The sequence below is a fragment of the Quercus lobata genome, chromosome 1, assembly GCF_001633185.2.
Source record: "Quercus lobata isolate SW786 chromosome 1, ValleyOak3.0 Primary Assembly, whole genome shotgun sequence".
Lineage (NCBI taxonomy): Eukaryota > Viridiplantae > Streptophyta > Magnoliopsida > Fagales > Fagaceae > Quercus > Quercus lobata.
Window position 1 is genome coordinate 27771836 of NC_044904.1, and position 72089 is coordinate 27843924.

General features: G+C 36.4%; 4 protein-coding genes, 1 long non-coding RNA gene and 1 pseudogene across 6 annotated transcripts in view; 2 read left to right on the forward strand and 4 right to left on the reverse strand.

The window, feature by feature from the left end:
* The window catches only part of LOC115985497, a 4296-nt pseudogene extending 1392 nt beyond the window's left edge, over window positions 1–2904 (forward strand).
* Window positions 2905–22781: 19877 nt separating this feature from the next.
* On the reverse strand, window positions 22782–28991 carry LOC115985493 (tropinone reductase homolog At2g29150-like). The gene is made up of 5 exons (XM_031108435.1): window positions 28815–28991; window positions 24086–24293; window positions 23621–23840; window positions 23408–23514; window positions 22782–23100 (listed from the first exon to the last, which is right to left on the reverse strand). The coding sequence occupies exons 1-5, from the start codon at window positions 28886–28888 to the stop codon at window positions 22918–22920; spliced, it is 792 nt and encodes a 263-aa protein (XP_030964295.1). The 5' UTR covers window positions 28889–28991; the 3' UTR covers window positions 22782–22917.
* Window positions 28992–35904: 6913 nt separating this feature from the next.
* On the forward strand, window positions 35905–38222 carry LOC115985504. Its single transcript, XR_004090590.1, has 3 exons — window positions 35905–36382; window positions 36552–36791; window positions 38136–38222. It is a non-coding gene; the product is annotated as an uncharacterized LOC115985504 (long non-coding RNA).
* On the reverse strand, window positions 38054–41300 carry LOC115985465 (tropinone reductase homolog At1g07440-like). Of its 2 annotated transcripts, XM_031108409.1 has the most exons (5): window positions 41185–41300; window positions 39694–39901; window positions 39225–39444; window positions 39010–39116; window positions 38054–38371 (listed from the first exon to the last, which is right to left on the reverse strand). In XM_031108409.1, exons 1-5 carry the CDS (start codon window positions 41271–41273, stop codon window positions 38186–38188), a joined length of 810 nt encoding a protein of 269 aa, XP_030964269.1. In that variant the 5' UTR covers window positions 41274–41300; the 3' UTR covers window positions 38054–38185. The 2 variants fall into 2 exon arrangements, with proteins under 2 accessions (XP_030964269.1, XP_030964275.1); XM_031108415.1 differs by lacking the exon at window positions 38054–38371 and having other exon boundaries at window positions 39048–39140.
* Window positions 41301–49370: 8070 nt separating this feature from the next.
* On the reverse strand, window positions 49371–50417 carry LOC115951891. The gene has a single exon (XM_031069017.1). It carries the CDS (start codon window positions 50415–50417, stop codon window positions 49371–49373), a length of 1047 nt encoding a protein of 348 aa, XP_030924877.1.
* A 20401-nt stretch (window positions 50418–70818) lies between these two features.
* LOC115985483 (tropinone reductase homolog At2g29170-like) overlaps window positions 70819–72089 on the reverse strand; it is a 13243-nt gene continuing 11972 nt past the window's right edge. The window contains exons 4-5 of the mRNA XM_031108427.1: window positions 71887–71996; window positions 70819–71263 (exon numbers count right to left, since the gene is read on the reverse strand). Coding sequence (XP_030964287.1) covers window positions 71081–71263; window positions 71887–71996 — 293 coding nt within the window. The 3' untranslated portion in view covers window positions 70819–71080. The remainder of the gene's footprint in view (window positions 71264–71886; window positions 71997–72089) is intronic.

Here is a 72089-nt window from a genome sequence, read left to right on the forward strand (position 1 = left end):
CATGTTCTTGCTAAAATTGGGGGTAAAGTTACCTACCATTGACCTCCTTAGACCTCGTAAAGGTGGGAGCCTAGTGCGCTGCGTGTGACATTTATGTATTTACTAAGGTAATTGTTCCATGTCATGTTTTTTGGGCTTCCCCAAATTTGTAGCTTGTATATGGCTGTGTATTTTGAGCATCATATTTATAAATAATTGTTTAACCAACCTCCACTATGCCATCGCCAATGAGCTCTAGCTCAATTGGTAGCTCCTCTGTAAGGTTGAATTTAATCAACCATGTGTTGGCTTTATTCCATGACAAATTTGCTTGTAATACAGCACTTAGAAACCTTGTATTTAGGTGGGAATCATGTAAGGGTAGTGTGTGAGAGAGTGTGAAAAAATGCTAAAGACTGTGCAGTGAAGCAGGGACTCGCGGCTGAATCTCGTAAGAGGCTCGCGGCTTGCAAGCCACCAAAAGTTGCACACGTGCAGAGCATGCAGGGGAGCTGAACAGTCATGCCAACTGGAGCACTACAAGACAAAAATCCAGACTGGCCATTCAGTTAGCTTGCGGCTTGAACTCGCGACTTAGTTAAGTCGTAAGGCTAAGTCGCCAGCCAGCTCTGTTTTGGAAAAACTGACTCTTCGCATTCCATTCTCACATCAGTATAAATACCCCTTATTCCCACAAAATATGTGTAGCTATTCAGAAAGAAAAACCCTAAGAGAGGTTTCTTCAAAACACCCACCCAATTAGAGAGAGCTACTCATTCTTAGAGAGAAATCTTTGTAGTTTCTTCTCATTCCCTCTCTCATTGTAATACCTATTGAGAGGAGATTTCTATCCAAACACTACCCACACCCATTTAGAGTGTTGAGTGTTTTTGGAGCTTTGGGAAGCATTGGAAGATGCTATGGATTATAGCGGAATCCGGTAAGCTAGAAAAGAAAAAGATTCGGTGCAACCTCGTTGGAGTAAGAAGCTTGGAGGGCTTAGGTACGTCGGGTAGATTAGGCTTGGAGGGTCTATTGCTGTTCATGTATCCCAACTACATTTTCTAGTGGATTATTGACCGCTTGAAGGGCGGCAGAGAGATTTTACGCCGAGGGCTTCGGTTTCCTCTTCGATAACACATCGTTGTGTTGTCCTTGTATTTGCATCTCTCTTTCCTTAATCTTTGCCTTTTATTTTCTGCTGTAAATGTGATTTTAATTGGTTTAGATTGTTTACCAATTCTGTTTTATAGTTTTTGTTTATTTTCCGCACACTAGTTGTTTGACATAAAACTTGAATTGGTTATTTTGTAATTGGGGGTCTAAACGTTCAAGGGTGTTTTACACACTATTTGAACTTTCATTCTCCCTTTGCAAGTGCTAGGTGGAGGGTAAGGTTATGGGTTCAATACTTAGTCATTGGGATTGTGCGTAACTTACCAATAAAATAAAAGCATTTACTATACCATCAATATCATTGTTTTTAGTTTGAGAAGAAAAAAGGACCATCCACGGTTTTGGTATGAACAAATTGCAAATGCATATCTTCAATCATTCTTTACATCCTAATTCTGGTAGCCTGAACCCAGGAGCAGGATAGTTTTTTGCTTAGCTAGTTGCATAAATTAAATTTAGAAAACTTTCATATTTGTGAATCCTCCAAAGGAGTTTCTCATACCAATGTTTCTTATAGAAATGTTCACAGCTACTCTTGGAATGGCTTTCCTTCTTGTGAACCTTTAAAATCCTGTTCTTACTAAATTTTTTATCCTAGATAAACAATGTGGGGACAAACATCTGGAAAACGACTGTAGATTACACAGCTGAAGAATTCTCTACAGTTATGACTACCAATCTTGAATCTGCTTACCATTTATGCCAGCTGGCACATCCTCTTTTGAAAGCATCAGTAGTAGGAAGCATTGTTTGTATTTCTTCTATTGCTGGGGTGGTGGCACTAAATGTTGGATCTATTTATGGTGCAAGTAAAGGTAATATACTTGTAATTTAAATTTTTATTTTTCGATTTGATCTGTTAAAACAATGTGCATATTATTCAAACCTTATGGATTTGTAAACTTTTAAATTCTGACTCTAGTCTCTTTTTTTCTCTCTATGCAGGAGCAATAAACCAACTAACTAAAGATTTGGCATGTGAGTGAGCCAAAGACAATATTAGGAGTAATTGTGTAGCACCTTGGTTTATCAGAACCCCCTTGGTTGAAGCTGTGAGGCTGTAGCACCCTTTCACCATGCTTGTGCATTCAATGAATGTGTTTTTCACTGTTCTGTGTGTTAATTTTTATCATGTTCTATTTATTTGGGCCACATGCGAGTCATATGTAGAGTTAAAAGATAACAGAAACGTGTGGGCGTGCATGCGCGTGTGCGTGCACACAATGGTGCACGACATTTACACCTGAAATAGAGATGGAACTCCTAGGCTTTAATTCTCAAAAACATTTTTTGAAGTTGGGATGTTGCTTAGACTTGGACAGCTCACTAAGTTAAAAATAATTCTGTATTCATTTACATGATATGAAATAAGTCCTTTATGTGACTTCTCGTTACTATTGCAGGCTCTCAATGACTAGCAATTTTCGAAATCGGTAAATGCAAGAACTCCTCTTGGACGCCCTGGAGAGCCAAAGGAGGTTTCGTCCCTTGTGGTATTCCTTTGCCTACCTGCATCCTCTTACATAACCATGCAGATTATTTGTGTGGATGGAGGGGTGGCAGTGAGTGGCTTCCTCCCAAAACATGACTGACAATAAACATCAATCTCCTTATGATTTTTAAATGAGACATTTCCATATGTTCTCTACTGTAAAAGTGGCATTTTAAATTCCATCCATTGTGAACTGGATGAGGGTGAGAGGTAAATTTGTAACCCTCCAGATCTAATTATCCTGCCAATGGGAGAAAAAAAAAAAAAGAGGATAAATCGCAAAGCTTTCCTTCCATGTGGTTTTGTGAATTTCCAAGGGTCCTCTAACATCGTGTCTTAAGGTGAGTTTAGTTCCGCTCCTTGTAATTGATATTTTTGAAAGAAAAAAACACTAAACCAAATAGGCACTAAGTCTGTATATCCTTCAGGTTTGGGCTTCGCTTCATTAGCAAGGACAAAACCAAGAACTTCTTTTGTGGAGCTGTGGTCCTAAAATGCAATTGAATGAATTTCAAAATCTCACTCTCACACGCATATATAGACATATACATGTAGGTATACTTGTGTTTAATAAAAATTTTCATACTTTGCAAAAGATGACTAAACCAATATTTCAGGGAAATTCTTGATTCAATTTCTTAGATTTTTTATACTATATTCCATATAAAATTGAGAATTCATTGTTGATCTCAATTTATATGGACTAAGTTTTTGTATTTTGCTTTCATCTAACTGAATTAGTTTTATCTTATTCAGTAATTAGAATTTATAATATAAAACTTTGAATTCAAATTGGCATGTATTGGGTATTTGTAATATATTTTTATCTTTATTCACGTGTTATGAAATAATTACTTTTAGCCTCTAAAACATTTGAATTTGTACATCGAAAATTTATTTCATTTTCACAGATCAAGAATCATTTTAGAAAAGTATTATTCCAATCAATCTTTTAATATACAAGATCTTCGATATCTTTGTTTTTTTTTTTTTTTTGTTTTTTTTTTTTGTTTTTGGGAAATTCTCAATTGATGTTTCATGGGATTTTACACTCTTTTCTTATTCCAAATATTAACAAAATAACATCGAACAAGTAAAATTTTGATTACAAAAGAAAATTAGAAAATTAAGCATATTAAATACATATAACAATGCCTAAAACTCACAAAACATTTTACTACTCATGCCAATTAAGTTTTTATTTTTTTGGAATTTGACATTGAATTTTCTTTAGTTAGTCTTAAATATAATTGTATAAAGACCTCTAAAGAATTATCATGTATTATTAAGTTTCACAAAAATTACAATTTTGAGTGGAGATTATATAAAATTGGTATAATATATAAGTAATCATATCATTTTTTTAATGAGATATTACTCTTTATTTTAAAGTTCTTTTAAGCCCTTAAAAGACTAGGTTTTTTTTTTTTTTTTTTTTTTTTGGGGGGGGGGGGGAGGGGGGGGTGGGTGGGAGGGGACCTCTTAGAATTTTTAATTTTGATAAATAATAAATATAAGTTACTTGTCACTATTAAATATTTTTTGAGGGGGCTAAGGGATTATGTAATTCTGTCCTTATTTTGTTGGTTAAATGTTAAGTTTAAACCACAATCCAATTAGTGGATTAGCATTGGCCTAATAATTGATCTAGTCCAACTAAATTTTGCATGTGAAATTCAAGAAATCATCTTAGATTGGGCTAGCTAAATTCCATCATTGTTTCGTTTGTCATGCATTACCATCACCAATAACATTCTGTTTACTTAAATATGGATGGGGCGAATATGGGAGTCTTTCTTGCATAACTATGGAAGTCACCAACACACGCATAGTACAACCCTTTACTCAACCATGGGTAAGTGAACATGGTAATCTTCCTCGCTCTCCCATGCTTATGGGCTTTTCCTTCTTTTGCACATTATCTATGGGAACCACGTGTAAACTCTACACATCCCATCCATGGGAACCTCACACCTCATCGAGGTCTAACACCATTGACAATACTCTTTTTATTGGGACTTATTTCAAGATTGTTTGTGTGAGCCTTTTTTTAGGCTTGCCTTGTCCCCGCTCCATCTACGAAAGGGACATTGAACACCTTGCCACTTTTCTTGCACACCACCATAGTAACTTGTGGAGGCAAAGTTTCGAAACATTGTGGCGTGGAGACAATGGCAAAGGCGTAAGGGATTTTTTTTTTTTTTTTTTTTTGAATTTGAGATTGAATTTTCTTTAGTTGCATGTCTTAAATATAATTGTATAAAGACCTCTAAAGAATTATCATGTATTATTAAGTTTCACAAAAATTATGATTTTGAGTGGAGATTATATAAAACTGGTATAATATATTAGTAATCATATCATATTTTTTTAATGAGATATTACTCTTTATTTTAAAGTTCTTTTAGTGCCTTAAAAGACTAGTTTTTTTTTTTTTTGGGGGGGGGGTGTTGGGAACTCTTAGAATTTTTAATTTTCATAAATAATAAATATAAGTTACTTGTCACTATTAAACATTTTTTGTGGGGGGTAAGCGATTATGTAATTCTGTCCTTGTTTTGTTTGCTAAATGTTAAGTTTAAACCACAATCCAATTAGAGGATTAGCATTGGCCTAATAATTCACCTAGTCCAACTAAATTTTGCATGTGAAATTCAAGAAATCATCTTAGATTGGGCTAGCTAAATTCCATCATTGTTTTGTTTGTCATGCATTACCATCACCAATAACGTTCTGTTTACTTAAAAATGGATGAGATGAATATGGGAGTCTTTCTTGCATAACTATGGAAGTCACCAACACACACATAGTCGAACCCTTTACTCAACCATGGGTAAGTGAACATGGTAATCTTCCTTACTCTCCCGTACTTATGGGCTTTTCCTTCTTTTGCACATTATCTATGGGAACCACGTGTAAACTCCACACATCCCATCCATGGGAACCTCACACCTCATCATGGTCTAACACCATTTGCAATACTCTTTTTATTGGGACTTATTTCAAAATTGTTTGTGTGAGCCTTTTTTTTAGGCTTGCCTTGTCCCCGCTCCATCTACGAAAGGGACATCGAACACCTTGCCACTTTTCTTGCACACCACCATAGTGACTTGTGGAGGCAAAGTTTCGAAACATTGTGGCGTGGAGACAATGGCAAAGGCATAAGGGAATTTTTTTTTTTTTTTCCAATAAGAAATAGTTTTTCTTTTTGGTATTTGGATGAGTCCTCATCCTAGAGGAATCATAATTTGAAAGGGATTCTTTTTCCTTATATTGTTGATTTGGGTTTTTTGTATGGAGTTAAATTTGGGAATTTGTCATAGATTTTTGGTCCTTTGATTTTTGAAGGAGTATATGCCCAAGAATAGGCCAAATTTTTGTATTTCATTGGTTTGTTTCAATTTGATTTGTTTTTTGGATTTTTTCTAATCTCAAAATCCTAGGGGGGCGGTAAGTTAATTTTCATAAACCTTTTTTTCCCGCATTTTATTAATATTATAAATGGAAAAGTTGAAAAGTGAGGGGGACCATAGCACCCCAACCCCTCCCTAACTCTGCCAACGACTCACACGTAATTTATAGTGTGCATGGGTCGGGTTGGGTCGGGTTTTTTTACCCAACCCACGATGGTGGGTAAAAAAAAATTGAACCCAACCCAACCCAACCCACATGGATCAGTTGGGTCGGGTTGAACCCATGGGTTTGACAAATTTTTATTTTTTTTTATTATTAAATTGAGTAGAAAAAAATATTAATATATTAAAAAAACCTAAAGATTAGTATCAATGTAACTCCTTAAAGGCAAACAATACTAATTACTAAATAACAATAGTAATTTATTAGGATTTGTGTGAACTAATTGACTTTTATATAGGATAGGAAGAACTGGTTATTTAAAAAAATTTATTAATTATATAATATATATGTATATATATATATATATATATATATATAATGGGGGTAAGCTACAACAAAGAGAGGTGCCGTCGTTAAGAGGGCACTGGGAGCGGAAGAGGGTATAGGTTACAAGTGCAGTGCTATTACAAATGTAAGCTAAGGGAAGAGGGGAGAAGAGAGCCATTCTGATTACAATTGTAGTTCTGAATACAAAGTAAAAAGCTCTGAGGTAGTTGTGAAAACTGAGCCTGCTGAAGACTGAGGCCAAGGATGCCTTATATAGAAGGAGAGAGCCTTGGATGCGTTCAGGAGACTGCGTCAATCTCGGAAGGTAAATTGCTTTTACTTCAGGTGAATAACTTTTCAGCCGAAAGCAATAGTAACTTCAATGATTCTGCTGGGGCACTGTTGAATGAACAGTAACTAGTCACTGTTTATGAACAGTGTCTTGTCCCCGTGCTTTTCTGGAATAGTAACTCTGCATAGTGTTCTGGACTGTGCAGTGAATAGTATTCTGTCGGTCAACCTTGCAGTGCGGGTACTGTTCTGAATAGTAACCGGTTTTTTAGCAAAGTGATTCTTGGTGCTTCTGGAGCGTCTGGAAACTACTCTGGAAGATATCAGTCTGTATCATAACCAGAGGGATATCCTTCATATGGATCAAATGCAGGAGGCTCATCATAGTGATCGTGCTCATGGTACCTGTCAAACAGGTTACAAAACCCACAATAGAGAAGAGGTTCGTAGTCTGCTTTTTGGGCTGTATAATGAGGAGGATCAAGGCAGATAATTCCTTCTGTGTTGAAAGCCTCTGAATATGGTTTGGTGGTGAATACTGTAATTCTGCCAGTATTTCCAACAAAGTGGTAATTTTCCCATAGTTCTCCGGTGACATTCCGTAGTTCATTGTTGAAGTAGTTTTTCCAACATTCTACGAGGGCCAAAGGATCAGCATAGGAGAGGTAGGAATCCCCTTCGTACCAAGGGTCATTGTGAGTGTACCCATTGATGAGTACCAGGTGGTAAGCAGGTTGAACAGTCATCCAATTGTTACCGTCCCATTGTGGGAGAGTGCTCCAGCATCTGATGGATACAAAAGGACTTTTGACCTTTGCTACGACCTGTTGGATAATCTGGGGGAATTGGCTGATTTGAACATGATTCGTTAGTTTAATGAGTCTAAGGAAACCATATTCAAACATTCTTGAAAGCCAGCTAGGGTTTCTATCTTCATCGTCTGCCCCGTCTTCATAGTTGACTATTAGACCAGGAAAAGGATGTTGCTTTTCATAAACTCTGTGGCTGCTCCCAAAGTATTGATTCCAGGTTTCGCGGATGAGTGCCATTTCTGTGGCATCTGCTTCTTCTCCTAAAACCGGGAAGTGAGTGGTGACCAAAATTTCAAAATGAATGAACCATTGGTCGCATGATTCAGTCATTGCCTTGCTTCTAAATATACGCTGTTGTATATCAGAAGGCAAGTTGGCAATAGCACACCTAAGCCGGTTTTGAATCTTAAGACTCAATCTGGCGTAGTCTGTGCCCATGATAGTCGTTGTATCCATTGAATGGATATCCTCTTTGCCAAAGAGTTGACTAATGGATAATTTTCCAATCTCAATTTCTGCCTCAAGGTTAACTAGGTGCAATTCTAGTGCTCTGAGGGTTCTTTGGAAAAGGCGATTGTTATTTTGGGTAAAGGCTCTTTGAAGGTTATCGAGGACAATTTTGATGGAGGGTGGAAGGCCTGTATAGACTCCATTTGTAAATTGGAAATTCCTGGATAAAACTTCATGCAAGGTGATTCTTTTATCACCACCTGAAAATGTTATTTGAAGCGGAACATGTTCTAGAAGGGATGTTACTTCTCTAGGTTCTGGTCCAGGAGAAGCGCCTTCATGCATAGGGGCTTTCCCCTTGTTCCTGCTTGAGGATGCCATTGTCCACTTACTAGTGGAGTTATAAAAAGTTTTTTGCTTTTTGACCTGCCATGTGTTAACAATGTGATTAATTTTTGAAACATATCTGTTAAAATCATGGGATGTCATGGAGCAAATTCTTTTGTATGCAATGTGATGGGATGATAATTTATGAGATTGAAGAAGACTCAAAGAATTATCAAATATGATGGTTGGTACAATTTGATCAAGGTTCTTGGCTTGATTTGGACCAAATGAAGATGTTTTGGCTTTGGAGAGGTCAAGATTTTTAGAAACAGAAACTTTCTGGAGACACTCAATCTCTCTAGGTTCAGGGTTCCTAAGAAACTTAAACTTGACTGGCTGGCCAAAAGGATGGGTAGTGATTCCTTCACTATCCGTGGTGAAAGGATACAACAGACACATGAATGGGTTTCCTAATATGACCCTATCTGTTATATTTTTGACAAGGACAAAAGTGGTTCTAAAACACGTATTGTCTTGGCAAACCTGTGCATCTGGGATTTTGAATTCAATTTGCATATTTCCGCCACTTGCAGAAGTTAACCTTTCTTTGGTTTTCTGGAAGTATTTAGAGGGGATAATACCTTCTTGAATACAATTAAGATCAGCACCCGAATCTATTAGGGCGATTACCTCAATTTCAAAATCCTTGCTTATGACAATCCTGACTTTGGAATGCCATTTCTGGAAGTTAATACTACTGATGGTTGACAAGAACGTTCCAGGTTCTGGCTCCATTTCTGCAGTAGGGTTAACTGTTTCATCTACTTCGTTATCAGAAGGGTTCTGTAATGAGATTCTGTCCTCATTGCCTTGCTGTGAAGTAAACTCCAGATTTTTGACTCTAAGGTCCATGAGACCATGATCAACCCTAAGGATGGTTAATTCCTGCTTAAGGTTTCTCATCTCAGCTTTGGTATCCTTAATCTCTTTCTGGAGATCTTGGATGGTTACTTCTTTCTTGGATTTGGTGAATCTGTTGTAGATTTTTTCCAAATCAACTTTGGGTTCCTGAAACCTAGGTTTGGATGTACTAGTTTCCTTGGCTAAGGTTCTGTGGAACTCACTAAGCCTCTGAGCTTTCTCTTCTGGGTCTTTGATCTGTTCTATGAGATCAAGAAGTAGCTCTTCTTGCTTAGAAAGCACATGGACAGTTTTGTTTCTACAACAACTATCCTTGCAGGCTAGGATTTCATCCGTGTCACTAGAGGAACTAGAAGATACTCTAGAGGTTTCAGAGGATGTCCTAAACAACTGGTGTTTCTCTTGGTCACTAGACTCACTGCTTAGGTGATCGAGTTCTAAGAGTTTGAAGATCTCTTGCCTACTGGGTTGGTCACTAATGAGGGTATTGATAAGGGTTTTGGCCTTAGCTTTACACTCTTTTTGGAAATGACCTTTCATTCCACATTTAAAGCATGTTCCTGATGCTTGGGGTATGAACTTTCTTGTGGATTGGGATCTGCCTTTCTTATAGAAATCATCAGTCTTAAACTTATGTTTTCGATAATGTTTGGAGGCAGGTTTCTTCCTATGGGGTTTCTTAGAGGGTTCTTCACCTCTGTGTTTGGACTTCCTTTTGGAGATGATTGAAGGTAAGCCATACTGGGTACAGAAATTCCCTATTTCGTACTTGGCTTTGCTCTTGTTGGCTTGGCTCTGGATTTTGAGATCTCTGCACATCTTCATCCCTTCATTTCGGATTGTGCTTGAGATGTCTCCATAGGTTAGGTTATCATAATCTATGATACCTAAAGAGCTAGCAAGAGTTTCTTTGACCTTCTGTCCAAACAATGTGGGTAAGCCATTGATAAACTTCTCCTTCCAAAATGGAGAGTTACAATCGCTTCTGTGCATGACACGGGTGGTGAATACATCTTCATACCACCGGTATTCTCCAAGGTTCTTACATCTAAGGTTACTCAACTGATCGTAAATCCTAGATGTGACATTGCTGGGTTTACCTATGAAGTGTTTCATGATCGTATAGATCAGGGTATTGACTCCATCGGGAACTCCTCTGCCTATGCGTTCGTCAAAGATAGGGTTCTCATCCTCATCTTTTTGGATAGCATGCTTAATGTCTTCCTTAGAAGTGGTTGTCATACAATGGTTCCACCAATTCAACAATTTTCCAGTAAATCCTAAAACAATGAGCTCTACAACCTCAGTATTTGGAATACCATCATTAAGATAGTTATTTGCTACCATGGTTATATGCTGGATTTTGTTTTGGATTTCTTGCTCGGATAAACCATCTATGTTCCATTCATAGAGTTTACCACTGGATACTGTGAATTGCATGGTTCTTTCCTCAAATTGGAGGTCTGGGGGTGTTGGTCTAGGGTACCAATTTTTGGTAAGGCTGGTTGGCGTTACCTTGGGTTGGTAAAGCTTATTTACCTGTAAACCTCGAAATTGATCTTCTAGGTGTTCTATCTCCTTTTCATTTTCAGAGGAGGTTCTACTAGAACTACTAGAGGCTGTGTGGGTATGTAGGGCAACAACCCGGGATTCAAGTCTAGGGTCCCTACTATTTGAGGTTGGATCTGGTGATGGAGAGATTGGTTCCTTTTTCACGAGATCATCAAGCTTTTGAGCCATTTCTTTCAGGGCAGTTTGCTCCTTTGGTTTGAAGCTAGCTTGTCTGGTTGTGGGAAGCTTGACTAAAGGGTTCTCTAGAGGTTGGATTGGTTTGTTGAGGTTTCTTGGTTGGAGGAGAACCTTGTTGTCAATCCTTTCTTCTATCCTGTCAAGCTGTTTTCCCATGACTCCTAAACACTGGTTGGTATAGTTGTTTTGCTCTATTACTTTCCTAACAACCTTTTCATCTGGGGTTGTAGCACATTTGAAAGGAGAGGCAATAACATCGGTACCACGCTGGTTAAAGAGTATGGCTTCTTGAGGAGGATGGCTAGACCTAACAATTTCTGGATTGCTAGAGCTTGGTGCATCTTTTTTGGGAAGTAACTTCCAGTTGGTTTTGGTAATGACACAGTTCTTTTTATGCCATTGGAAATGTTTCTCAAAGTATTCAAAGAAAGGATAATCTGCTTTTACCTCTTTCATGAACAACTTCCATTTCTCCAAAACTTCAACCTTTTGTTCTCTGGTATGGTTTGCTCGATAGGTTTCTCTTTTAATCCGGTTCTTTTCGGAATTAAAATCCTTTTCGAGGTAGTCCATATCAGGAATGAATTCCTTTGTCAACACAAGGAGCTGATGGTCATATTCAGTTTCCTGCTGAATAGGATTTCTAAAGTCAGATCCTGATGGTGAGGGGGGTTTAAGACTGTCCTGACTGTTGTTGTCTTCTTCCTGATCAACAACTGAGTCTTGCTTGGCTGTGTAACAAGGGGTACTAACCTGGGAGTGGTCTTTGACACCTTGAAACTGGGCACCTAAGTCTCTTCTAGACGTAGGAAAAGGAGCTCGTGTTCTAGACGAACTACTCTGGGATGCAGGTCTATCTTTTAAGAGGATAGTTGGCTGCCTAAAGGGTTGGCGAAGATCCATGGATCTTGACCCTGGTTCCTGGTATGTTTCCTGGTGCAGATCTAACGAGGATCTGGGCAAGGGTTCATCATACTCAAAGGGTGATCTAAACCTAGATTGGTCAAAGCTAAGTCTAACCGAACCATCGGCTAGTTGCTGGACATAATCTAGATCTGGATTCCTAACAGGATTCTGGATCTGTAGAGGATAGTTTTCATTCTCTAAAGACCATTGGGCTGGGAATGTTATTTCAGACCATTTCAGGGTTTTTGGTACCTGAACGGTGGATCTAACATCTGAAGTTTGGATAAGAGTGGTTTCACCTGGTTTTCTCTTATCGAAAGCTTGGACGGACATGTTTGTCCTCATGCACTTATAATACACTCTGTATATAAGAGCAAGCTGCTTGGTGCCATGTAATACGAAGATTCCATGGGTTTTGATGTTGAGGGTGAGGACCTTCAAAATGTGAGGGTCGTCAAGTGCAACTGTGAGGTTTGGAAAACAGTCGAAATGAATTGGACCGTTACTCAAACTGGATTCTATGGTTCCTAGGAGACTGTCTCTAAATCTGATGAGACGGGTATCCCTAAGGGCCATAAGGACCGAGTTGTCTAAACCTTCTCTGATCAATGGTTTAACTCCGACTTGGACAAGTCCTATGTGGAGGTATTTGTGACCAGATTCCCTGTGAGCTTTTATGGCTGCAGGGGACAACAAATAACACGTTTCATATTCCTTGTTAATGCTGTAGACTTGTTCTATAGTCCTAACATGGTAGTCGTTCTTGAAAGACTTTTTCAAAGACCATGACGAAGACTTATAGACCTGGGTTGTGGGAACTTTGGGTATGTTCCAATCTCCTAACTTCTGATCTAGATCTGAAAGCTGGTACGACTCTGAGTTGATTGTTCCATCTTCTTGTGGAATCTCAGGTGGGTTTGTACTGCTAGATCTATTTGAAGTGGAAGAGTCACTCCTTCTAAACATCCTATTTATCATTTTGGATTATAAGCCTAAGAAATCAATTACAACCTAGACTACCTCTATCTTCCAATTTCTGGATCTATCCTTAGATCTGAAACAGGGTGTGTAAGGACGCCTATTGTGCTTTGTTACCAACTTACGACCGCTCGGACACCATTCTGTAGACCTTGCTACTGCTTACACTATTTCGCTTTGTTGAGTGTACTTTCCCTATCGTTTCTGACCCTAACGCCTAACGCTCTCCTGGCTAACGGCTCAACGGGCATTACAGATTGACTCGGGCTTCCTGCTCAACTTGGGTACTCTAGACTTTCTGGGTAGCAAACAATCACAGAACCGGAATTACTCCTAGAATTACTGGATAACAACTTGACACAATACCTAGCATAATACACATCTGCAACAAATTGTGGGGAAAGAAACAAAGAATGGAAAAAGAAGATATCTGGGAAGCAAAGGATTAGCTTAAACAGATAATCACAAGATAATAAACAGTTTGAATGAACGGGAGGCTCAGCCTACCACAAAAAGAAAGAACAGTATAAACTGGCTAAGATGAAGTAGTAGATGAAAAATGCAACATATGGGAGTGGAAGTGCTATCAGAAAATAGATGTAAAACAAAATAATGTTTGTTAGAGATAACATACTTTCAAAGTAATGAACACAACAAAATAATGGATAACTATGGCGGTATAACCGGCCAACTTGATTGAAAATAGATACAGTAACTTACAAACACTTACGATCGAGCTCAAATGGCTCTGATACCAAAGGGGGGTAAGCTACAACAAAGAAGTGCCGTCGTCAAGAGGGCACTGGGAGCGGAAGAGGGTATAGGTTACAAATGCAGTGCTATTACAAGTGTAAGCTAAGGGAAGGTAAAAGAGAGTCATTCTGATTACAAGTGAAAGACCTCTGAGGTAATTCTAAGCCTAGAGAATTATGTCTGGCGAATTAAGCCTACTGAAGACTGAGGGGAAGGGTCCCTTTTATAGCTGGAGGGAGCTTCGGATCAGATCAGGAGCCTGCTGAAATCACGGGAGGTGAAATGCTTTTACCTTCAGGTGAATATCTTTTCAGCCGAAAGCAATAGTAATTCCAATAATTCTGTCTGGGCACTGTAGAGTGAACAGTAACTGGTCACTGTTTATGAACAGTGTCTTGTCCCCTTGCTTTTCTAGAATAGTAACTCTGCAAAGTGTTCTGGACTGTGCAGTGAATAGTGCTCTGTTGGTCAACCTTGCAGTGCGGGTACTGTTCTGAATAGTATTCGGATTTGCAAAGGTGGTTTGAGCTATTCTGGACTTCAGAGTCCATCCTGGTGTTGCTTTTAGTCGCAGTCCAAGTTGTAGGCATCATAAGGATCTTGAGAATCCTGGAATGGATCAAACTGGATGCGATTGCAAGAAGCTTCAGAAGAGGCAGGAGAGTTCTTTTCTTCTGACTCAAGCTGAGCTGACTGGAGAAGTAGCTGTCGGGCAAGATCTTTAAGTTCCTTGCTAGACTTTCCGGAGAACTGGGCGGAATCTAGGCTAGACTGTGATCTTGTGCGATGGGCTATAGTCTTCTGAACTGGAAGGGGAAAGTCATTATACATTTTGGTGATAGCATCAGTAGGTCTGAACCTATCCCACCATTTTGTAAAGAATTCCCGATCGAGAATATTCTGGTTGATTGCATAATTCCACATGCTTATCCAGTGGATCTTGTACATAACTGTCATGTGCAAGATGGCTGGGAACTGGGAAGAATGCTTATCAGTCTGGAAACTGGTACTGAAATACCTTAGTGCATCCTGTAGGGGTTCTGGGAAGTTTTGAGGAGTTGATCCAAACATTTCCCACCACTTGAGGAACCACGAAGGGATTTGTCCCTTGAAATTCTTATCAAATTGGATGAACCATGAATGATCATAGGTCATATTCTGAAAGAACAATACCTTTTCAAATGCGTCCATATAGTCATAATAGTTGTACAGGGGTTCTGAGCCCTTGAGTACTGTAAGTTTTCTGAGAGTGGAGGGATGTCCCCAATCTTTGCAACTGACAAAACTCTGGATTATGAACTTATGGTAAAGAACAATTGAGAGATTAGTTCTTTCTCTGATGTCTTCTATTCTGGCAGACTTTCTTGAAGAAGGATGCCTTTATAGAATCTGATACCTTTTTCTGGGCTTTTGGGAAGGAAATGCCATTCATGAGGCAATACTTCCATTGCTAATGTCAACGGATCTGTTATGTGGGCCAAGTGTGGCTCAATATAAGAGATGTGCTGAACAAAAGGCTTTTTGATGTAAGAGGCTCTACCTGTTTTGGGAGGGAGAGTATAGGACTGTTTAGGTACGATTGGACCAAAGGGTTCTTCTACTTTCGAAGGAGAAGCTACTGCTTTGGGAGGCAATGTGGCTAAGGCAGAACTGTAACTGTGTTGTCCTTGGGGCCTTTGGTAGTTTGGTTTGGGAATTGTGGAAACCAAATAACGATTGGCAACAACGGATGGCGACACAGGTGGGTTCTTTAGTGAACTGGAAAAATGTACTAAAGGGCCAGGGTTCTGTGCCTGACTGGTACTCCTAGTGTTATGCTGTTTAGGCAATTTGGGAGGTTGGGGTTGTACGGGCTTTTTCCCGGACATTTTGTTCTGGATTCTGCAAAAATTCACGGGTTAGGAAATCAGGGATACTGTTTTGAGTTCCTGCAATGAATTCAATGTCAAAATCGAAAACTGAAAGAATGGCTTGCCATCGTGCAAAAATCTGTTTTGATGCAATGTTTTGAACATCTTTTTCTAAAACATGTTTTGCCGATTTACAATCAATTCTTATTAAAAACTTTTGATTCAAAAGATCGCTTTGAAATTTTGAAATGCATAGTACTATAGATAAAATCTCTTTTTTTATAGTACTATAATTCAGTTGAGTGGGAGTCCAAATTCCTGAATGGAAACAGACAATCTGTTTAGGGGAAGTGGGACTAACACGCTGAAGGAGAATGCCACCATAACCAATATTAGAGGCATCTGTCTGGACTACCTTGAAGGAATTTTCAGAGGGGATTCCAAGGCAAGGGAGTGTCTTGACATATTTTTTAAGCTGTTGAACAACCAATGTATGATTAGGTGTCCAAGGAGGGGGATCGGTTCGGAGTCTATCAAAAAGGGGCTTGCATTGTTGCCTAAGATTTTGATAGAAATCAGAAATGTAATTGAGGGATCCTAAGAACCTTTGGAGTTGGGTTTTCTCTAGGATCTCATCAGGGAACTTTTCAGCAAATTGGATGGCTCTATCTATAGGTTTGATGACGCCATGTCTGATATCAAAACCTAAGAACCTAACACTTGTCTGAAAGAGTTTAATCTTCGGGGCCGAGACAACAAGACCATTTTTCTTGATGGTTTGGAAGAATGTTCTGAGATGCTTCCAATGTTTGTCTAGGGATTCTGAGAAGATGAGTACATCATCAATGTACACAATGGTATGACTGGAGAATGGATTAAAAATCTCATTCATGATATTCTGGAATTCAGAAGGTGCATTTTTGAGACCAAAGGGCATTACATTCCATTCGTAATGACCAAAGGGTGTGGTGAAGGCTGTCTTGTACCTATCAGATTCACTGATTTGTATCTGCCAAAAACCACTCTTCATATCAAACTTACTGAAAACCACTGCTTTACTAAGCCGGTTGACTAAGTCTCTTTTGTTGGGGATAGGATACCTAATCCACTCTAAGACTTTGTTAAGGGGCTTGTAATTGATGACAAGTCTAGGGACACCTCTTTCTATCTCAGTGTTTTTCTGGACATAAAAGGCTGGACAAGACCATGATGACCTGGAGTTCCTGATGATTCCCTTTTTAAGAAGATCCTCTATTTCTGCCTTACAAGTATCCATAAGTTCTTGACTCATTTGGATAGGTCTGGCTTTGGTAGGGATGTTCTTTTCATGGAAATCTTTGACATAAGGTAGTGCAACTTCGTGCCTTTTCCTATGCCAAAAGGCTGTAGGAAGATCAGAGCAGACTTCGTGCTTGAGTTGTTCTTCAAACTTTCTGATGTCTGATTGGTAACTCTTGCAAGATAATTGCTCATCAGTCCTTTTGTAGCTTAGTTCATTTCCAAGGTACTTAAGGTGTTGTGTTTTGGCATTAATCATATTAAGGGTCTTGGAGATGGAAACCTCTTGGAGACTATTGATGTCTTTAGGTTTAGGACTCCTAAGAAACTTAAATTTGACTGGCTGGCCAAACGGGTGGGTAGTGATTCCTTCACTATCCGTGGTGAAAGGATATAACAGACACATAAATGGGTTTCCTAAGATTACCCTATCTGTCATATTTTTGACAAGAACAAAGGTGGTTTTAAAACACGCATTGTCTTGGCAAACATGTGCTTTTGGAATTTTGAATTCAATCTGCATTTGTCCTCCACTTGCGGAAGTCAACCGTTCCTTGGTTTTCCGGAAGTATTTGGAGGGGATGATTCCTTCTTGAATGCAATTGAGATCAGCGCCCGAATCTATTAGGGCAATAAACTCAAATTCAAAATCTCTGTTTATGACAATCCTGACTTTGGAATGCCATTTCTGGAAATTAATCCGACTGATGGATTTCAAGAACGATCCATTGGATGATTCTGGTTTCATGTCTGCAGTAGGGTTAACTTTATCATCTACTTCGTCATCAGAAGGGTTTTGTAATGAGATTCTGTCCTCATTGCCTCGATGGGAAGTATACTCAAGGTTTTTGACTCTTTGGTCTATAAGACCATGATCAACCTTAAGGATGATTAATTCTTGCCTAAGGGTTCTAGCCTCAGACTTGGTATCTTTAATCTCTTTCTGGAGATCATGGACAGTTATCTCTTTCTTGGATTTAGTAAATCTATTGTAGATTTTTTCCAAGTCAACTTTTGGTTCCTGAATCCTAGGCTTGGAAGCACTGGGCTCTCTGACTAGGGTTTTGTGGAAATCACTAAGTCTTTGAGATTTCTCTTCTGGGTCCTTGATCTGTTCTATGAGATCTAGGAGCAGTTCTTCTTGTTTAGAAAGAACTTCAAAAGTGTTGTTTCTACAGCAACTGTTTGTGCATGAAATGGTTTCATCTGAGCTACTAGAGGTGCTATCTGGAACTCTAGGAGAGGATGAATCTTGGTAGATCTGACAGATTTCTCGGTCAATAGAACTATTGGGAGACTCATTTTCTGGATGGTCAAGTTCTAGGATTTTGGAGATATCTTCAGATACTAAGGAATGGGTAGGGGACTTGCCTGGACATTCTTTCTTGATATGTCCCTTCTTTCCGCACTTAAAGCATTTTCCTTTTGCTTTAGGTTTGAGAAGTTTTAAGGAATTGGGTTTCCTATAGATGCCTCTTGCTTCTAATTTCAGGCGTCTATATTCTCTGGAAACAATCCTTTCCCTTTTGAAATCCTTAAAGGCTGGGTTTCCTCTGTATTTGGATTTCCAAACCTTTGGTGGAGGGTTAGGTGAATCACCAAGCTGATCGTCTAGAGGTTCTTTCTCCTTTTCACTTTCTGAGGAGGGTTCATTAGAACTACTAGAAGATATGTGAGCTTTTAAGACATTTACTTCTGGTAAAGGAGAGACTGGTTTCTCTACTTTCTTTTTTGAATGCCTAGCCTTTGCTGGTGATGGGATGGTTTTTGCTGGAAGTTTGGACTTGACATAGTTCTTTTTATGCCATTTGAAATGTTTCTCAAAGTATTCAAAGAAAGGATAATCTGCTTTTACCTCTTTCATGAACAACTTCCATTTCTCCAAAACTTCAACCTTTTGTTCTCTGGTATGGTTTGCTCGATAGGTTTCTCTTTTAATCCGGTTCTTTTCGGAATTAAAATCCTTTTCGAGGTAGTCCATATCAGGAATGAATTCCTTTGTCAACACAAGGAGCTGATGGTCATATTCAGTTTCCTGCTGAATAGGATTTCTAAAGTCAGATCCTGATGGTGAGGGGGGTTTAAGACTGTCCTGACTGTTGTTGTCTTCTTCCTGATCAACAACTGAGTCTTGCTTGGCTGTGTAACAAGGGGTACTAACCTGGGAGTGGTCTTTGACACCTTGAAACTGGGCACCTAAGTCTCTTCTAGACGTAGGAAAAGGAGCTCGTGTTCTAGACGAACTACTCTGGGATGCAGGTCTATCTTTTAAGAGGATAGTTGGCTGCCTAAAGGGTTGGCGAAGATCCATGGATCTTGACCCTGGTTCCTGGTATGTTTCCTGGTGCAGATCTAACGAGGATCTGGGCAAGGGTTCATCATACTCAAAGGGTGATCTAAACCTAGATTGGTCAAAGCTAAGTCTAACCGAACCATCGGCTAGTTGCTGGACATAATCTAGATCTGGATTCCTAACAGGATTCTGGATCTGTAGAGGATAGTTTTCATTCTCTAAAGACCATTGGGCTGGGAATGTTATTTCAGACCATTTCAGGGTTTTTGGTACCTGAACGGTGGATCTAACATCTGAAGTTTGGATAAGAGTGGTTTCACCTGGTTTTCTCTTATCGAAAGCTTGGACGGACATGTTTGTCCTCATGCACTTATAATACACTCTGTATATAAGAGCAAGCTGCTTGGTGCCATGTAATACGAAGATTCCATGGGTTTTGATGTTGAGGGTGAGGACCTTCAAGATATGAGGGTCGTCAAGTGCAACTGTGAGGTTTGGAAAACAGTCGAAATGAATTGGACCGTTACTCAAACTGGATTCTATGGTTCCTAGAAGACTGTCTCTAAATCTGATGAGACGAGTATCCCTAAGGGCCATAAGGACCGAGTTGTCTAAACCTTCTCTGATCAATGGTTTAACTCCAACTTGGACAAGTCCTATGTGGAGGTATTTGTGACCAGATTCCCTATGAGCCTTTATGGCTGCAGGGGACAGCAAATAACAGGTTTCATATTCCTTGTTAATGCTGTAGACTTGTTCTATAATCCTAACATGGTAGTCGTTTTTGAAAGACTTTTTCAAAGACCATGACGAAGACTTATAGACCTGGGTTGTGGGAACTTTGGGTATGTTCCAATCTCCTAACTTCTGATCTAGATCTGAAAGCTGGTATGACTCTGAGTTGATTGTTCCATCTTCTTGTGGAATCTCAGGTGGGTTTGTACTGCTAGATCTGATTGAAGTGGAAGAGTCACTCCTTCTAAACATCCTATTTATCATTCTGGATTATAAGCCTAAGAAATCAATTACAACCTAGACTACCTCTATCTTCCAATTTCTGGATCTATCCTTAGATCTGAAACAGGGTGTGTATGGACGCCTATTGTGTTTTGTTACCAACTTACGACCGCTCGGACACCATTCTGTAGACCTTGCTACTGCTTACACTATTTCGCTTTGTTGAGTGTACTTTCCCTATCGTTTCCGACCCTAACGCCTAACGCTCTCCTGGCTAACGGCTCAACGGGCATTACAGATTGACTCGGGCTTCCTGCTCAACTTGGGTACTCTAGACTTTCTGGGTAGCAAACAATCACAGAACTGGAATTACTCCTAGAATTACTGGATAACAACATGACACAATACTTAGCATAATACACATCTGTAACAAATTGTGGGGAAAGAAACAAAGAATGGAAAAAAGAAGATAACTGGGAAGCAAAGGATTAGCTTAAACAGATAATCACAAGATAATAAACAATTTGAATGAACGGGAGGCTCAGCCTACCACAAAAAGAAAGAACAGTATAAACTGGCTAAGATGAAGTAGTAGATGAAAAATGCAACATATGGGAGTGGAAGTGCTATCAGAAAATAGATATAAAACAAAATAATGTTTGTTAGAGATAACATACTTTCAAAGTAATGAACACAACAAAATAATGGATAACTATGGCGGTATAACCGGCCAACTTGATTGAAAATAATTACAGTAACTTACAAACACTTACGTTCGAGCTCAAATGGCTCTGATACCAAATGGGGGTAAGCTACAACAAAGAGAGGTGCCGTCGTTAAGAGGGCACTGGGAGCGGAAGAGGGTATAGGTTACAAGTGCAGTGCTATTACAAATGTAAGCTAAGGGAAGAGGGGAGAAGAGAGCCATTCTGATTACAATTGTAGTTCTGAATACAAAGTAAAAAGCTCTGAGGTAGTTGTGAAAACTGAGCCTGCTGAAGACTGAGGCCAAGGATGCCTTATATAGAAGGAGAGAGCCTTGGATGCGTTCAGGAGACTGCGTCAATCTCGGAAGGTAAATTGCTTTTACCTTCAGGTGAATAACTTTTCAGCCGAAAGCAATAGTAATTCCAATAATTTTGTCTGGGCACTGTTGAGTGAACAGTAACTGGTCACTGTTTATGAACAGTGTTTTGTCCCCTTGTTTTACTGGAATAGTAACTCTTTATGGCAGCCTTGCGCATGCGGGTACTGTTCTGAATAGTAGCCGATTCTGCAAAGGTGATTCTTGGCATATATATATATATATATATATACATATATATTAAATTAGTATTAGTAGGAGGAACTAAGGAAATGCTGCTTTACAGTTGGATTTTTTTTTTAAATTATTAAATATAATATATATATATATATATATATATATATAAGTTCCCTATAGCTGATTTTTTTTTAAAATTTATTAAATATATAATATATTTTAAATATATATTAAATATGGGTGGGTCGGGTCAGGTTTGGCGGGTTTGTAATTTTATGACCCAAACCCAATCTGACCTGCTATAAAATATTTTTTTGTAACCCAACCCAATCCACCAATTACTAAAAACCGACCTAACACCCAACCCAACCCAACCCACATGGGTCAGGTTGGGTCGGGTTGAACCCATGGGTTTACAGCTGAATTTTTTTTAAAATTATTAAATATAATATATATATATATATATATATAAAAGTGCCCTACAGCTAATTTTTTTTAAAAAATTATTAAATATATAATATATTTTAAATATATATTAAATATGGGTGGATCGGGTCAGGTTTGGTAGGTTTGTAATTTTATGACCCAAACCCAATCCGACCTGCTATAAAATATTTTTTTGTAACCCAACCCAATCCACCAATTACTAAAAACCGACCCAACACCCAACCCAACCCAACCCACATGGGTCAGGTTGGGTCAGGTTGAACCTATGGGTTTGACAAATTATTATTATTATTATTATTAAATTGAGTAGAAAAAAATATAAATATAAATATATTAAAAAAACTTAAAGATTAGTATTAATGTAACTCCTTAAAGGCAAACAACACTAATGACTAAATAACAATAGTAATTTATTAGAATTTGTATGAACTAATTGGCTTTTATATAGGATAGAAAGAACTGGTTATTTAAAAAAATTTATTAATTATATAATATATATATATATATATATATTAAATTAGTATTAGTAGGAGGAACTGAGGAAATGCTGCTTTACAGCTGGATTTTTTTTAAAAATTATTAAATATAATATATATATATATATATATATATATATAAAAGTGCCCTACAACTGATTTTTTTAAAAAATTTATTAAATATATAATATATTTTAAATATATATTAAATATGGGTGGGTCAAGTCAGGTTTGGCGGGTTTGTAATTTTATGACCCAAACCCAACCCGACCTGTTATAAAATATTTTTTTGCAACCCAACCCAACCCACCAATTACTAAAAACCGACCCAACCCGACGGTTCGGGTTTGGCGGATTGGTGGGTTTTTTGCACACCCCTACACACGTAAATATTCCAACACATGTATGCATTATTTTTATCAATTTAAGAGTACAAGACAACGATTTAGATAGATATACAATAATTTTAGAAAATGTCAAGGAGAGAAAGGTTTGTGCATCCCATTTGCTACAATCATTTTTTTTTTCTTTCAATTACTGACAGAACTAGTAAACTATATATTTATTTAGCCAAAAACATATTCCAATAAGGAGTCTCTGAACATCATTTTCTGCCGGTCATGGGAAGCCGAAGCCGTTTACAGTTGTCCCTCCGTCAACACAAACAGTCTGACCGGTTATGTATGAAGCTGCAGGGAGGCATAGGAATGCCACCAAGGAAGAAACCTCCTTTGGCTCTCCTACACGTCCAAGAGGGGTTTGACAGTTAACAGCCTCCAAAAGCTTTTCATTGCTTAGATACTGCAAAGAAGATAATATAAATTGTCATGGTTATCATGATTCATGAAGTTCTTCCCTTTTAGGTTGGAACCTAACTCAGATAATGACCTTTCTGAAGGAGCCAAGATATTAGAATACTGCAGTAAGGATAAATTCGGTAAATTGTTCCCATTTCTTAGCAAATGAAAAAATCAAAACAGGATTATTTGTTACAAATGTTGTTTACTGAGAGTGTGCATTACACTAAATGTGTCATATGTCTTATTATCTCCCTAAGACATTCAACAATGACCAGATTTTAACAATCTTCAAGCACTAGCACACTTACAGTTTCAGCCAGGGGAGTTTTGATAAACCATGGCGCAACAGAGTTACTCCTTATGTTATCCTTTGCCCACTCACATGCCAAATTTTTTGCAAGTTGATTCACCGCTCCTTCAAATAAATATCAGACAGAAGCTGATCGCATTATTCGGTGTCACAGCTAAAATTTATAACCCATAAGCTTGCAATAAAAAGTTAAATAGCACAAAGAAATTACCTTTAGCTGCACCATATATAGATCCTGCAGTATATGTGGCTACTACACCAGCAACCGAAGAAATGAAAACAATGCTTCCTGCTTCCGAAGCTTTCAGAAGAGGATAAGCAAGTTGGCACATGTGATATGCAGATTCAAGATTGGTAGATATGAGAAATGAGAAATCTTCAGCTGTGTACTCCAAGGTCGGTTTTGATGTGGCCGTTCCCACATTGTTTATCTAAAACCGTATTAGATTAACTATAAATTGAATGTATCAACTGCGAAAGCACAAATGAAGCGGCTCTGGCCAAGTAATATTCCAATGCCATTTAAATTGTTCATCAAACATTTGTTGGAATTATACTTAAAAAGTAATAATTCAAGAGAAACAAATATAATACATCTATCAATTAACAATTATATAAACAATTATAAACAAATGCCACGCAAAACGCAGTGATGTAGAGGAAATAAAGTACTTACAAGGATGTTGAGTTTGCCATTAAACATGTAGGAGACTGTGCTCATTAGCTCCTCTCGTTGGGTTCGAGACACCACATCACAGATTGAACCAGAGACTCGAAATCCCTTCATCTTCCACTCATGTAAACATTCATTGAGTTGGGCCTCATTTCGAGAGCATGTATGTACAGTCGCCCCCAGGCTTGCCAATTCCTCAACGACAGCATATCTAGTCACAACACGTAGTAGTAAATAATATCAAATAAAAAGAAAAACTGAATAATGTATATTCTATTGTATTTAGTGACTTTTTTTTTCTAGGTAAACATGTAATATTCAATGAAAGCAGAGAATTAGAAACAAATTACAGGGGGAGGGATAGTCCCTTCTCTATCTCAAGACCAAACAAAAGAACACATTTAACTATGTCATGGTTAACAAAATAAACCTTCCTAAAAGTATGGCTTACAAATCACTAAGAGAAAGAGTCCAAAATTAATTTGGTTTCATCAATATATGTTAGGAATTTAACCTAATTATTCCTCAACTTATGAGAAATGAAAAATAGAGGAAAAATATGCGCCAAGAAAACTATCACATGACACAAGATATATGTGATTCGACAATGTGCCTGTGTCCACAGAGTTGCAGTGAGGAGAAAAAAATATAAAGGCAACCGTAAGGGATGGTTTTCAATACAATCATCAAACCTAATTTGTAGTGACCTATAAATACCCCAAAACAATAGGGTCAAATTGGGCAAACCTCCACTCCTTGGACTAAGTCTCAGAAAATGTCTCACTTAAAGTTGTAACGCTTCCAATTTAGGCAAGGTCAAATACCAAATCAAACACAAACCAGACTCCACATAGCCCAACAATATATTAGTTTAGTATTTAACGATTATGTTGTACAAACTGAAAGGCATGGATTGGGCTTGGTATAATTAACTTTCATAGCATAATTTCACAAAATCTATATCTATATATATATATATATATATATCTAAAAGCTGAAGCGTTGCGTTTAATGTTGTTGTGCTCTTGTTGAGCTACATTAGCGCCATATCATCAACCTATTTTCAATATTTTCTCTCTCATTTTTAATTATTTTTCTAGTTATTACTTTGCCACTTTACAATTACACCTTCTCCAATATTTACTTACTTTTACCTTTTTATCTCCCCACTACTTTATACCTTAACCTTACAATTTCTCTATCCCTTCATGTTCCTTTCATTTTGACTCTTCTTCTCTCCATTGTTTTACTATAAAAATTTATTATTTTTTCTTCCATTCAATCCATATTTTGCTCACACAAAAAGATGAATACTCTCTCTCTCTCTCTCTCTCTCTCTATATATATATATATATATATATTCTTTCTTTTGGTGGATGTTTAATTCTTTAGATTGATGAATTTTTATGTTTAACTACTTTAGGTTGATATAATTTGGTTACTGTATTTCTTACTAAGTGTAAGATAGAGGGACTAAACTTGGATACAAACCTTACAAAGAGGATTTTTTTTTATTTTTTTTATCATTAAATTATTGGCAAAACTAAATCTTATAATTCATATTGCAATACATTAACTTACTAGCTGAGCATGATTATGACAATATTTGGAGTGTTTAAAAATGATTTCCTTGTTGTTGATCTACCAAGAGTGTATTATTCTTTTTATTTTCGGATGAGAAAATAAATAGATCTTGGGTAAAATTCAAAACTCAATAGGATTAGACTAATGCAACATTACCCAAACTCTTCATAAATATCTAATTTGTTCCCTAAGGACAAACCACATTTAATATTGTTTGAACTTTCTCATGCTCCTTCAAATATTCTTCTACTTTCTTTTTCATCCTCGATTGTTACTTATTAAATATTTGTAATCTAGACATTACCTTGTGCTTATAATTGCCACAATACAATTACTATGAAATTTTATTGTGATTTGTGATAATTATTGCTTAATCTGACCATAAATTAGTTTTTGAGAAAATGAGCTCGAACCAAGTAAGGTGCAGTTTGAGTTTAAGGGATAATGTGGATAATTTCTATGTTAGGCTATTACTAAAGTTTTTTAGCAACCATGATCAATAACTTCTTAAAGATAAGAACTATTTTAGTTGTGTTTGTATTTTGATATATATTATTTTATTCTCTTTCTCTTCCTAAATAAATTAAAAATATCTCATCTCTCTCTTTACTCTCTCTCTCTCTCTCTCTCTCTCTCTCTCAAACCAGTCTAGAGGTGAAAGCGTGGCGGCGGTAATGATGATGGATCAGCTAGGTTTTGCTTGCGATTGTATGGGGTGTTTGAATTGGTGGTTTATGGATTTAAATTGGTGGGTTGGTTTTGAATAGGTAGCCGAATCAATGGTTTATGGGTTTAAATTGGTGGGTTAGGTTTGAATCGGTGGTTTATGGGTTTAAATCAGTGGGTTAGGTTTGAATTAGTGGTTTATGGGTTTAAATCGGTGTGTGAGGTTTGAATTAGTGGTTAAATTGGTGGGTTAGGTTTGATTGGTGGTGTTGGGCTTGGTTTCAGTGGTTGTTAGGCTTGTTCCAGTGATTTTTTGAGTTTCGGTTACTGCTAGGGGTTTGCTTGAGTTTCAATTTTTGGGAGTTTTGGGTTTTGTTTGCAGAGGCGGGTAGTTTGGGTTTTGGGTTTAAGTTTCAATTTGAATCGGTGGTTGTGGCGGAAGGTGGTGTGATTTGGGTTTCTCAACGGTGGTGGACTTGCTTGTTGGTTTGGGTGTGGGTTAGCTGAGTGTTGTTGAGTTGTTTGGTTTGTTTCAGAGGAAGAGATAAAAACGGAGTGGAAGTGAGAGAAAGAGTTGGAGAGGATGAGAGAGAAATGATAAATAAGTGAATAGTGTTGAAAAATAAGAAATGAAATGTATGTTGAGTTGTAAAATGGTATAGTAAAATAGATAAAATAATTTTTTAATATGTAAAATAGATATTGTTTTAGATACCTAGATGTGAATGCTCTTAAGTGTCTAAAATTACCCCAAACTTAATGAATGATTTTTTAATGGAAAATGTTAACAAATATCTTAGAGCATTAGTTTATGGAGTATTTTTAGAAACTTTTTATGGTAAAAGAAAAAAGTAATTGATTTTTTTAATAGTTTTTAATATTTATTATAAAAGTGATATTATAACTTTTTAAAATAGTTAATTAACAAATGCCTTATGGTTATGGGCACTCAATAACTGGATCCTATTTTATTTTACCCACAAATCTTTTCGGGTCAAAGTCATAGACTCATACCATAGAGTTAAATGGTATAATGCAGACATCCTTCCTAATAACAGGTTGGATATTTAGCCAAATAAATAAACAACAAATTAATCCTAATAAACAAGCAAGCTTTAATTGAAGCTACAAAACCAATTATGCAAACATAAAATCCAACCAAAATATGAAAATAATACCATAGCGAAAATAATATTGTTAGATTGCATGTTTTTATTATATTCTTTATACTTGCATGTTAGGTTCTAAAGTTTAGGATTTTATGTATTTAGAACTCTAATTTGTATTGTTGGCAAACCATGATCAAAACAATGTGTTTAGAAGTGTTTAAAACTAGCTCAAAGTTGTATGTCAATGTAAAGTTGGAATCGAGTTTAAAGCAGGAAGCACTGTGGCTTTCGCCCTGGCTCGATCGATCGAAGCTTAGGCTCGACCGATCGAAGCTCGGGCAGATCGTTTTTCTACAGATTCGTCCAACTCAGCCCTATTTGTTTTAAAACTTTTTTAGGGTTTCTTATTTGTCCTAAGTATAAAAGGCAAACCCTAGCCACGTTTTAGTGTTGCTCATATTGCGGTTTGTGTAAATCTCTTGTGAGATCTAGAGGAGTTTTCCTTTACACAAACTTTGGGTTTTCAAGGAGGAGATATTTTCTACACCTTGATGATCAATTCAGTTGCTGCCATTAAAGCTTAAAGACTACACAAGCGTGTGTGCTTGTAGCTGGTGGGAATCCAAGAAAGAAGGAGTCCGTGGATTCGGAGTTTGCACGTGGTCTTATCAGTAAGTTCTACTGGTTGGTAGCATTAGGAAGTCAAGCGGGGGTGCTTGTAAGTCCTTTTGTATGAACTTCGATTCTTTCAAGATAGTGGATTCAAGTTTACCTTGAGGATAGCTAGGTCAAATCTTCCCCAGGTTTTTACCGGTTTGGTTTCCTGGGTGATCATATCTTGTGTTATTTATTTTCCGCTGCTATACATTGATATGATATATTTGTGTTAACCTAGACTTGTTTAGTTGGACTAAGTAACAACTTGGCTAATTACCTAGGTTTAATCAATTGTTTAAGGGGTCTAAAAACTGTCATTGCAAAATTTCAATAAGATAAAAAATCAATTGCTTTGCCATCAAACAAATGTTAAAATTTCAAATTTGTGTGATCTAAAATTGTGCATAAAAAATAAGTTTATTGATCGAATAATAAATAATATTGAATTTGAACGAAATTTGATATATATATTTAAAACATAGGGAACATGAAATTCAACAAATAAATTTTCAAAATTCACGCTAAAAAAAGAGATATATGAAAAATTCCGCCTTCTTCTCTCTTTTTCATCCAATCAACTTTTTAAAAAAGTTGCAACAATTCTATAAGTGTGGCCATTTATAATTTATTTATCTATATTTAGAAATATTCAATAAAAATGCAATTCCAAGCTAAAATCGGAAGGAAAAAAAAAAAAGCATAGGCAGAGAAAGAACCCGATTCCTTTGGTTCCACCGGTAACAAGAGCGGTCATTCCTTGAAGGGACCACCTGCTTTCTCTGTTAGCCATTTCTTGTCCTGCCACTTATCTCTCTTTGTTGCTACAATGTTTGCTGTGTAACTAGTAGTGTTTTCTACTTCTCCGAATGGGTTCTATTTCTATTGGCCGTAGAGAAAATTTACTATGAAAGATGCATGTATCCAACATTTGAGACTTCTATGTGATAAGGCGAAGATTGTCAATTGATGATAAGGCGGCACTAAGGTTGTCTCAACTACTGACATCACACATGACGTGTCTTTGCCCACAGTTTTTTTCCCAAAGAAGTTTACTTTTACGAATTTTCATCAGGACAAAGTTTCGGAATTAGTTTTAAAAGAAACACTTTCAAACTCTCTTAAAGTAAAATAAAATAAAAATTGAACAATTTAATTGCATATTTTTCATGTTTTTAAGACATATGTTAAGTTTTATTCAAATCAGATATTATTTGTAATTTATTTGTTATTTGACTTGTAATTTTTTTATGGATAAGTTAAATTTACAAAAACTTAAAAATTAAACATTTAATTAATAACATAATTATTAATATTTGATCTTTTTAAAATTTTACAAATAAAATAATAAAAAATAAGAAAATCTAATCTAATATTAAATTTATCAAAATTTATATTTAATAAAAAAATATAAAAAAGGCTTGAAGGTTTGAAGAAGACCTTATCTGTTGATCCATGGGATCTTTCAAATCAATCATTCAAAAGTGGAAATTAAATATTATGAAACATTGAACTTTTATATTTCTGCTCAATGATGGTAAAGAAGTTGGATTTGGCTTTTTAACAACAAAAAAAGTAAAGAAAAAAGAAGTTGGCCTTGGCTTGGGAACCTTTGTGATGGCGACACGTGACATGTTGCCATCACAATTCACAACGGTCCTTTGCAAGCATTTGACCAGTTTTGCGTAAAGAAGTTTAAGATGCGATTGGAATCTCACATTCTTTAAGACGCGATTGGAAAAGTGATACAAAATTTAGACTTTTTTTTTTTTTTTTTTTTCCTGAACAATATTTTCATTTAATTGTTATTATTGTATGCATTTGATAGTTTATGATTTTAGTTTATGATTTTAAATTATCAAATGTAGATTTTTTTTTTTCCAACTTAGGAGATGTGGGTAGTTTTTTTGGGTTGATTATAGAATTTGAGAATTTGGGAATGATGAAATTGTTGGTGTTAAATGATTTGGTCAAATGGGTTGTTGGATTAGTATATGGTGCAGGGGTTGGATCAAATTAATAGAGCTGAAATATTTCATATCGGCACCTAATCCGGTACAGAAATGCCTACATTTTGTGCTGATTTAAAAATGGACCCATACCGAAAAACATATTGGATTTTCACAGGAAATTTCATACCGGATAAAAAAAAGGTTTTTAGATATAAAAATATCTCTCTCCATTCTTTGTAACTTACTGAGTACTGACTAGCTCTTGCTCGCATTGCCATCATCATCAACATGTTTTCGTTGTAGTTGTCACCACGCCACACAACGTTCGTCCTCCACCATCTTCTTTCTTCTTCGGCTCCCACATTGCAGTAAATCTTTATGAAGCAATGTGGGCGCAACGGTTTTCTCCTTAGGAAAAGGGGAGTACGCCTAAGCTGAGTGGACCGGTCTGGGAAAAAGATGAAGTCGCCACCTAGATTAAGTTTAGGAACCATAAATATAACCCCTTTATGTGGAAGGACTGATCTTACTATTAGAGTATCGGTTCGGAGTTTAGGTATGGGGATGGAAAGGTGTTAGGCACCCAACCTTACCCAACCCGTGGGTCGGCTTCCAATCATTGTGTCTTACGTCTTAATCTCATTAAAGGCTCATTCAATATTGTTATCTATACACACACACACACACACACACACTAGCATACATCTAGCAATCAACATAACATCAATCATCCCAAAACCATAACATACATCTATCATGGCAACTCATATCAAACCTAGCATACATCTAACATGCATATTTCATATTATCACATCTAAGGCAGCAAATAAACAAGACATAATCAAAGAATTGTTGGGGAGTATCAAGAATATCAAGAATACAGACATATTCCAAGTTCACATACCATATCTCAATCAAATACATGTACATATGAATGCATGTTTTACCTTACTTATCTCGTTGCACCATAACACCTCAACACCTATGCATCAAAAGCATGTTCAAATTCTCATGAATGCTCATGTGATTCATCAAAGCATAAACCCTAATCATCAATCTATCAATTCAAGCATGTGACACATGTTATTCTACTAACCTTAGACCAAAACATGTGAAAACTAAACTCAAGAAAACCTAAATAGAGGATTGAAACTAATCAAAACTCACAAAAAAAGCAAGAACCCTAAATTTGTTTTTCTGGGCACAAGTATGTGTACACATACATGAGGTATGTGTGCGCATACTTAAGTATGCATACGTAGCCTTTAATACAGATTTGAAAAACTACATTTTTAGAGATTTAATCAAAAAAACAGATAACATGTGAGATCAAACAAGCATGTTAGAAACCCTAAAAAAATTAAACTAGCCTAAAACAAAAAACATAAAGCATCAACATATACAACAAACATGAAACAAAACAAACAATTAAACTAAACTACATTAAAACATATCAAACCAACCTAGGAATTGAAATAAGAACAAAAGAACAAAAAGGACTGTTTATAAACCACCTAAAATCATATTAAAACATGTCAAACATAATTAAAAACATCAAACAAATCAAATATAACAAATGGAGAAACTATATCAAGAAAATCTTGTGAATCATGTTAAGCAAAGTGGGAAACCATGGAAAAGAAGCTCACCTTGGTTTAGAATCATAGATTTGAAGTTGTTTAACCGACCTCTTAGTGCCTACAACACAAAGATGAGATTGACGACAACAATAGTTAGTAATCACAACTCAAGAACAAGAGTTTTGAAAAAGGTTTTGAAAAATCAATTTTTGGAAAATAGTTTCTACCTTAGAACTAACGAAAGAGAGGTTTTTAATTTGTAAAAAACATGCTAAGGGGCTGTGTGTGAGTTTTAGAGAGGAGAATTAGGGTTTTAGAGAAGATGAAAGCTAAAAAATAACTCTCTCTAGCTAGGGTTTTAATTGGAGGTATAAGATGAGTATTTATCAATTAAAATTAGGGTTTTCAGACTTTTTAATGATCTTTGGACGTTCTCAAGGGTCTATGGGCCGGCCCACATCAAAGCATTATGTTTTGGGCCCTTAAAATGAAGTTTTAAAACCTAGAAAATCGAACTGTCCAATTAGCCCAACTTGAAATAGTCATACCTCACTAAATATAAGTCCAAATTAGGCAAAATTTGTGTTCACATTGAAGCCCAAGAAGTCTACTTTCCAATGAAATAAATCTCACTCAAATATGCTTTGTGGATCAAACATTATGGTCAAAATAGTGAGCAAACGTCATTTTTTAGTATCAATTTCAAAGCGATTTGAAAACTTTTGAGTTGTGATTACTTCCAAACTATTGTGAACTCTTCAATTATCCTTGGTTGACATATGTCAAGCTAATCATTGGGGCGAGGGACCAAAATTTATTAATGGGTACAAAATGTGGTATCTACAAGCAATTTGTTTCCACCAGTTCTTGATTGTAGATCTTATTCCAGTAGACGCTTATAGAGTTAGAAGGTTACAGAAACCTCACAGATCTCATAGGAGTAACTCACAAGTCTTCCAAGGGCTTCTAAAATGTAATTAGGGTTTTCTTTTTATACCTAATAGTGTTAGATTGAAACCCTAGACGTTTTCGAGGGCTTGGGCCTTATTTAAAATTTCCTGAACACAATTTTCGATCGGTCGAACATATCTTTTGATCGGTCGAGCTTCATAGTAGCTCGCTTCTTATTTCTACAGCTTGACAGTTCTTGAATCTTAACTTGAACAATCTTGAGCAATTTCTAACACCTACTCTAAACATATTTTTGTTCTCAATTTGCTAACATACATAAATTAAGAATCGAAACATTTAATCCTAAATATTTAGAACCTAACAGCTTTTAATTTCATAGTTCAAAACATAAGATTGGAATATTTGGTAGTCTTAAATTCAATGGATAGTGATTTTTTTTTTTTTTTTTTTTGAGAAACACAAATTCTGTTGAGCAATTGTATAACTTGTAATTATAAAGTGAAATCAAAATTGTATTTTTATATTTACTGGTTATAATTTGATGAAATTTATTCCATTTTTTAATTCATTGTTGTTGTAGGTTCTTCAACTATGCTAGGAGATTGTACAATTCAAACAATTATTGATGATGTAGAGCCTAATGAAGAGGATATAAGTTGTGTCGTAGCTGTAGAGGATTAGACTTGTTGGATTAATTTAGTAGGTTTTTTTTTTTTTTTAATAAATTTCTTGGATTTGTTAGATTAACTTGTTGGTTTATAATTATCCTAACTGCAGGGATTTATTTTGTAGCCTTTTGAACTTGTTATAATAGTCTTAGATTTGGACTTGTGAGATTTATTTTGTAGTTTTTATTTTTATGTTTAACAGGTGATCTTAGCTATGATTTATTGATTTATGATTAAATGGTGATCTTAGCTAGGTGATTTATTAATTTATGATCTTAGCTATGATTTATGATTAACAGGTGATTTATTAATTTATAATTAACAAGTTTGTAATGGTCATATGATTTGGACTGATTTGGCATTTAGCCATATATATATATTGGGCCAAGGTTTGGGCTACGAATTGGGCCCTGAAGTGGCATGGTTGGGCGGGGCTCGCGGGGCAGGTTTGGGAGTTAAAAAAACCGTTTATTAAACGGGGCAGGTTCGGATAACAGGGGTGGGCCCACGGGCCAAGATTTGGACATAAAGAAACCCGCACTAAACCTGACTCGTTGCCATTCTTATTTTGGGCCAAAAACAAAGAATAATGAAGTAGACACCATAATTGTGATATTTTATCAATTTAAAAAAAAAAAGAAAAACCTCTTGAACATCAAAAGACTTAGGGGGTGTTTGGTTCATCAATTTCCATAACTCATAACTCAAAAATGGTGAGACCCATAGTGAAAAGGTTGTTTGGGAAGTCCATAACTTTGTTTCCATAACTCTGTTTCCATCACTCAATTCTCTGATTTTTGAGTTATGAGTTATGGAAACTGAAAACACATTTTGGCTATTTTCAGTTTCCATAACTCATAAGTCAATGGCAATATTGTAATTAAACACACATAGGGGACCCACAAACAGCACTCAATTCTTCTTCTTTCACTGGTTCAATTTGTTCTGGGTTTCTTCTTCTTCTTCTTCTTCTTTTTTTTTTTTTTTTTTTTTTTTTTTTTTTTTCACTGTTTCGATCTGTTCTGGGTTATTTTATTTTATTTTATTTTATTTTATTTTTTCACTAGGTTGGGTGAGTTTGGGTATGGGGAAAAAAAAAAGAAAAAAAAGTTGCATCGGGTGACAGGTATGAGGCCACAAATAGTGTGAAAAATATTGAGTGATGAAAAGTGAGTGATGGTGCCAAACGGGTAGGTTATTTTGAGTGATGAGTGATGAGTGATGGAAATTAAGTGATGGAAATTGAGTGATGAAAATTATTAAACCAAACATGGCCTTAGGGGCTATTTGGTTTTTGTATTTTCATCACCCGTAACTTTGTTTCCATCACCCATAACTCAAAATATGTAGGTCCTATGGTTGAATGGTTTGTTTGGGATATTTTCAGTTTTTGTTTCCATCACTCAATTCTTTGATTTTTGAGTGATGAGTTATAGAAATTGAAAACACATTTTAGGTGTTTTCAGTTTCCAAAACTTAGTTTTCATGGTATTTTCGTAATTAAACACACATGCATGGGACCCACTGTCAATGCCTTGTCAAGTCCGACTCTCCTTTTCATGATCCCCACCAACAACTTTTTCCTTCAAAACCAACTCACATAAACTCTTTTCCAGTCCCAAATCTAAGCATACCTCTTCACACTTCATCCCTTTTGCCCAGCCATGCTGACCGAGCCCCCACCTCATCCAACTTGTGACGGCCATAGCTCAGATTGGCAAACACGATGGCGAAGTTCCCATGCCAACCCATCCGACAAACAACTCACAAATGGGACTCAGTCTTTGTCTCAGATTGATGCTTCGTTGGAGGGCTCGCCCGGGCCACCGATGACCAAGCCTTGGAGCGTTCATTGTCCTTTTTCCAATTTTGCCTTCCAAAATTCTGGCCGAAATGAATGACTTCAAGAGCCTACTAGCCTCTGATTTCGACTCTGATGGCTTGCTCCAAATCCATTTCCACTGTCAGAGGATCATCAACACGTCCTCGCTCCTTCTCCAATTCCTTTGAAGATCGCGATTCTCTCTTCACCGCCAACCCATAGCAGAAATCCCAAGATTTCGGTTCTGGATTCGATGATCTCTTCAGCTCCGCTCGCTACACCCCTAAATCAGACACCACCACCACGACTTCTTCCTCCTTCAATCTCGATATGTTTTGCTATTTTTCTAGACATGTTTGTTTGTTTGTTTGTTTTTTTTTTTTTTTTTTTTTTTTTTTTTTTTTGATTTGGTGGTGTATCATAAATAAGTATGAATGGAGTTTTGATTTGTTGCTGCATATTTTGAGGGTTGGAAAATGGCTTTTGGGTTTGGGGGAATTTTTATTGATCAGAATTTTTGTTGTTTGTACTTCTTTGGTTGCACTTTAACACTGTGACTATGGTGGTGGCAAAATGAAATGAGCAGTGAAGAAAATGAAATGAGTGTGAGGTGGGTAGGCTTAACAGCTTTGCTCTAACCAAGTTACAGGATGGGGCCCACAAAAAGTTGAAAAATTTGAGTGATGACTAGCTAAGTGAAGTGTGACAAACGGGTGGGTATAAGAAATTTGGATATTTTAAATTATAAGTGACGAGTGATGAAAATTGAACGAGGAGTAATGAATAATGAAAAAAAAAAAGAAAAAACCAAACAGCCCCTTAGAATTTCCAACTAAACTTTACCTGTCGGACTTATTACGGTACTGCTGCCTGCTTGGAACTGGGTTGGCCGCTGCTGGAATGTCTCACTCTCATTCCACCTTCACTCTTCTTCTACTCTCTCTGAAAAGTCTAATCTCCTAAACCAACCCTCTCCATTCTTTTCATACCCCACCTTTCGTCACTGGTGGCACTTGCGGAATCGGTTACATATTTTTACATACATAGATAAAAAGAAGTCTTGGAATTTATTTTCTTTTCCTCTTTGGTTTGTGAGAATTGAGAAATTAATTATATTGTGAACTGGGAATTGGGTTTTGTTTTTTCTACCTTTTAGGCATGCTATTGTGGAGGAATTGGTGGGGTTTGGAGCCAGAGTGTACACGCGCTGTCGGAATGAGAGTGAGCTTGATGGGTGTCTGAGTGAACGGGATAATTTGGGTTTTGGGGTTACTGGGTCAGTCTGTTACGTGTGAGAGAGAGGAGCTTATGAGCACTGTGTCCACTTTGTTTGATGGGAAGCTCAACATCCTCGTAAGCTTCTTCATTTCCTCATTTTTTACATAAAAAAACATTGAATTTTGTGTTTCCCTTATTGGGTTTCAAAATGTTATGTATTGTATCTATTTATGTTCCCGTTTTGAGTTTTAACATGTTATAATTTAAAGTTTTGAACTGCTTTTCCTGTTTACTGAACTGGAAGACTGGCTTGTTTTTGATCCGTATATAAATATTGTCGGGAGAAACATACGGAAATCGGTAGTGGATTTCACAGCTGCAGGATTTTCTACTCTCATGGCAGCCAATTTTGAATCTGTTTTCCATATTTTTCAACTTGCTTATCCACCTCTCAAAGCATCAGGAGTGGGAAGCATTGTATTCACCTCCTCTGTATCGGGTTTTGTTTCACTGAAGTCTATGCCTGTTCAGGGAGCTACCAAAGGTAATTTACCTATCAAATGAATGTATCCATGTTCCTATTAATTTTAAACTCAAGAAGCTTATAGAGAAATTTTGGTTATTTGTGATTCCAAGAGCAATTAATCAACTTACTAAAACTTTGGCTTGTGAGTAGGCAAAAGACAATATAAGAAGGAGCAGGTATCTCCAGATTGTTATGTGACCACTAATCGTGTGCAACATCATGTTTGAATTAAGGCTGTTGCCTTCATTCCTCTATGGAAGTTATCCCCCACACTCCCACAGCCATCCACCGATTTTTAAATGAGACATTTCCATCTGTTCTCTTCTTTGTTGTGTGTTCTTGCTTTTGATTTTTAAATGAGACATTTCCATATGTTCTCTTCTTTGTTATGTGTTCTTGCTTCTGGTTTGTAAAAGTGGCATTTTAAATTCCATCCAATGTGAACTGGATGAGGATAAGAGGTAAATTTGTAGCGCTCCTGATCTATTCATCTTGCCAATGGGAAAAACAATGAAAAGGATAAAATGCAAAGTTTTCCTTCAATGTGGTTTTGTGAGTTTTATAGGGTTCTCTAACATCACGTTTTAAAGTGAGCTTGGTTCAGCTTTTTGTAATTGTTATTTTTGAAAGAAAAAAAAGGCTGAACCAAATAGGCACTAACTCTGTATATCCTTCGGGCTTGGGCTTCATTAACAAGAACGGAACCAAAAACTTCTTCTGTGGACCTAGAGTCCTAAAATGCAATTGGATGAATTTCAAAATCTAACACTCTCACACACACATATATATACATGTACGTGTAGGTATATATGTGTTTGCTAAAAAATTTCGTACATTGCGAAAGATGACTAAACTAATATTATAGGGAAATTCTTGATTCAATTTCTTAGATTTTTTATACTATATTCCATATAAAAATGAGAATTCATAGTTGATCTCAAAATATATGGACTAAGATTTTGTTTAATTGACCCATGATCAACATCTTAGCTCAGGTTATATTAATAATGATCTTATGTATATGCATATTCCCTCTTATAGTATATGAGCTTTCTAATCATTTAAGACCTATACTCTTCGAGAGAGAATACAAGATATTTGTATTTATAAATTTAAGTACTTATAAATTTAAGAATACAAGATAACCATAACCATGTAGATGAATATGCAATAATTTTAGAAAATGCCAAGGAGAGAGGTTTGTGCATCCCACTTACTACAATCCTTTCTTTTCTTTTATTTTTATTTTTAAAATTTTAATTTCGGAAAGCACTAATTGACTATATTTATTTATTTTTCCTTGCATAAAAATAGTTGTAGTCATGCGAATATTCATGGGTTTACAATCATGCCTTGTTGCAGTACCAAAAATATATTCCAACAATGTGTGTCTGAACATCATTTTCTGCTGCTCATGGTAAGCTGAAGCCATTTACAGTTATCCCTCCATCAACACAAATGGTCTGACCGGTTATGTAAGAAGCTGCAGGTAGGCATAGGAATGCCACCAAGGAAGAAACTTCCTTTGGCTCTCCACCACGTCCAAGAGGGGTTTGAGAGATAACAGCCTCCAAAAAATTTGCATTTCTCACCGAAAACTGCAAAAAGAAGAAAATATAAATTGTCATGGTTATCATGATTCATGTTAATTATTATTATTTTAAAATTTTAAGTTGGAACCTAACTTAGATAATGACCTCTTTGAAGGAGCCAAGGTATTATAGAATACTGCAGTAGGTTAAATTCAGTAAATTGTTCACATTTCTTAGCACATGAAAAATGCAAACTTACAATTGTTTGTTTATTGAGAGTGTGCATTGTACAACTCGTTTGGAAGGGGAGAAAGGAATGAAATGGAAATGAATGAAAAAAATAATTTTAGAATATTTTTCCTTTTCTTGTTTATGAGTTTTAATGAAGTTCATTTTCTTGTTTGAGATTTTAGGTGGAAGAGAATGGAATAAGTAAGAGAGAACACTCATTCCTCTCTATTCTCTCAAACCTCAAATCTTCATTTCCCTCAAAACTGGGAGAAATTTGAGTAAATAAATTAGATTTAATAAATTTTTTACTAAAATTCTCAAAATACACATATATTTAGTCATTTATTTTAAAATAAGGGTCTAATAGTAAGCTTAGCATAAAATGATTCAATTCATTTCCCTCTTTGTTACTCTCAAACAATATTAGTTAAACATGGTTAATTAACATTCTTCACAAGCACTAGCACACTTACACTTTCAGCCAGGGGAGTTTTGATATACCATGGCGCAACAGAGTTACTCCTTATGTTATCCTTTGCCCACTCACATGCCAAATTTTTTGTGAGTTGATTCATCGCTCCTTCAAATGAATATCAGACAAAAGCTGATCGCATTATTTGATGTCACAGCTGAAATTTATAACCCATAAGCTTGCAATAAAAAGTCAATTATAGTACAAAGAAATTACCTTTAGCTGCACCATATATAGTTGCTCCCATATTTACGGCTACTACACCAGCAATCGAAGAAACGAAAACAATGCTTCCTGCTCCCGAAACTTTCAGAAGAGGATAAGCAAGTTGGCTCAAGTGATAAGCTGATTCAAGATTGGTAGACATGAGAAATGAGAAATCTTCAGCTGTGTACTCCAAGGTTGGTTTCGCTCTGGCCGTTCCCACATTGTTTATCTAAAACCGGGTGACATTAACTATTAATTGATTGTATTAACTGCAAAAGCACTAATGAAGTGGCTCTGACCAAGTAATATTCCAATGCCATTTAAATTGTTGATCAAGATTGATCTTCAAAAACTGAAGCTGAACATATTTTAGTACAGAAAAGAAGGTAAAAGAAGATTGATCTTCATCAACTTTGGAGTATGCTCTAAAATATATGCCATGCAAAACGCAGTGATGTAGAGGAAATAAAGGACTCACAAGGATGTCGAGTTTGCCATTAAACATAGACGAGACTGTGCTCATTATCTCCTCTCGTTGGGTTCGAGACGCTACATCGCAGACTGAACCAGAGACTCGAAATCCCTTCATCTTCCACTCATGTAAACATTCATTGAGTTGAGCTTCGTTTCGAGAGCATGTATGTACGGTAGCCCCCAGGCCTGCCAATTCCTCAACAACAGCATACCTAGCTAGTCACAACACACAGTAGTAAATAACAACAAATAAAAAGAATAACTGAATAATGTGTATTCTATTGTATTTAGCGATTAAACTATACAAGGATATCATGAGTATTACTAAATCTAGGGTCTACTACAACATAGACATACTAATACGCTAATACTTTACCAAAAAAGAAAAGAGAGAAAGATATATATAGACACACACAATAGTGATAGTAAGATAGGCCTAAGATAGTGGCGGCTCTAGGATTATTTTTTAGGGGGATCAAGAAGAAACATAAATTATACAAAATTTAAAACAAAAGAAAACTTGAATACATCAACATCAAAAAAAAAAAAAAAAAAAAAACTGAAATACATAAAGTTTTACAATTGTTTTTTATGATATTTCATATATTGAAATTGTTAAATGATTTCTTCATTATCAATCATTTGAGTTACATTTTTTTAATGTACACAGCTAAGCAATCATTCATCCATTGAACTCCCATTGATCCATTGGATTTATTAATTTTTTCCCATATTTTAAATCAAATTAGTTTGTTTGTTTGTTTTTTTTTTTGGTGTGTGTGTTTAAAAATGCTAAGATATTGTTAAGATGATTATATTCAAACTTATTTTAACTGGACTTAAAAAAAAAATTCATGATCAAGGTGGAGCCGCCCCTATGACCACTTGTATATGGATTTGGGTTGATATAACTCTGATAGCAGAATTTCACAAAACAAAAGTTAAAACAGGAGGTTATTTTATTTATTTAGTGTAGATACAGGGATTAAACTCTGGATACAAACCTTACAAAGAGGGATGAATGCTATTATGTCATTAAATTATTGGCAAAACAGAAGGTTATATTTTATTTCAATATATATATATATATATATATATAAATTGACTAGTTTAGAATGATTATGATATCATGAGTAGAGTTTTAAATGATTATTTTATTTCTGATAATAAAATAAATAAATCTTTTTCGGGTTAAAGTCATACCGTAGAGATAAAATATAATCGATAGAAAGATACTTCCTAATAACGGGTTGGATATTTTAGCCAAATAAATAAACAGATTTTACAAAGGGCTTACCCCATCTAACATGGACGAGTAGTAACCATCTTTGATGTAAAAAAATAAATAAATAAACAAGCCGGCTTTAATTAAAGATATAAAACCATTTAAAGAAGGATGAAATAAGTTATATTACAAGGAGAGAAGGAGATACTAAGAACACATTTCAGAAGGAAAAAAAAAAGGGGGGGGGGGGGTGTTAGGCAGAGAAAGAACCCGATTCCTTTGGTTCCACCGGTAACAAGAGCGGTCATTCCTTGAAGGGACCACCTGCTTTCTCTGTTAGCCATTTCTTGTCCTGCCATTTATCTCTCTTTGTTGCTACAATGTTTGCTGTGTAAGTAGTAGTGTTTTGTACTTCTCCGAATGGGTTCTATTTATAGTTGCCGTAGATAAGGCGAAGAAAGTCAATAGATGATAAGGCGGCATTAAGATTGTCTCAACTACTGACATCACACATGACGTCTCTTTGTCCACAGTTTTTTTTCTTTTTTTTTTCAAAGAAGTTTATTTTTACGAATTTTTATTGGGACAAAGTTTAGGAATTAGTTTTAAAAGAAACTTTTCAAACTCTAGTAAAAAATAAAAAAAAAATTAATATAACTATGTATTTTAAAAATTGAACAATTTAATTGCACGTTTTTCATGTTTTTAAAACACATATTAAATTTTATTTAAATTGGATGTTATTTATTATTTATTTGTTATTTGATCCATAAATTTTTTTAAGCATAAGTTAAGATAACAAAAACTTAAAAATTAAACATTTGATTAATAACCAAATTATTAATCTTTAATCTTTTTAAAATTTTATAAACATGAAAGTTATATAGTAAAAAAATGTAATCTAATATTAGATTTATTAAAATTTACATTTAATTAAAAAAAAAAGTTTGAAAGTTTGCAGAAAACCTTGTCTTTTGATCCATGGGATCTTTCAAATGAATCATTCAAAATTGGAAATTAAATATTATGAAACATTGGACTTTTCTATCTCTGCTCAATGATGGTAAAGAAGTTGGATTTGGCTTTTTACCAGAAAAAAGAAAAGAAATAAAGAAGTTGGGCCTTGGCTTGGGAACTGGACCTTTGTGATGGCACACATGACATGCTGCCATCGCAATTCACAACGGTCCATTGCATGCATTTGACCAGTTTTGCCTAGAGTAGTTTAAGGCTGGGTTTGGATTCGGCTGAAACCCACGTTTTGAGTTCTGCGTTGAACACTGTTTAGCACTATTTACAAATTAAAAAAATATTAAAAATGGGTTTCATAGTACTATTCACACATTTAAAAATTATTTTGCTACAGTGTTTTCAGTTTTCAGTTTTCAGTTTTCAGTTTCAGCAACAATAAGTTCAATCCAAACAAACCAAGACGCGATTGGGATCTCACATTCTTTCAGGGCTGTGACTTTTATGTTTGTTCCATCCACAGCATGAAGGGGCCATGTATCGGAAGAATGCAGAAGACCAAACATATAATCTACAAATTTGAGTAATGCTAAAGGCAAGAATATTTAATTTTTTTTTATATATGGTCAATCATAATTGGAGTAACATTACTTTTAATTATTTGATGATTTATTGGATTATTATTTGATTAATTAATTTGCAGTTTCTACGTGCTTACTATTGTAATAGATTAGTGGTGGAGTCAGGATTTTAGGTTAGGGAGCAAGATCAGAAGAGAATAAAATTAATCCAAAAAGTATTAATTGATATTAATAACAAAATAAATAAATAACTATATGCAAATGTAATTGTCATACATAATTAAAATTTGGTTTTGTAAAAAAGACTTGGGTTTGAGATTTAAAAATGCTGGTAAGAAAAGAAAAAAAAAATTGTTTTGCGAAATAGAGGTACTATGAGTAGTTTTAGACCATAAATTATTTCTTAACTTTTTTTTACCAAAACTTTGATATGGCAAACTGTGAGTAATTAACAAATACTAACACATAAACTCACAAATATTTTTCAACAATCACACTTTGGCACGCAACAATTGTAACAAAAAGTTGTGAAAAATTTTGTGGTTGTCAACTTTTTTGAGGTGCTATAATGACTAGTGAGTGAAAGTAGGGTTTTTTTTTTTTTTTTTCCAGCAAAATAGTGGAGAAGTAGGTTGTACAAGAGGTTTTATTTTATTATAATACTATTATAAGGTGGGACCCATTATTTTTTTTTAAAAGAGTTGCAATGGTCCGAGATGTGAAATGGTTTTTCCTGTGATGACCTAATACACCGTACAAGTACAATATGTATGTAAAAAAGCTGATTGTCCTTTGTGTATGCAAGTAAGGCCTTATACTATGTACAATAATATTACTTGAGAATTTTTGGGGCGTTAGAGCATTCCCATCAAACATTCTAAAAAATTTAACATTTACCATCTCAAAATCCTACTTTATCAATTTTAACATACCACTTTACAATACACCCAATATCGAGCATTTTTTTTTTTTTTACAACTTCATTTAAATAATAATATTTTTATTTTACCACTGTGCCTCTCTCTTTCTTTGATGAAACCCACCACTTTCTTCTTAGTCCAAACAACCCTAGTCATAGCCACACCCACAGCTAATCACTGCCATCCATCACAACCATAAAAAATAAAAAATAAAAATAAATAAATAAAAACCACCAACCGGTAGCCACCAAAATCACAAACCCAAATCCACAACCTCATCACCACCCAAACCTACATCCTTATACCACCATCAACAAGAAAAACAAAAACAAAAACAACCCAGATGCAAATCCAAACCACCATTAATGCCAACCACAACCTGCAAATCAAAACCCCACCACTGCAGCCTAGCCTTACCCCAATACCAACAGCCACCACAAAACCCACCACCCACCCACCCCGATCTCAACCCCAACCAAAACCCACCACCACCTAACCACCCCGTTCTCAACCCCAACCAAAACCCACCACCCTGATCTCAACCCCAACCACAAAACCCACCAAAATTAGATCACATCCGCCAAAATCAAATCCCAAAACCAGCCACACTTGCTAAACCACTGTCGCCGATACATCGTAGTCGTTGATACACTCACAGTCGCCGATAAACCACAGTCGCCGATACACCCACACTTGCTGATACACCACTAAACCATGAAATCAACCCAAACCCACGAAATCACGAACAAGGATGATCCACCACCACCCACGAAATCAGCTCGTCCTACGGAGAGATGAGAAAGATCAACAGTCAAAGAAAGATCAACAGCTACACTAGCTCATAGAGAAAGAAAGGAAAGTAGAGAGTTTGAGACTGAGATTGAGAGCATATGGTGGTCTAAGAGCACTCACAGTAGTGGTGCTAAATAGGTATATTGCTAAAAATATAGCTGTTAATCACAAAAGGAGAGCTGCAGCAGTGGAGGTAAAGCTTCTCAGCTACAGTGCACATCTATTTTAGATGTGCCCTGTAGCTCAAAGGCAAAAAAAAAATATATATATATATATATATATATTTAATTGGTTTCTCTCTCTTCTTATATTAAATTAATCTTTTCTCTCTCCTTCTTTCTTTTCTCTTTCTTTTTTACATTCACTCTGTCTTCTTCACCGAACCAAACCCAGCACTTCTCCCTTTCAAATTTTTTTTTTTTTTTTGTTCCTTCCTCCAGCCATTTTTTCTCTATTTTTTCTTTCTACTTCACCTTTCTTCTTCACTGAACCCAACCCTTCTTTTCTCCACCTTCATTTTTTTATTTCTTTCTTCCTCCAACTCCTCACCACTACTTAGCCACTGCCCGCCAAGCCGCCAGCGACCCAAGTCCTAAGCCATTATTGACACAAGTCCCAAGCCGTCGGTACCTAAGCTTGGTGGTGGTGGTGGTTTTTTTATTTTTATTTTTTTTATAATTTTTTTATTTATAAATCAGAGTTGTGGGTGGTGGTCGTTGAGGTGGATTTGTGGTGGTGGTGGTGGTGGGTTGTTGATTGGGTTGTGTTTGTGGTTTGTGTTCCTGGGTTGTGGTGGGTTGTCCCAAGCCATTATTGTGGGTGGTTGTTGTTGGCTGTGTCGGTGGTGTAGGTTTTTTTTGTTGGTTGTCCCTGGGTTTTTTTGTTGTTGGATTTGTGGGTTTGTTGAATTTTGGTTGTTTTTATGTGTGATTTTGGTTGGTTTTTGAGATGATTTTGTTGCAAATTTGATGGATTTAGGTTGTGTTAATGGTGGCTTGTGGACAATGGAGGTGGTTGTGGGTTGTGGGTGGTAGTGGAGGTGGTTGGGGTTTTGGGTTTGCTTATTGTTCTTCAGAATCTTCAAATGATATTTATTTATTTTATTTTATTTTATTTTTTTTTTTGCAGTGGGGTGTATTATTTTATCGTAGTAGATATATTATTTTATTGTAATATTTATATTATTTTATTGTGTTGAAAGGTAAAATAGATCCACTGCTACAGGATGTTTTGTAAAATGAGTAGGTAAAATAAATAAAGTGACTTTTTGTGGTGCCAAATAGCTAAAAAAATAGCTCCACTGTTGTGGATGCTCTAAGAAGGAGAAAGAGAAAGAGAGAGAGAGAAAAGGAAAAAAATATTAAAAAACTCTAGCATCTTGGTACAGTAGGGTCTTAAAAATGAGATTCTATTGTAGCTTGGAGTTGATTTTTTTAAGATTTAGAATGTTTGATGTAAGTGGGTTTTTATCATTTGAGGTGTTAAAAATGCTAAAATATAGCATTTAACATTTTTAGCACCTTTGTTGAGAATGCTCTTAAGAGGGTATTTGCCCCCTCTCGCCCATTCCCCCCCCCCTCCCTTTGCCCCTGCAATTGATAATCGAATATATATATATATATATATATATATATAACTAACATTAAATCATGGTTTTAACTTTTAATTGAAAAAATAATGAATTGAATGTATTTGTTTATTTCCCAAACATAAAAGAGAAAATTGGTTAGTTTCCAAGATAATGAGAAATTGTGAAATTTCTTATCCTTCCTTGAGCAAAGTATACAAAAAGAATAATGAAATTTTTTACGAAGTTTATTTTCTTTTATTGTTTTGTAAAATCAATATTGTGATATGATATGAACGATGAAAATCAATCAATAAAATATTTGAACGGAAATTCTCTACCAAAAAAAAAAAAAAAAAAAGATGCTGGGAAAAAAGTGTGAACTTAGTTACAACTTACAGCAAGCATTGTAGTGATAAAGAGAGAGAAATGAAAAGGGCAGAACTTAATAACAGAGAATGCACGTGGTCCCTACAAGGAATGACCACTGTTTTTTTTTTTTTTTTTTGGTAAACTGGAGAATGCATTAAACTAAAAAAGAGAAGCAGATACAACTGGGCCAGGACAAAGCCTGGAATGAAAGAGACCATAGAGGTCTGAAACATAACAGTTAAACAACCAGGGGGGAGGGGAAGAGAAATACAAAAAATCAGAGGCAAGCTTGGATCCTTGACGGTTAAGAGCATCTGCAACTGAGTTTGATTCTCGATAGCAGTGCTTCACTTTGACTTGAGGAAAAAGGGAGATCAAAAGCCTGCAATCAGCCACTATAGCGGAATTGGAAGCAGAGGAAGACCCTGAGTCATTCATCAGATCAGCGATGACTTTGGCATCCAAGTCTATTTCTAGAGCATTAATATGCTGCTCTGAACACATGACAAGGCCATCCCTAAGAGCCCAAAGTTCTGCTAAAAAGCTGGTAGTAAGACCAATTTGTCTGGCAAAGCCTTTAACCCACACACCTGCATCATCCCTAAGCACGCCGCCTCCCCCAGCAACCCCAGGATTCCCAACTGCAGAACCGTCCGTGTTCAACTTATACCAACCCCTATAGGGTCTTTCCCATCTAATCAACTTGGTCAACTTCGGCTTATGAAGGCTGTTACCTTGGGCACAAAAGAAAAATTCCATAGCCCTTTGGAGGACTTCCTGATGCAGGGAAGAAGAGGGAGTACGGTTTTGGAAGATAACCTTGTTTCGGTGATTCCAAATAGACCAAATACCAAAAGAAAAAAGAATATGCCACGGAATAGAGAAGGAGCAGACCTTAGACCCGGTTCTGCAGTTGGATTCAAGCCAAGTTTGTAAGTCTTGAGAGAAGAAGGTAGAAGCAAGGCCAAGAGGATTTAGATTATGCCAAATAGTAGAAATTGCAGGGCAATCCCGAAGAAGATGAAGGATTGATTCTGAAGATTGGTGGCAGAGGGGGCAGGAAGAGTTAATCGGAATACCCCTTTTGGCAAGACATTCCCAAGTTGCAATACTTCTGTGTAAGCACATCCAGATGAAAGTCTGGATTTTAGGCAGAATGTTTAATTTCCAAATCCAACAACCATTAAAAGCAGGGACAAAATCCACCTGATTTGAAGCAATCTTATAAGCACTAGCAAGATTGAATTCCCCATTAAAGGTAGCAGCCCATATGAGTTTATCCTTCTCTTCTGAAACACGAGAATGAGGCATGGCCTTGATTTCCATATAAGTCTTTGCAGGCAGCTCCATAGAAATTTTGCACCAATTCCATCCAAACTCCGAAGCTATATCTCCAACTCTCAGTTCCTCCTCTTCCCTAGTGAGAGGACCATGGATAAGACCCCTTATCGGACCTTCAGAGGTCCACCTGTCAAACCAGAAGCTAATGTTATTGTCTCGACCCAAACTCCATCTAGTACCTTCCTTGAAAATATCACTGCCTTTATAAAGAGCCTTCCAGGTACGAGAGCTAGGAAGGGAGTTCACATTACTAGAGGAGAGTCTTCTACGAGATAAATATTTCTTTCTTAGGACTTGGGACCAGAGAGCATCACTCTCCTCATGAAATCTCCAGTTTAACTTGGAGAGATAGGCCATATTTCTACCCTTTGCCGTTTGAAGACCAAGGCCACCTTCAGCTTTAGATTTAGTGACTTTATCCCACCCCACCCAGTGCATTTTCCTCTTTGAGTCCGAGGAGCCCCAAAGGAAATTCCGGCTATATTTATCCAATTTGTCAAGAATTCTAGAAGGGAGAAGAATAGATTGCATAATATAAGAAGGGATCGAGCTAATGGAAGCTTGGATAAGAACCTGGCGACCAGCAAAGGACAAAAGGTTAGACTTCCACCCAGCTAGCTTCTGCTCAACACGGCTCAAAACAAAATTCAGATCTTGGTTCGAAGATCCCGCATGTCTGAGGGGAAACCCCAAATAACTGCCAAGATTAGAAGTGGAGCGAAACCCAAGGATATTGCTAAGACGACCTCTCTGCTCCTGGTTAACATTGGGGGAGAAGAAAACTTTGGATTTAGAAAAATTAACTCTCTGCCCAAACAGCGAACAAAATTCCTCAATAGCCTCTCTCACACTACCACAATTTTCCTCATTAGCTCTTGCAAAAAGAAGCAAATCATCAGCAAAAAACAAGTGAGAAAAGGTTGGACCACTAGAAGAGGCTTTGAGAGGGGTCCAAGTCTTTTGAGAGCATTTTTCCTCAATAATTCTGCCTAAAACTTCCATGCAAAGGATGAAAAAATAAGGAGACAGAGGATCACCTTGACGGATTCCTCTTGAGGGAAGAAAAGGATCAAGGGCTCCACCATTGACTAAGATGGAAGCTGTGGATGATGAGACACAGCTCATAATCAACTGAATCATCTCTAAGGGGAAGTTTGCTGCATGGAGAACATCTCGAATAAAAGACCATTCGAGTTTATCATAAGCTTTCTCAAGGTCAATTTTGATGACCATGTTCCCTACTTTCCCACTTTTCCTTCCAACAGTATGAATAATCTCCTGTGCAATAATGGCATTATCAATGCCCTTATGCCCAGGAACGAAGGCTGTTTGAAAAGGAGACACCAGCTTGTCCAAGTGCAGTCTAATCCTTGTGACAATAATTTTGGAGAGGATCTTATAAACTGAGTTACAGAGGGATATAGGGCGGTAGTTTCCGATGGTTTCAGGACCTTTGATCTTTGGGATAAGGGCGATATGAGTCTGGTTCAGATAGGCAGGAACTTTCCTCTCCCTAAAAACTTTCTTAATCTCATTTGTTACAGAATCCTTGACAAGTAGCCAAAATCTCCAGTAGAAACCAGCATGGATGCCATTAGGCCCGGGGGATTTGAAGGGTTTAAGAGACCAGAGGGCATTTTTAATTTCATCGTCCAGAACCGGGAGAGATAAAGTTTGGACATCTGAAATAGAGAGGCGAGGAGCCTCAGCATGAGTGAAAGTAGCCTGCCTGGAAGAAAAGAGCATTTCCGAAGAGAAAAGATTCCGGAAGTGATTCTGAATGAAGTCCATAACTGCTGGTTGCTCAAAAATCCACTCTCCTTAGCCGTCTTTGATACTAAGGATTTTATTATGCTTTCTTCTAATAAGGGTGGAAACATGGTAGAAGGAAGTATTCCGATCACCCTAGATCATCTAATTGATGCGGGATTTCATCGCCCATAATTCTTCTTCATTATTCAACCCCTTGTTAAGCTCTCCTTGAAGCTGTTTGTCCAGATTGACAAGAAACAAATTTGGGCTGGTTGCCAAAGCTTTCTGAATGCCCAATAATCTAGCCAGCAATCTTTTCTTCTTAACAAGAATATTCCCAAAGTGCTCCCTGTTCCAGACTTGGGCTTCTCTCACAAAGGTAGTAGTTGCTTGGACAAGATTGGACTGATTAGCCCAAGCATTACGAACAATATTCGAAAAGGAGGAATCCGAAAGCCAGAAACTCTGGAACCGAAAAGGTCTGGGCAACCTAAAGGTGTTTTGGGGATGAAGCTCAAGAAGAATTGGGCAATGATCCGAGAGGCACCTCGCAAGATGCGAAACTTGGGCCTCTGGATACGTCAAACACCAATCAGGGTTGGCGAAAAACCTATCAAGTCTTTCCTGAATGAGAGAGCTTAAATCATTTTTATTAGTCCATGTGAATCTCGGACCTTGGAAGCCGAGATCAGCCATGTTGCAGAAGTCAAGACATTCTTTAAAGGCACTGACCCTAGAGGGTATAAGGGGTCTACCACCTAACTTGTCATTAGTAGAGAGTAATTCATTAAAGTCACCAGCCATTAACCAAGGCAAATTATGGGTATTAGCTATAGTAGATAAATTATTCCAGAGAAAATGTCTTTCTCTAAGTCTAGGACTAGCATAAATAGCCGTAAAAAACCAACTAAGATTAGAAGATCTCACCTTAACTAGGACATGAATTTCTTGCTCTGTGCTAGCCAGGTTGGTGATCTCTACCCTGTCAGGGTCCCAAAGAAGCCACAGGCCACCAATAAGACCTATGGTATCAGTGTGGATAGCTCCTTGAAAGGGAAGCCTCTCAATAATTTCTTTGGCTCTATCACCTCCAGTGTGGGTTTCCATCACAACAAAAATAGCCGGATCATGCTGAGCAGCCAAATCTCTAACGTGTTTTTGAAAGGAAGGCTTCAATGCCCCCCTACAGTTCCAGATAACTATATTCATAATAACTGATAAAAAGGAGGGAAAGAAATCATCTAGAAGGGGTATGAACCTCACCTCCTTCCTCAAAGTCCATACGGTCAGATGGGAGACCTGGGCGATCTTGATGAAGCTCAAGAGCAGAAGGCATCTTGGAAACCTCCTTTCCATCAGCTCCGGCCTTGGGTCTAATTCGCATAAGAGCGGCATTGGAGATAGCTGCGGCACACTCTTCCACCGTGCGGCTTTCATTTCCCGGCGCTCTTGGTTGATTAGAATGAGAGACCACCACGAGCTTCCCATCATGAACCAATTGTTGAACACCACTATCATCCCTTGGAATATCACTCTTGGATTTGAAAGACCCATCAAAAGGAGCAGAGCTAGAAGTGCAAGGACGAATTGCAGAGAAGTTTGGAGACGGAGACTGATCTGATGGAACGTCAAACTTGGGTAAAGGTAAGATTCCAGCACTTAAAATATCCTTCTTACCCTTATGGTTGCGTTTGGGATTCAGGTTGGGTCCTTGGAAAGAAAGTTTAGGAGGCCCAATAGAGAAAGGCAGAATTTTTGGAGGAGATTCAAGCCCAGAGGACTTTCTTTTACTGTCTTTAGAATGGGCCCCCTCTAGACTAGTGCCAGCCGGATAAGGAATTTGGGTCGAGTCCAGAGGAATAGCTTTAGGAGACGTGTTGCCACTGGGACGCTTGGGAAATCTGTTAGCATGCTTCTTACGTGTAACAACAAGCCATGGGCCATAATTGTCTGCTTGCGAATGGTCAGGTACGAGCAACGTACCAGTTTCAGTAGTGGGAATGGCGTCTGCAGGAGCAGGTACATCTCGCTCTCGCTCTCGCTCAGTGTCCGTTGTGGGCTCATGAGTACGAACCTCCCCATCCAAAGAGCGTGAGTTTTCTGCTTCGTCAGGATTGCTCGGAGGTTGGGGTTTGATAGTGTAGCAACAATTTTCTCGCCGGTGACCAATGCGGCCACATGAAAAACATAGCTTTCCTATTCCCTCATAGACCACCGATTGCTGGAACTTACCAATCAATACCGTATAAATCAATGGTTTATTGATATCAATCTGAACACACAACCTAGCATATCTGCCCCGAGCTTCGGTTGCTGTGTGAGTATCTATCCGAAGCACCGTACCAATCGCTTGACCAATCTCCTTGAGCACTTCGACGTCGTAGTACTCAATGGGTAGGCATGGAAGCCTAACCCAGACTGCTACCGAAGCAATGTTGTCTTCCTCAGGCCTGAAGTTAGCCTCCCAAGGTCTAATGGAGAGAAAATGTTCCCCGATGAACCAGGGTCCCTTGATAAGAATTGTTACTAGTGCAACCAAAGGAATCGGGTTATTTCTCTTCCTAATACTCATCCTTGTTTCTGGTTGTTGGGCTTAGACTCTGTCAAAAACAGTAATTAACCAGTTTTAAGACTAAAATTGATTATTACATCTATTATAAAAGCCATGGTTAATTAAACAATTACCAATATTGCACAAAATAGTAAAAGCAGTAGAAATAACATAACACACAGATATGGTGACTTAGGAAAACCTATGAAATAAATTAGTTACATAGTAAAGGTGAACACATCCACCATCAAATAGAAATTTACAGACTAAATAACCCTATTCTTTGTAAACTTAACTACAATTACCCAACTTAACTCTAAGATTTACAGATGTCTTTGATATGGATGTGTTTCAAATGTGAACATCTAGTCCATGACTCCAAAACCACCCTTGAACGTTTAGATCTCCAACACCTTTGATGGCTGGTATGAGACAACAACTTCTATAACACTGGATCTTAAGTTCCTTCAAAGAATAACACTGATAGAAGGTACGAGAGTGTTTTGGGTATATAAACCCTAGATACAGAATAGGAGGCACATGAGACACTTCTCTCTCTTTGTTTTTTATGTTCTATAGAGTCTCTTTTATAGTGCAGAATAAATGGCAGGGAATCCTAGTAGCTTGGACGATAGGCTTGACTTTAAAATCTGCAAACTAATCTAATCTGTGATTTTCAATGGGTAAATGACACCATCCTTGAGCTAGGGGAAGTGTCATTTATACTACAAATGTTTGAGAAAATGTCATTTCAAAAAACCTCAAAGGAAGCATGGTGTCCCCCCCCCCCCCTCTCTTAACTCCAAAAATTCTTTTTACTTTTTCATCAAAAAAAAAAAAACTCTTTTGGTGGTTGTTCTATAGAAGGAAATCATTTACACACTCTATTGTTGTTATAATCATTCTATGTTAGGAAATATTGTTTTGCAATGAAATATATCATTCTGCTTTTACTTTTGATCTGTGAAATTCTTTTAATAATAATTTACTAGTAAATTACAACTATACATGTTGTGATCAGGTATGTTGTTGAGGACTTGGCAGACCTAGGGGCTACCGTGCATACAAGCTCTCGAAATGAGGCCCAGCTTAATGAATCGTTGTAGGGCAACAACTTGTATTGAGTTACTTCTTGAATTTGAGCAATTCATGTGTATGTATGTTACGGATTGCCAAATGGGGAGATTGTTAAGTTTTAAATATTTAGGAATAAATGTTTAGATTCTAATTTTATGTATGTTGGAAAATCAAGTACAAAAACATTTCTACTTTAAGATATAAGTCTTATAATAGCTTTAGACATTGCTCAAGTTGATTTAAGTCAAGATTCAAAAACAATCAAGCCACAGAAAGAAGAATTCAAAAACTACAAGGCTCGACCGATCAAGAGACAGGTTCGACTGGTTGAGATGCATTTTTTGTAGATTTTAAATAAAGCCCAAAGGCCCGCAAAACGTTTAGGGTTTATGTCCAACACTACTAGGTATAAAAGGAAAATTGTAATTCCCTTTTCAAAAGTCTTGTGAAGTCTTATGAGTTACTCCTGTGAGATCTGAGAGATTTTGTAACCTTCTAACTCAACAAGCATCTGCAGGAAAGAAGATCCAATCATAAGAACTAGTGGAGATAAGTTGCTGCATACAAGATCAACTACTGCTTATGATCTAAAACTTTGAGTGGAATCTCAAAGTCACAAACGGGGGTGTTTGTGCGCAACACATTCTTTGCGTGTGGTCGCGTAAGTACTACACAAGGTAGCATTAGATTTAGGGGAAAATCTGTTGTAAAACTTTCATTTTGTATAGTGAATTTTTTGCCTTTTGGATTGTTTAGGTTAAATCCTTCCCATGTTTTTTACCTTGAAACTAGACTGTTTCATTGGTTTTCCAGGACCATTATATTACTTGTCTTATTTACTTTTCTGCACTTAGAGATATAATTGTTTGTGTTTAACCTAGATCTAAATAATAAACCTAAGTAACAACTTGGTTAATTAATTAGGTTAAATAATCTGAGTGTTCAGGGCTCTAAATAAACAAACAATAGGAATAATCAAACTCATGCCACATCTATTAAGAAATTAACACAAAGCACAAAAATAATTTTAAAATATAAAAATAGATAAACACAGATCTAAACTCTAAAAAATTAGAACTAAATGTAATTTTTTATTAAAATTATTTACTTATTTTATAATTTATTATTACTATTTATTTAATAATTTATTTTTAATTATTTTTAAAAACTTAGCTTACATATGAATCTTCATCAAGCCCTGCATCGCACAAAAATAATACTAGTGTGTGTGTGTATCACTTAGAACCTACCACTTATATATTTGTTCCACCTACATGCAATGCGAAAGGGACATAGAATTAGAATACAAGTGGCCAAACATATAAGTGGAACATCACTTTCAATTCAATCCACCATTAACATCAATTTTATTATATTATGTGATGAGAATGCAAATATGGGCCGTCCAATATCAGAGTTCAGATGAGGCTAGCAAGATCAGTAGCAAGAGCAGGGAAGATGCTAGCAAGATCAGAAGCTATAGCAGTAGTCACAACACAAATCAACCAATATCAAAGCATAGACAAACGACATTGTAACATAATCTCTATACTGCATGTAGCTTAGTGTTAATTAGATGTTCACTTAAGTGATAACATGTGAAAGAGTTTGTTATTCCTGTTGCTAGCACGTGTGATTGGTTGTTAGTTCTATTAGATAGTTATTTTGCTTTCACACCTATACACACTTTTATAAATGTAGTTTCTGTAATCACTCTTGCTAATTAATGAGAATACACAGTTTTTCATCCCTTTGATTTTGTGATATGGTATCAGAGAAAATTCCCAAATTCCTGTAGGGTTTTGCATTTTCTTTCAGTTTCAATTTCTCAATTTTCCCGAGAAAATCTCTCTCTGTTCTTGAGAAAAATCTGTTCTTGGGAAATTTCTTCATTTGCCATCTATGGCTTCTGCTATGAATGCAAATGGTTCTATAGATGTTTCTACATCTGTGAATCCATCTTCTTCTTCATAAGATTCTCCAATGGATGACCCTCTGTTCTTGTATCACGCAGAAAATTCAAGTCTGGTTCTTGTCACACAGCCTTTGATAAGTGGAGAAAATTATGCAACTTGGGCTTGTGCGGTGAGAAAAGCTTTACTCACCAAGAATAAATTAGGGTTCATTGATGGCACTTTGACTCTCTCATCACCATTGGTTTCTACTCCTTTGAATGTGCAAGCTTGGATAAGGTGTGACAACATGGTTGGCACATGGCTAACCAATTCAGTTTCACCAAAGCTTCAAGCAAGTATCATTTATGAAGACACTGCCTTGGAAATTTGGAATGACTTGAAGAATCGTTTTGCTCAAACTAATGGACCTAGAGTTTTCAATCTTCAAAAGGATATTGCAGAGCTTCATCATGGTAAGATGTCTGTCACTGATTTCTTTACTCAGTTGAAGGTTTTTTGGGATTAATTGCAAAACCTTAGTCCATTTCCTTCATGTACTTGTGGTAAATGTATCTGCAATATTAACAAAAGGCTTACTGATTTGCAAGTAAGAGAGTCTGTGATGAAATTTTTAATGGAATTGAATGATTCTTTCTCCCAAGTTAGATCTCAAGTCTTGCTTATGGATCCTATTCCATCTCTTAGTAAGGTTTACTCCTTGTTAATTCAAGAAGAGACACAAAGATCAGTGCCTAATGCCTCTGTTGCTAAGGTTGATTCCACTGTTTTAGTTGCTAAATTGTCCAATGAACATCTTGGTACAAATCTTGGTAATTCTGGTGGCAAAGGGAAAGAGAGACCAACTTGTACCTATTGTGGCAAGACTGGTCATACAGTGGATAAATGTTATAAAAATTATGGATTTCGACCAAAGTTTAAGTTCAAGAACAACCCCTCTATGGCTCATTAAGTCTGTTCAGATGTCTTGCCTATTGCTTTTTCAATTGCTTCTCTAGTGCATCACCAAAATTCTGCTTTTACTCCTAAACAATGTCAACAACTTCTTGCTTTATTTGGAGCTTCAACTTCATCTCTTGCAGCTTCAACTCCAGTCAAAGATGCTTTAATGGCTAGTATAGCATCATCTTCTGCTTCTGCTAGTGTTCCAATGCCAAGTATTGACTTATCTCATAGTGTTTTCTCTGCACGAGTGGTCAATAGAAGGTCTTATGATAAATGGACTTGGGTGTTGGATACTGGAGCTACTGACCATTTTGTTTGTTCAGTTGATTTGTTGACTTCAATTACTGCTACTATGCAGTCCTTGGTTCAATTGCCTAATGGGGAATCAACCCAAGTTACTCACATTGGCATTGTTGTTCTTTCTTCTTCACTCACTCTCACTAATGTTCTTTCTGTTCCTTCCTTTAGCTTTAACTTTTTATTTGTTAGTACTCTCACACTATCTCAACCTTATTGTCTTGTTTTCCTCTCCACTTATTGTTTTATCTAGGACCTTTTATCTTGGAAAACAATTGGGGTGGGCAAGGCTGTTGATGGCTTGTACTTGTTACAGTGTGATATTCTCCAACACATTTCTCCTTCTTCATTTGCTAATTGCTTGATCAATCACAAGTTCAATGCTACATTTCTTCCTTTCTCTACAATAACCTTTGCAAGTTCTTTATTTTCCTATCTTTGGCATGCCAGACTACGTCATCCTTCAAATCTCAAGCTTAGAGTTTTAGGTCATACGATTCCTTCTTTACAGTCTTCTTGTAATAAGAATTGTCAAGTTTGTCCTATGGCCAAGCTTAAACGATTACCTTTTCCTTTTAATAATAAAATCAGTGCTTGTGCTTTTGATTTGGTTCATATGGATGTTTGGGGTCCTTATTCCATTCCTACTTTAGATGGTTTCAAATATTTCTTGACAATTGTGGATGATGCAACCTGAGCCACTTGGCTATTCTTAATAAAGTCTAAATATGATGTTAGGCTTTTGTTTCAATCCTTTTACACTATGGTTGCCACTCAATTTGGTCAAAATATCAATTCTATTAGAACTGATAATGCCAAAGAGTTTGACATGTCTGATTTCCTTAATTCTCATGGTATTATACACCAACATAGCTGTGTTTATATTCCACACAAAAATTCTATTGTGGAGAGGAAATAACAACACCTTCTTTCCATTGCAAGGGCATTACAGATTCAGTCTCAAGTTCCTCTTCAATTTTGGGTGATTGTGTTTTGACTGTTGCCTGTCTCATTAATAGACTTCCCTCTCCTTTGTTGCTTGATAAAACACCTTTTAAGCTTTTGTTTCATAAGACTCTAGATTACAATCATCTCAAAGTTTTTGGCTGTTTATGCTTTGCTTTTACTATTGCTCAAACTAGGACCAAATTCTCACCAAGGGCTAGGAGATGTATTTTCCTTGGTTATCCTTGTAATGTCGAAGGTTATAAGCTCTTTGATCTTGACACTCATTCTGTTTTTGTCTCAAGGGATGTAGTGTTTCATGAGTCTGTTTTTCCTTATTTCTCCTCTTTAAATGGTTCTATTTCTTCCAATCCTTTACCATTGCCTTGTGCTCCTTCTATTCCTTCTTTGCATGATGATCCTCTTTTGTCCAAGCCTACTACTTCTGTTCTTTCTCATGATTCCATCATTCAAGTTCATCATACCCTTGATGATGATTTTCTTGATGAAGTACCAGAAGCACCTCCTGATCCTATTGCAGACCTTATTCCCCTTAGAAGGTCTTCTAGGTCTGTTAAAAGACCCTCTTATTTGTACAAGTTCCATTGCAATCAAGTTGCTTCTATCCAGCCTGTGTCTTCTTCCCAATCAGGTACTTCTCATCCACTTTTTTCTCATGCTTCATATCACCACCTTTCTTCCTCTTATAAAACTTTTTGCTGTGCTATTTCTTCTATTGTTGAACCTTAATTTTATTACCAAGCTATGTTTGATCCCCAATGGCAAGCTGCCGTGACTGCTAAAATAGCAACTCATGAAGCTAATAATACTTAGACTTTGACACCTTTTCCTGATGGTAAGAAGCCCATTGGCTGCAGGTGGGTTTACAAAATCTAATATAAAGCTGATGGTTCTATTGAGAAGTATAAAGCCAGATTAGTGGCTAAGGGATTTACTCAAAATAAGGGTATTGATTACTTTGAAACTTTCTCTCCAGCAGCTAAAATGGTTTCTATCAAGGTTCTTCTTGTTGTGGCTGGCATCAAGGGTTGGTTTCTTAGTCAATTAGATGTCAATAATGCCTTTCTCCATGGTGATTTGGATGAAGAGGTGTATATGGCTCTTCCACAAGGGTTTCACAGCCAGGGGGAGGTTGTTTGTAAGCTCAACAAGTCCCTTTATGGCCTTAAGCAAGCTTCTAGGCAATGGTTTGCCAAGTTTTCAAGCACTTTGATTTAGCTTGGTTTCATTTAGTCCAAAGTTGATTACTCCTTGTTTACCAGAAAGCATGGTGACATTTTCATGGTTCTTTTGGTTTATGTGGATGACGTCTTGATAGCTTGCAATGATAAGAATGAAGAAGACAGATTTAAGGTCATGTTAGATGATAAATTCAAGCTTAAAAATTTGGGTGATTTGAAATATTTCCTTGGCTTGGAGGTTGCTAGATTAGACAAAGGAATTGCCATTTGTCAAAGGAAATACACACTTGAGTTACTCAATGATGCTAGACTGCTTGGATGTAAATGTGCTAAAACACCTATGGAGTACAATCTGAAGTTAAGCAAATTTGAGGGAGAGGAGCTCAAGGATCCCAGTCATTACAAAAGGCTTGTGGGCAGGCTCTTGTACTTAACAATTACAAGACCTGATATTACATTTGCTGTCCATAAACTCAGTCAGTTTATGTCCAAGCCAAGAAGACCACACCTGGATGCAGCACATAGAATGTTGCAGTATCTGAAGGGTGAACCAAGAAAAGGGCTTATGTTCTCTTCTAGTACAGATTTGCACTTAAAAGGGGTTGCAGATGCAGATTGGGCTGCATGCCCTAACACTAGAAGATCTGTGATAGGTTATAGCATCTTTATTGGTGATTGTTTGGTGTCTTCAAAGTCTAAGAGGCAATCTACAATCTCAAGATCTTCAACAGAAGCTGAGTACAGATCCATGGCAATAGCAACATGTCAGATAGTGTGGATCTTGTATTTTCTCAAGGACATTGGAGTGAATCATGATAGAGAGGCCTTGTTGTTTTGTGACAGTCAAGCTGCACTGCACATTGGCTCCAATCCAGTCTTCCATGAAAGGACAAAGCACATAGAGATAGATTGTCATGCGGTTAGGGATAAAGTCTTGGAAAAGGTGATTAAACTGAATCATGTTAGAACAGATTGTCAATTGGCTAATCTGCTTACTAAGGCTTCGAGTTACAATCAATTTTCAAATCTTACTTGTAAGATGGGATGCTTAATATACATACACCAGCTGCTCTTGAGGGGGAGTATTAGAGTTCAGATGAGGCTAGCATGATCAGTAGCAAGAGCAAGGAAGAGACTAGCAAGATCAGAAGCTATAGCAGTAGTCACAAATCAACCAATATCAGAGCATAGACAAATGACATTGTAATATAATTTCTATATGGCATGTAGCTTAGTGTTAATTAGATGTTCAATTAAGTGGTAACACATGAAAGAGTTTGTTAGTCCTATAGCTAGCAAGTGTTATAGGTTGTTAGTTCTTGTTAGGTTTTAAAGACTTAGGAGCTAATGTATTTAGAACTCTGATATGTATTGTTGGCAAATCATGATCAAAACAGGTTGTTTAGTCTAGTTTAGACTTGCTCAAAGTTGTGTCTTTTATGTAAAGTTGGATTCAAGCTGATGCAGAATTGATAGTGTGTTTTGACCTGGCTCGATCAATCGAAATTCGGGCAGAATGCTTTTTTCTCAGAATTCCAACTCAGCCCTAGTTCATTAAAATGTTTAGGATTTTATGTTTTTGCCCTGGGTATAAAAGGCAAATCCTAGCCACGTTTTAGAAGTTGCTCATATTGCGGTTTGTGTAAATCTTTTGTGAGATCTGTGAGGAGCTTTCATTTACACAAGTTTAGGATTATCAAGATGGAGATTTCTTCAAGAGCTTGATGATCATTCAGTTGCTGCCATAGAAGCTTAAAGAAACATAAACGGGTGTGCTTGTACTTGCTGAAGAATCCAAGAAAGAAGGTGTCCGTGGTCTCGGAATTTGCATGTGGTCGTGTCAGTAAGTTTTTACTAAGGGTAGCAATAGGATGTTAGTAGTCTAAGTCATATTGTAAAACTTCAATTCTTTCATAGTGGATTTAGGTTTATCTTGAAGATAGCTATGTTAAATCCTCCCCAGGTTTTTACCGGTTTGGTTTCCTAGGTCATTATATCATTGTGTTATTTATATTTTCGCTGCTATGCATGATATGATTGTTTGGTTGTGATAACCTAGATTTGGAATTTGGACTAAGTAAATAATTTGACTAATTAACTAGGTTAATCCAATTTTGTTTTAAGGGGTCTAAAAACTCTCAAGTAGTATCAGAGATGGTAGCTCTCTTATTGTTGATCTTTTGATCACTGAGCTGATCCTTGACCCCTGTTGTCATGGAACACGGACATTCTCTTGTTATTCCTCCTCACTTTGATGGGAATAATTATGCTTATTGGAAAGTAAGGATGAAAGCATTCCTAAAATCAATTGATGAGAGAGTCTAGAACTCCGTCGATTACGGATGGGAGAAGCCCGCTACTCCTGTTAGTGAGTGGCAAACTTCTCAAAAAGAAGCAGCCACGTTCAATAGCAAAGCTATGAATGCTATCTTTAACGCTGTTTCTATGGAGAAATTTAAGAGAATCTTTAATGTTAAGGTTGCTGATACTGCTTGGAATATCCTTTAGACTATGCATGAAGGCACAAAGACAGTTAAAATCAATAAATTGTAGCAATTAACTTCTAAATTTGAAAGCATTAGGATGTTTGATGATGAATCTTTTGATGAATTCTATACTAAACTTAATGATATTGTTAATTCTGCATATAATTTGGGTGAAATCTATGATCAACCTAAAATTGTTATGAAGATTCTTAGATCCTTAACTAAATATTTTAGACCCAAAGTGATTGCCATCACTGAGAGCAAGGATGTGGACTCCATCCCTGTTGATGAACTTGTAAGATCTCTTCAATCCTATGAGTTGGACCTATCTAAGACTAGCAAATCTAAATCAATGGCTCTTAAGTCAGTTGATGATGTTGATGTTGGTAGATTTGATGATGAGCTCTCTACTACAGAAATTGCTTACCTTACCAAGAACTTTAGGAATTTCCTTAGAAACAACAACAGAAGGGCAAGAGATAAGAACACTGCTGAACCTAGAGTCTTTAGGAAGAATGATCCCACTAAGGTTAACAGCACTGATAAACCTAGAGAAAAAGTAGGTTAATCTTCTAATAATTCTATGGGTCCTCAGTGTTTTGGATGTCAAGGATATGGTCACATGAAATCTGAATGCCTTACTTACATGAAGTCTAAGGGTAAGGTTATGGTTGTAACCCTTAGTGATGGTGAAGTTTCTGATAATGAGTCTGGTTGTGACGAGGATGGAAACTTCATTGCTTTCATTGCTACAGCTGTAGTCAATGAAAGTGTATCTGCTGAAGAGAACCCTTCTGATGGGGAACTCTCTGAGGATGCAGATCTTCAAGAAGCCTACAATAAACTTTGCAAAGTTGCTGTAAAGGATGCTATGAATGTTGAATTAGGCTTGAAGAAAATTGTATCTCTTGAGCTTGATAAGAAAAATTTGCTTGTTAAATTGTTTGATGCTACTGAACTTTTGAATAATGTGAAGATTGAGAACATGCTTTTGCTTGATAAAGTTAAGAATTTAAAACATGAGCTTTCTGTTGCTAGATAACAAACTAATAGGTCTGCTAGTTCCAAACTTGATCATATGCTTAGTGTTCAAAAGTCTCCTTCTGACAAAACTGGGTTAGGTTTTGTAGAAAGCATCAATGTGTCTGCACCCAATTCCACTATCTTTGTTCCTTCATCTTCTTCTGAACCCCCTATGAGTTAGGTTGTGAGTGAGGTTGTCAAACCCTTAGAAGTTACACCTCCTAGGAAGATTAGGGTTGATCTTAAAGAGTCCAAACCTAAGCAATCTATCCTTTCTAAGGACAAGGCACATGATAAGCCTGCATGGGTTTGTCATTTTTGTGGAAAGTTTGGATACATTCGTCCAAACTGTTACAAGCTGCAAGCTTCTAAGAGAGTAAACAAACCAAAAGTACCTGTGCCTCAAGCACAAGATCTTATGGTACTCATTGGTGAATTGGTAAAGGCTTTAAACCTTTATTCCAATCCTGGAGTTGGAAATCATTCCCATGTGAATAAGAACTCCAATGCTCGTGGTACATCTGAAAAGTTTTGGATGCAAAAGGCTCAATCTAATTGGGTCCTTCTGACATGGTCCTTGTGCTTCATTGCTATTCTTTGTGACCATTGTTCTTTGGTTTTTGTTTTCTTTGTTTCTACGATTTGCATTGCATAACATTCATGCATTTCATTCTAGATCGTTTTTGTTTCTTTTTCAAATAAAAAAAAAATGAAGAAAAAGGGAGCAAATTGTGTTTTGCACTATTTTCTTGGTTTTGAAAACAAGGTTGGTCAATTTATTTTTACATAACATGTCTTTTGTACTTTGTTTAGCTTTGATAAGCTTACTTATTGCACTTTACTAATTGAAGCTTTGTAGTGCATGTTGTGTGAGAAAGATATTTATGATTTTGATCATTTTGTCTTGATCTTGAAGTCACATGTCTTTGACTGTCGGACTTGAACCTTTTGAGAAATGCATAAATAACCATCTCATCACTGTTCACTAGCCAATCATGAACACCTTAGTGCATATCGTAAGATTTTGTGCTCGAGAAAGTGTAGCACATGCACAAAAAGATCATAAGGTGTTGTAGTCTCGATTTAAATGCTAAAATTGGTGTATACATTATTGAACTTAAAGCTAAATCAAATAAATACTAAAATTGGTTTGTACATTATCTCGGCTATTTTAATAAGTTTTTGAACAATTAAAATTTGTGTGTACAATATGAGGCAAAATCAAGAAACTTACATGATTGCAAACTTATGATCTAGGAGATGTGGGAGTTATATGATGTAACTCTTTAAGTGATAGTCTCTTTCAAATTCTATGTGATGAATTTTGTAGACTTTGTGGTTGATTGCTATTTACATATCACCTCACATGTATCTCAAGTTTTTGCTAGTTGCACACACTACACAAGTTACTCTTTGCTAAACATTGTACATGTTATTGAGTGTGTTTTTGGTTTGACCAACCAAGTTTGCAAATACCTTAAGTTTTTATGCAAAATAGATTTGATGCTTAAGAATTTATGGAGAATGTTTGAAAATCTTAATTTTGGGAAAACTAGGTTTAAAACTTTTGTTTTTGAAAAACATTTCATCACATACTCATGCATTTTGTTCATCAATTTCAATGCTTTGAGGTGTTCCTAAAATGTGTTTTTGTTTTTTTTTTTTCAAAACTGTGTTTTTCTCAAAAATTTTATGAGTCTCTATCTGTTTCAATTGATTGAGTTTGTTTTTCGATTAATTAAAATTGGTTCAAAAAATTTAGGTGAGCCTCTGTTTGTTTCGATCGATCGAATCTAAGATTTTGATCAATCGAAAATCGTATGAGATGTTTTTAAAAACTAATTTTCAGTTCAGTCAAACACTTTTTCAAAATTTTTTTTAACTTTTCTCTCTCCATACGACTTGGTCAAGGCTCAATCTCAATTTTTTGTCGTTATAGTCCATTCTTTTTGCAAGGTTTTCCTCTCTCTAAGCCAGAAAGTCCATTATACCCTTCTTTTTGCATTTATTTTCATGTTTTCATGCATAAACTCATGCATTTTGTTGGGATTTTTGGAACTTTTCAAATTTGGGGTTTTTGATGATTCAAGCCATTTTTTCTGAAATTGATCATTGGGTTTTGTTCCTATAATGTTATAAACATGATCTTTGATGTTTAATTTGATCAATTTGGTGTTTTGTGAGAAATTGAAAATTCTAGGTCTTGTATTTATCCGAATTGGGGATTTTGTTCAATTAGGTCCAAATTGATAAAATTGGCTTGTTGGATTGATGTATTTGATCATTATAAACTATATTCTATCTTGTGTGATGATCAATTGATCAATTTTTTCAAATTGAACAAGTGGTTCTCTATATTTTTTGGGGTTTTTGTTAGAAACTTTATGCTCAAGCCAATTTTGTGAATTTGAACTTCAAATTGAACTTAATTTCACTGCATTAGAGCATGCATCATGACATTTAACTATTCATGCATCATATAGTTTTTTTTGTTCTATATTTGTTTTGTGCTAACTTGCAGTCTGCCCTTGGTTTTTCTTCTGTTTTGCTTTGTGTCTTTGTTCTTATCCTAGTGCCATGCCTAGGAAAACTAGAGCCCATAGGACACCCTCCACTTCCTCTGAGTCTCCTTCTAGGAGTGAGTTGTTTTGGAATGACAAAAGCAGAGAGGTTTATAAGAAACTGAACTATAAGAGAAAGATTTTTGCTGAGCGTTCTGTTGTGTTAGATGAGGTTGATCCTGCCATTAGGGAAAACTTTGAGAGTAGAGTCTGGTTGTCTTTGTTGGAGGTAGATCATCCACCCCTGACCGCCCTGATTAGAGAGTTCTTCTTGAATCTCTCTTGCCACGTCTATGATTCCAACACCCTTGTTAGGAGTTGGATACGAGGTGTTGAGTTCACCATTATCCCTAGGATAGTGGCTGAAGCTCTTGGGGTTCCGGTCGTTATGGAGCCTGTCTATCCTTATGAGGAGTCTCCACCCCTTGATGATGTTATGTCATACATCACTGGGTCTTCTATCCAGTGGGGTTTTGATTCTCGGATCACGTCTGCTGAACTTACTGAGACTACCTATCTTTTCTTTAGGATAGCGTGTCATTCTTTATGGCCTATTTCTCATCTCCACACCATCCCTCTTGAGCGATGTGTGTTTTTGTACGCCTTTGTTTCTGGTGTGTCCATTAGTTTTCCACATCTGTTTCTTCGTTCTTTGAACGAATTTCATAGGAGTTCTGCCATCGCTCATGCTCTTATTCATCCTATTTTCATTCATAGGATTTTGTTGTTTCTCGGTTTAATTGATTTCCCTGCTAGTGAGCCCGTTCATGTTATAGCCCCCATAGGTGCCACCTTCCTTAGGCAGAGGGCTGCTCATTTAAGAGTTGGCTCTTCACGTCCTAGAAGTGAGTCTTCTGGTGCTGTACCCCCTCATCCCTCTTCTATAAGTGATGCTGAGGCATCTAGTGCTGCTGCTGCTGATGCTGATGTCCCTCCATTGACTACTTCGGATGATTTAGACATTTGACGTATGTTCGATCATGTCTTGACCGTTCAGGCGACTCATGGACAGATTTTGGTGAACGTGCTCAATGAGATCTGTGCCTTGCGAGCAAAGTTGGCACAGTTTTAACTATCCTTACCGCCACCTCCTTTTGATGATGGATTTTGATTGCCCTTTGGCATTCTGTCACAAAAAGGGGGAGTACATTTAGGTTTTGAGACACTTGTAGAGGTTTTTGTTTTCAGGGGGAGAGTTTTTTTTTTTTGTTGGAGCTTGTGGAGATTAGATTGTATCTAGGTGCTTCACTTTGTATTTACCTTTTTAGTTCTTAAGGTATTTTTGTTGGGCTATTCATGTTAGGGGGAGATATATTTTTTTGTTTTATATGTTTCTTGTTTCACTGCTTATTGATTTATATTTATGAGTTAATCATTGATATATGTCTTTATTTTGTGTTGAGTGAAATCAAGAACTTACTTTGTTTACTTGTATTTTCCATACATACGTTTATGTGTTTTGTTTAGTGTTTCAGGAAATATACAGGTTGATTCGATTGAGCTGTTGTCTACACTTGCAACTGATAGATAGTAGTTAGGATTGGATTTGTTATAATGAGCATTTTTTTGTAAAGGGATTTTATTTGTAAACTTTGAGCTTTTAGTTGTATTTTGTCACGGATTGCCAAAGGGGGAGTTTTTTAGGTTCTAAAGACTTAGGAACTAATGTATTTAGAATTCTAATATGTATCGTTGGCAAACCATGATCAAAACAGGTTGTATAGTCTAGTTTATATTTGCTTAAAGTTGTTTCTTTTACGTAAAGTTGGATTCAAGCTGATGCAGAATTGATACTGCATTTTGGCCTGGCTCGATCGATCGAAGCTTAGGCTCGATCAATCGAAATTCGGGTAGAATGCGTTTTTCTGCAGAATTCCAACTCAGCCCTAGTTCATTAAAACGTTTAAGGTTTTATGTTTTTGCCCTGAGTATAAAAGGCAAACCCTAGCCACGTTTTAGAAGTTGCTCATATTGCGGTTTGTGTAAATCTCTTGTGAGATCTGTGAGGAGCTTTCCTTTACACAAGTTTAGGATTATCAAGAAGGAGATTTCTTCAAGAGCTTGATGATCATCCACTTAAAGAAACACAAGTGGGTGTGCTTGTACTTGTTGGAGAATCCAAGAAAGAAGGAGTTCGTGGTCTCGGAGCTTGCATGTGGTCGTGTTAGTAAGTTTCTACTGGTGGCAAGAAATAGGATGTTAGCGGTCTAAGTCCTATTGTAAAACTTCGATTCTTTCATAGTGGATTCAGGTTTACCTTGAGAATAGTTAGATTAAATCATTCCCAGGTTTTTACCAGTTTGGTTTCCTGAGTCATCATATCATTGTGTTATTTATATTTCCGCTGCTATGCATGATATGATTGTTTGATTGTGATAACCTAGATTTGGAATTTGGACTAAGTAAATAACTTGGCTAATTAACTAGGTTAATCCAATTGTGTTTTAAGGGGTCTAAAAACTCACAGTTCTGTTAGGTAGTTATTTTGCTTTCACACCTGTATACACTTGTATAAATGTAGTTTCTGTAATCACTCTTGCTAATTAATGAGAATACACAGTTTTTCTTCCCTTTGATTTTGTGATATCCAATCCCGATCAAATGATCATGGTGCATTAAACAGACAGTTAATGCACAGCTATTACTAATGGGAACTAGCAGAGATAGGACCATTGACAACCTCATCGAAGACCTAATTAAGAGACCAAATACATTACTAGAGATATAGATATGGCCATTAAGTCCTTCTAACGGCTAGAAAGAGGCAGGTTATATAAACCACACAAGATTAAGAGAAAGCTACACACATACTGAGATACACATTTTTGCTTAATATTATTCTCTCTCTCTCTCTCTCTCTCTCTCTCTCATCCAAGTTGTTAGGACATATGTAGTTCGCATGTTAAGAACATATGTCATGATTTTATGTAATTGGCTAATCCTTTGATAAAACGCACTTTACTTGTAATTGGGTAGTTCTATGATGTGTTCAAATACTTCAAGAAACAGAGTTTCAAGATCAAGTGTTGAAGTCATCAAGTCTATCCAAGAAACAAGCTGAGAAGTGCAAAATCATTAAAACTTGACAGCTGTCTCAATAGCTGCATTTATCGAGGTTTAAGGAAGCTGTTTAGCCCGTGGCTCGACAACTGCTCAACAGCTTCTCGACAACTTATCTATCGAGATTTAAGAAATTCAGAATTCTAATCTGGTTTCTTAGAATCTGTGATTATGTGTTTAGGTCTTCTTTTCTTCTAACCCTAAACATATAAAAGGATTATTTTAAGGGCCGTCAAAGAGTTCACAAGTTGCACAAGCATTGAGAAAACTCTGTTCAAGCAAATTGTGACCGGAGACGAAGTTCTTGCCCTAGTTCATCTCTTTCTATTGAAGAAGTTGCTGTGTATGTGCACCGTAGGGTTTTGTGACCAAACATCTTCTTGATCTTCATCGTGTGGATGAACTGAAGAACTTTGCAGCCAACAACCTTCTTAGTTGGTGATTGAAGTCGCGTACTAGGATCCGCGCAATTGGTTAGTCACATACTTGGGAGCCGTGCGTCGGAAAGGGGAACTGTCACTACAAAACAAGTCCAATTGGGTATTGGGGTAAGGGTTCAACTGTAGGTTGGTAAGGTACTTGGGATTCCTTTACTTGTAACCGCTTGTTGTGATAATAGTGGAGTTTCGGGAGTGGTGACCTGAAAATCACTCGGTGGGGTTTTTGCCGTTAGGTTTTCCCCATTCGTAAACAAATCACCGTGTCTTTTATTTTCCGTTGCATATTTAGTTATTTAGTGATTTGTTTGTGCTACCACTTGCTTTGCATGCTAATTTGATTAATTAATAAACTTGGTTAGTTAATAAATTAATTCATCACAAGGGGTCAATTTGTTTTTGGCCTATCACAAGTATCTAACTTTATTATTGGAGACTCATTGGCTGGCACCATGCCTGTGTTCTTTGAGGGAGGAACATCTCATTATCATTTTGCAAGTCATAATTATGGTTAAGCACCATTCCATCTGGACAATCTTATCACTAACAATCTAGTGCACCATCATTATGCATTATTTATAACAAACAATACTAGTTTTTATGAGAAAAATTGTAAAATGTATTATGTCGTTAACAAATTTTAGATCCATATTCTATTCTATTTTGGTTGTTTGCACCAAAAGTTGGTCAAGACTCAAGAGGCATGCTTGGTGTTAAAGAACATCACATCACAATCATTCATAAATCTAAGTGAGATTAGGAATCGTTTAAATTTAATTACTTTACTTATAATATATCAACTTATAGATATAACATAAAAAAAATTAATTAAGAAATTTATTTGCTATATTATAGATGTGACACTAAAGTGTGGGCTCACTACCCTAGACACGAGATGTTTCCACTAGGAGTACGTCATAGTCAAGCGAGCTAAAAGGCAAAGGGTTGAGAGTCGTCACTAGGTTTAGATCTAGAAACTAACTTGGGCCCTTTACAAAGGAATATGCACCAAATTCTACATTCAGAATTAGATTTATGATTTGGGAAAGTGTTATACACCCAAACCTACCTAGCCCATGGACCAACATTCATTCATTGTGTTCCATAGCCTAAGTTAATCGAGGAATCCTCTAATGGAAACAAATCATTGTGTTACAACTTCAACTTAATTACCAAGTCAAATTAGTTATCAAATTGGAAAAAAAATCAAATCTGACCAAATCAAATATCATTAGTGAAAATCCTATTTTGAACATATTGACATCAAGTTATTATGGAAAAGTCAAAGACAGAATCATGGGAAATAATTTATTATTTATAAGCTTAATCCCAGAGGTTCACAATTAACAAAATCACATATCACATCGGAAAACATGATATCAAGCAAGTCTGATCACTAAAACATATATTCTGCCTAATCTAGTTTAGGCTGCATACCGAGGATGAAGTTACATACACGGGTTATCGGCTACGTACCAAGGAAGAAGTTACATACACAAATTATCGGGCCCGCGTATGCACCCTTGATATTGAGTTTATAGCATATCACATAAACTCAATTACAAAACTGTTTGTTTGTTTAGACCCCTTAAAACCAGATTAGTTTAATCTAATGAATTAGCCAAGTGTTTACTTAGGTTAATTATGAGATCTAGGTTAAACAACCAAATATCATATTATGCAGTGCGGAAAAATAAATAAGACAATGATATGATTACCTAGGAAAACCAATGAAACCAACCATTTTGAGGTAAAAACTTGAAGAGGATTTGACCTAATTATCCTTAAGGTAAAGAAATCCACTAGAAAGAATTGAAGTTTACAAAAGATTTAACCCTAAACTTGATGCTATCTCTAGTAGAGCTTACTAACATGACCACGTGTAGTTTCAACTCCACAGACTCTTCTCTCTTGGATTTACAGCTAGCACACAGGCTCCCACGCTTATGACTTTGAGATCCCGCATAAAGGTTTCAAATCACAGTCATTGTTGATCTTGTAGTAGCAATTAGATTCCACCAGCACTTAATTGTAAATCTCATTCTAGTAGACATTTATAATATTAGAAGGTTACAGAACTTTTTAGATCTCACAGGAGTAACTCACAAGTCTTCCAAGAGTCTTCAAAACGTAGTTAGGGTTTTCTTTTTATATATAGAAGTGTTGGATTGAAACCCTAAACATTTTCGAGGGCTTGGGCTTGATATAAATTCTGCAAAATTTGATTTACTACAGTTTTCGGTTGGTCAAATCTAACTTTCGATCGATCAAGCTTCACTGAACTTGAACTCTCCTTTTTGCAGCTTGAATATTCTTGAATCTTGATTTATACAACCTAGAGCAATGTCTAACACCTAATCTAGACATGTTTTTGTTCTCGATTTGCCAACATACACAAAATAGGAATCTAAACATTTAATCTTAAATCTTTAGAACCTAACAAAAACCTTTTCAACATTCACTTTGATTAACACATCTTTTAATTTATGATTCAAGTTTTTTATTAAAAAAATAATAAAATACTTCAAATTTAAACTAAAAAAATTCAAAAATATTCCAAAACATGCATAGAATCGGTAATTTACTCAAGAACAACACATAATGATTCAAATGACAACTTCAACAATCAAGAAGGGTTGATTGTGTGAAATTAGTCATGAATTGGAGGTTCACTTGGAAGAGTAGTCCAACTGAGTTGGAATTGTATTTGGATAATGTTAACAGTGAAATTGAGTATATTCCTTGTACTTTGTAATCTCAATTTTTTATAGTGGATTCTTTAAGCTAGTAGTGACCTTCAAACCATCTGTGAGATTTTTCCAGTCATTAACACACACACACATATATAAGGATCAATAACCCCAAAAAGGTGCATTGCTATTAATTGGTATTGAATTTTTTTTTTTTTTTTGGGCCAAACCAAAATGGCATCTGGTACGATATTGACTTAAAAAGTTTTTAGTTGGATTGATAATGGATGAAAAAGAGGAGGAAGAGTTGGAAGCCATGATGACCGAATGATTGATACCAAATAAAAATATTAGTAAATTGTCACTCAGGCTCTTGGAACATATATGCTTTGTATTTATAAATTTAAGAATACAAGATAAGAATTTAGATGGAAATACCACACAATAATTTCAGAAAATGCCAAGGAGAGAAAAGTTTGTGCATCCCACTTAATTACAACATACCCTTCTTTTTTTCTTTTTCTTTTTTTCAATTATGAACACAACTAGTTAACTATATTAATTTATTTCTTTGCTTAACAATAGTTTGTAGCCGAGCATTTATTCATGGGTTTACAAACATGCCTTGATGTAGTACACCAAAACATCTTCCAATGAGGTGTGTCTTAACATCATTTTCTGTTGCTCATGGGAAGCTGAAGCCATTCACAGTAACCCCTCCATCAACACAAATAGTCTGACCAGTTATGTAAGAAGATACCGGAAGGCAAAGGAATGCCACCAAGGAAGAAACCTCCTTTGGCTCTCCAATACGTCCAAGAGGGGTTTGAGAGATAACAGCCTCCAAAAATTTTTCATTGCATAGATACTACAAAAGAGAATATAATTTTGTTATGGTAATCATGATTCATGAACTTCAAATTTTCTTTTTCCTTTTTTTTCCAGTTTTAGGTTGGCATTTAACTCAGATAATGACCTCTCTGAAGGAGCCAAGATATTAGAATGGTAGGGTTAATTTCAGTAACTTGTTCACATTTCTTAGCACATGAAAAAATTCAATCAGTATTTGTACAAATGTTTGTATATTGAGAGTGTGCATTCCAGTAAAGGTGCCTAATGTCTTAATCTCCCGATTAGTCTGAATCCTCCTGTACTGAACATGTACTTAATTGAAGAGTAAATAGCATTAATACTAATTCTGAAAGGTAAAAAATGTCCATCTTGTCTGCAAATGTGAGTATGAATGATTTATTCTTCAACTGAATATAAGCCATAAGGGTGAGTGATTAATTATGTCCTAATTATTGGAGTATAGCATAGTTAGTGTCAAACCTATAGACTAAGGCGTTTTAGTAAGATGATGTCCAAAACGTAACATCATGACCTCACCCAAAAACTCCAAGTTAATATCTCCCTAAGACATTCAAAAATGACCAGATTTTAACAATCTTCAAGCACAATTGATCACATGCAAGGAAAGAGGAATCTTACCGTTGTATCAGCAAGGGGGGTTTTGATAAACCATGGTGCAACAGAGTTAATCCTAATGTTGTCCTTTGCCCATTCACATGCCAAATTTTTTGCAAGTTGATTCATTGCTCCTTCAAATGAAAATTAGACAAAAGTCGATCGTATCATTTAGGAATATTATGGTTTTATTTACATGCACTATTCATGTACACTATACATTGTAA

Excerpts from the sequence above, each read along its gene's own strand:
- LOC115985493 (XM_031108435.1), bottom strand. The coding sequence starts at position 28,888 with ATGGCTAACAGAGAAAGCAGGTGGTCCCTTCAAGGAATGACCGCTCTT. Across the intron at positions 23,515-23,620 it reads TATATATGGTGCAGCTAAAG|GAGCGGTGAATCAACTTGCA; the intron begins GTAATTTCTTTG and ends ATTTATTTGAAG. Across the intron at positions 23,101-23,407 it reads AAACTCCCCTGGCTGAAACT|TATCTAAGCAATGAAAAGCT; the intron begins GTAAGTGTGCTA and ends TCTTCTTTGCAG.
- LOC115951891 (XM_031069017.1), bottom strand. The coding sequence starts at position 50,417 with ATGAATATAGTTATCTGGAACTGTAGGGGGGCATTGAAGCCTTCCTTT.
- LOC115985465 (XM_031108409.1), bottom strand. The coding sequence starts at position 41,273 with ATGGCAGGACAAGAAATGGCTAACAGAGAAAGCAGGTGGTCCCTTCAA. Across the intron at positions 39,902-41,184 it reads GGTGGAACCAAAGGAATCGG|GTATGCTGTTGTTGAGGAAT; the intron begins GTTCTTTCTCTG and ends GTGACTAGCTAG. Across the intron at positions 39,445-39,693 it reads ATGGCAAACTCGACATCCTT|ATAAACAATGTGGGAACGGC; the intron begins GTGAGTCCTTTA and ends ACCCGGTTTTAG.